Source organism: Lathyrus oleraceus, chromosome 5 (assembly GCF_024323335.1).
Source record: "Lathyrus oleraceus cultivar Zhongwan6 chromosome 5, CAAS_Psat_ZW6_1.0, whole genome shotgun sequence".
Taxonomy (NCBI): domain Eukaryota; kingdom Viridiplantae; phylum Streptophyta; class Magnoliopsida; order Fabales; family Fabaceae; genus Lathyrus; species Lathyrus oleraceus.
The window spans coordinates 367,543,967-367,604,914 of record NC_066583.1 but is presented as its reverse complement, the minus strand read 5'-3'; the positions used below and the strand labels follow the sequence as shown (position 1 = coordinate 367,604,914).

The 60,948-nt window shown below is 36.9% G+C and overlaps 3 protein-coding genes across 3 annotated transcripts; 2 read left to right on the top strand and 1 right to left on the bottom strand.

The window, feature by feature from the left end:
* Positions 1–1,978: 1,978 nt before the first annotated feature.
* Positions 1,979–9,025, top strand: LOC127084769 (ABC transporter C family member 3). The gene is made up of 11 exons (XM_051025272.1): positions 1,979–2,152; positions 2,415–4,210; positions 4,721–4,807; positions 4,906–5,556; positions 5,912–6,076; positions 6,268–6,562; positions 6,655–6,869; positions 7,504–7,809; positions 7,896–7,959; positions 8,161–8,400; positions 8,494–9,025. Exons 2-11 carry the CDS (start codon positions 2,453–2,455, stop codon positions 8,604–8,606), a joined length of 3,894 nt encoding a protein of 1,297 aa, XP_050881229.1. The 5' UTR covers positions 1,979–2,152; positions 2,415–2,452; the 3' UTR covers positions 8,607–9,025.
* A 171-nt stretch (positions 9,026–9,196) lies between these two features.
* Positions 9,197–24,291, bottom strand: LOC127084770 (uncharacterized). Its single transcript, XM_051025275.1, has 4 exons — positions 23,900–24,291; positions 18,587–18,868; positions 16,262–16,486; positions 9,197–9,840 (listed from the first exon to the last, which is right to left on the bottom strand). Exons 1-4 carry the CDS (start codon positions 24,177–24,179, stop codon positions 9,617–9,619), a joined length of 1,011 nt encoding a protein of 336 aa, XP_050881232.1. The 5' UTR covers positions 24,180–24,291; the 3' UTR covers positions 9,197–9,616.
* Positions 24,292–50,701: 26,410 nt separating this feature from the next.
* LOC127080753 (uncharacterized) lies at positions 50,702–53,455 on the top strand. The gene has a single exon (XM_051021057.1). It carries the CDS (start codon positions 50,702–50,704, stop codon positions 53,453–53,455), a length of 2,754 nt encoding a protein of 917 aa, XP_050877014.1.
* Positions 53,456–60,948: the final 7,493 nt, after the last annotated feature.

Genomic DNA, 60,948 nt, shown 5'->3' with positions numbered 1-60,948 from the left:
TAACTGGACAGTGTAAGTTAGGCATTAATTCTAGATCAGGGCGAGAGCAAGTTTTAGAGTTAATTAAATTCTGACCTTTTCCAAAAAGTATTTTTAAAGATTGAATGTGAGGACGAGAGTTAAGCATTTGGATTTAATTATATAACCTAAGTCAACAGAGCGAGAGTTTGAGATAAGGGTGTTTAAAACGGTCAGTATTTTCTTAAAAAGAGTTTCTGCAACTTTATTGTTTTCAAAATATGGTTTTTGACTTAATTATAAGTGACAGCAACATTAATATAAAATCATGGTTTATTCAACAGAGCGAGAGTTTGAGATAGAACCTTTAACCAATAAAGTTAACCGAAACGATTCATTTTAAAACCAAGAAACCGACAAAGACTTGATTCCCTAGTTTTGACGAATTACATACCGATATCCGTTTTATTAATATTTAATCTAGACATTAGTTTAGCTCTTAGTTTTTCCCCAAACAATCAAACATCTTCACCTTAGATTTACGTAGTAACTTTAGATAACGGTATATCGATTCATAAGTCCCTGTGGGATCGATATCTTTTAAAACTACGCGATAGAACTGTGCACTTGCAGTTTGTATCCCATTCTCGACTCACCCAGTCGAGCGATCATTTGACAACTCTCCAATCTATATATCGCAGAAGAGTATTTCGTTTGGTTTTCAGATCAATGAGAAGTATGTCCTCGTAGATCCGAAATTGAAGTGGGATTTTGCGCTATTGAAATACACAAATACAATATGAGGATATGTAGTCATTCTAGTTTGTGTAAAGAAAATAGAATGAGAGACTCTATTTATTAAAATTATAGAACAATAAAGATTTTACAAAAAAATACAAAAATAAATGTGATTTTTGATGTGTCCGAAGATGCATCTCTAAACGTTTAATAGGGGTGGCAAAATGGATGGATTGGATGGATATGGATTGAATCGTTAATGGATGGATCAAAACAATTCATTAGTCCATTGACAATCCACTAAAAGTTTTTTAAAAATATCTAATCCAATCCATCCATTAAGAATAAAATCCATCCAATCCATCCATTATCATATTTTTAGTGGATGGATATTCATCCATCCATTTTTTTATAAAAAAATCACTTATTTTTTTAAAAAAATTTTTTTTTGAAATTTATTTATTTTTTTAAGTTTTTTATTTATTTTTAATAAAACAATATCATTTTTTTTCGAGAAAAATCATTTTTTAAAAATAAATAAATAAATTTTTGTATTTTCGAAAAAAATAATTTAAAAATCTTTTTTTTATTTTTGGAAAAAATTAATTTTTTTATATTCGTAAAAAAAAATTCAAAAATAAAATCAAATTTTGGTAATTTTTTTTTTAAAAAAAATTAATTTTTGAAAAAAATTGTTTTTTTTCGAAAAAAGAAATTTTATTTTTTATTTTTCAAAAAAAAAATTGATATTTAAAAAAATTTATTTTTTTAAAATTAGATAAAAAAATTCATTGGATCATTAAAATGGGTTGGATGGATTGGATAATCCATGTTTATAAATGAATGGATTTAATTCAATCCATTAACTTAATTTTTATGTAGATGATGGATTGGATGAATTTTTTGATGGATGGATTGGATGGATTTTGTTATAATGGATCCAATTGTCACTCCTAACATTTAATGATATTTTTGAATTTTCAAAGTAGTGGGAGACACCATAAAAAGTATTCCCACTTATTATAAGAATAGAAAAAATTTGAACAGTGGTATTGTGTGACTGGGTGAGAATTAAAAATTAAAAGTCACATTTTTAGAACTAACTTTTCTACATGTGTCCATCTTAGAAGTATTGCGTGGGACAGAAGGAAAATTAAAAACTATAAAAAAATTCTACACTTAAACAAAAATTAAAAACTACTTATAGTGTAAGTAAGATGTGACGCACATGAACTATGTGACAAAAGTACAGCGTTGAAATCAACATCATTAACGATGTGACGCATTGAACCAAAACTCTCGGTGTAGAGTAAAGTCAACAAGTCAACCATTACTCTCCAACTCGTTTCGTTTTTAACCTTTACTCTTACTCTTCTATCATTCATTCATTCATTCACTTTGGAACATGCTTTTCTCCATTTTCACATGTTCATGGCTTAGTGTTGTTTGAACACAGGTGAATCTTTCCCACTCAATTTTTGTATTTTACTACTAAATTTGTTGCTTTCGATGTGTTTACTGAAATGTTTCAGAGGCCAACTGAACTGAGTTTCCCATGTTGCTTTAAAATTTGATAATTGGTCTATGCTTGTCATTTTGTTTCTGGCTTTGTAATCCATTAATTATGAATAGCATGTTTTGATGTACACAATAACATATTGCTTGCTCTATAACATGTCAGTATAGTCAAAACAGTTTGCTTGATTCCTATATTACAGGTTTCTTTCTTTGTTATATTGGAAGTTCTGTTAACAATATGACTAAACATGCTCTTCAAGAGTCCCTTTTGAACGGTGTAAGCAACAACAGTTCTGAAGAAAATGAAATTTTAACAAGTTATTCAAAGGCTGGGTTTTTCAGCATTCTTACTTTCTCATGGATGAGTCCGCTAATAACATTAGGGAGTAAAAAGACTTTAAACCATCAAGACCTTCCACTTCTTTCTGCCAATGACACTGCCTGTGGATCTTTTTCAACTTTTACAAAAAACCTTGAGCTGGAGTGTGGTAATGTTACGATGGTGACCCCTATTAAGCTTGTCAAGGTGCTGTTCTTATCGACATGGAAAGGGATTCTAATGTCTGGCTTATTTGCATTCTTGTACGTATGTGCTACTTATGTAGGACCCTACCTTATTGAAAACCTTGTTCAATATCTCAATGATGAAAACAAGGTTAAAAATGAAGGCTATGTTTTGGCTACGGCGTTTATTGCGGCAAAGCTTGTTGAGTGTCTTTCGCAAAGGCACTGGATGTTTAAGTTCCAACAGGTTGGTGTTAGGATGCAAGCAATGTTGGTGTCAATGATCTATGCTAAAGGTTTGACACTTTCATGTCAATCAAAAGAGGAACATAGCAGCGGTGAAATCATCAACTTAATGAATGTTGATGCTCAAAGGATAGGCGAGTTTTGTTGGTATATGCATGATATATGGATGTCTGTTCTACAAATTTCTTTGGCTTTGTTTATTCTTCAAAGAAGTGTCGGGGTTGCTTCAGTAGCTGCTTTTGCTGCAACTGTTGTTGTGATGTTGCTAAACCTTCCTGTGACTTCACTGCAAGAGAGGTCCCAAGCTAAGTTAATGGAGTTCAAGGATAAAAGAATGAAGGCGACGACTGAGATTCTAATGAACATGAGGATTCTTAAACTGCAAGCCTGGGAGATGAAGTTCTTATCAAAGATTATTCAGCTTAGGAAGTTAGAGGAGACATGGCTAAAAAAATTTCTTATTGGTAATGCAATTGTTAGATTTCTCTTCTTTAACGCACCGACGTTTATTGCCGTGGTCACTTTCGGTGCTTGTGTTCTTCTAGGAATTCCACTTGAATCAGGAAAGATCTTATCCGCTCTTGCAACATTCCGGATTCTTCAAATGCCTATCTATGGTCTTCCTGACACAATTTCAATGATTGCACAAACCAAAGTTTCCCTTGATAGGATTGTAACTTTTCTTCGTCTAGATGATTTGCAGACTGATGTAGTGGAGAAGCTTCCACGAGGTAGTTCTGATATAGCAATTGAAATAGTAAATGGAAATTTCTCTTGGGATTTATCTTCTGGCAATACAACTTTGAAAAACATAAACCTTAGAGTTTGTCATGGTATGAGGGTTGCTGTTTGTGGTACTGTTGGATCAGGCAAGTCGAGTTTAGTTTCTTGTATAATAGGTGAAATACCAAAGATATCTGGTAACTTGAAGGTGTGTGGAACAAAGGCTTATGTTGCTCAATCACCATGGATACAGAGTGGAAAGATAGAAGAGAACATACTGTTTGGGAAAGAGATGGATAGGGAAAAGTATGAGAAGGTGCTAGAAGCATGTTCGTTGAAGAAAGACCTAGAGGTTTTACCATTTGGTGATCAGACTATTATTGGAGAGAAGGGAATTAATTTGAGTGGTGGACAGAAGCAAAGAGTACAAATAGCGCGTGCGCTTTACCAAGATGCCGATATATATCTTCTCGATGATCCCTTTAGTGCTGTTGATGCTCATACAGGATCCCATATCTTTAAGGTACTATTTTCTTAACTCTACTGTTTTCAGTGCATTCTCTTGTTGTCTTTTTGATGAATAAGTAATTTGAGAATGCTAAATTTCTTGGAACTTCATGTTTCTGATCTCTATAAATTCTAATAGCATATTTTGCACGTAGTTTTTCTCATAAATAGAGAGGTAGCTTGAGCGGTTCAAAGGTAATCTTATAAACCAGACTGTAGTATTTAAACACGAGTTGTAAACCCTAAGCTTGAATAATAGAAAGGTGCTGCAGCTGCTCTTCTGTCAAAGAAACAGGCACCATTGGCTGAACTAGGTGCTCAAATATCATGTGTTCTTTGTATCTGTTTTCTTTTGAGCCGGGGTTGCTGTTATAACATATACAGTAATAATATCAAGGATTTGGATTGTTCTTATTCCTGTGATATATGATATACTTCAATCTTCAAACAGAATTCACCAGTTTGATTATGCTTTTGATTTGAGAGGTTATGTAACTGTACATTTACTACTACTGTAATGTTTCAGGAGTGTTTGCTTGGCCTTTTAAAAACAAAAACTGTGATATACATAACACATCAAGTAGAGTTCTTACCTGACGCTGATCTGATACTTGTGAGTGATTTATATATTTCATCATGCTTCATAATTCAAGTTTCAAACATTATAGCTTACCGTTTTCTGCATATTATTCTTATTTACAATTCATTTAGGTCATGAAAGAAGGAAGGATAACTCAATCGGGAAAGTACAATGACATTCTTACGTCAGGAACTGATTTTATGGAACTTGTAGGAGCACACAGAGCAGCGTTGTCTTCAGTTAAGTCCTTAGAGAGAAGGCCTACATTTAAAATATCGAGTATAACCGGAGAAGACACAGGTTCATTAAGTGATTTTGAACTTGAGCAAGAAATAGAAAATGTAGATGATCGAAACGGCAAGTTAGATGAAACAATTGTGCCGAAAGGCCAACTTGTTCAAGACGAAGAACGTGAAAAGGGTAGTGTTGGGTTTAAAGTGTTTTGGAAATACATAACAACAGCTTATGGAGGAGCTCTTGTACCTTTCCTATTGCTGTCACAGATACTCACTGTGGTTTTACAAATTGCAAGCAATTATTGGATGGCTTTGGCAACTCCTGTTTCAGCAACTGAAGAACCTGTTATTGGAAACCTTACTCTGATGGTTGTCTATGTTTCTTTGGCTATTGGAAGTTCCTTTGGCACCCTTGGCAGAGCAGTTCTTGCCGCAATAGCTGGATACAAGACCGCCACCATGCTCTTCAATCAAATGCATTTGAGCTTCATTCGAGCGCCGATGTCATTTTTTGATTCAACCCCAAGTGGAAGAATTCTTAATAGAGTATGCCATAACATGTCAATAATTTTTCATTGGTTTATTTTGAAAAAACTAGTTGTTTATGTCATCCTTGTGGAAACAGATTAGCTGCATTAAATACTATGCAGTTACTGATCTTGACCGTCTAATTTAAATCAATGGCCGAGATTGTTCAAATCTCATTTATTGAATGTATAAAATGAGCCGTCTCCGTGAAACTTCATGGTATTCTTATTACAGGCGATCCGGATAACATGATGGCTCAGTGCATTATTTTTTACAGTTTGATTTCTCTATAATTCTTTTTCTCTGTTTTTTCGAAATGACCATATTGAATGTAATTGCTTATCTAAATTTCAACTTGACCCCCTTTTTTTAGGCTTCGTCAGACCAAAGTACAGTAGATATGAACATTTCAAATCTAGCCTGGGGTTTCACCTACAATATGGTTCAGCTATTGGGAAGTATAGCTGTGATGTCTCAAGCGGCATGGCAGGTGTTCATAGTATTGATTCCTGTCATGGCAGCTTGCATTTGGTACCAGGTACTTACTCCGTCTCATATTTTCAAAGTTCAGTACATTTTTCTAAGGAAATCATCGAGTGTACTAACTTTTATGATAAAACTGTTTTCATTTACCAAAGTACCATTGTTAGTGGAATAGTTAGGTGTGCAAATAAATAATGTTATACTAGTGGGAAAAAGTGACAGAAAATATAATGCTTCTCTATGCAGCGATACTACTCAGCATCAGCACGAGAATTAGCACGATTAACTGGTGTATGCCAAGCGCCAGTTATACAACATTTTTCTGAAACGATATCCGGATCAACAACCATAAGAAGTTTTGAGCAAGAATCAAGATTTACTGAATTGAATATACAATTGATAGACAAATATTCCCAACCTAAATTATACAGTGCTAGTGCAATGGAATGGTTGAATTTCAGATTGGATCTTTTATCCTCTACTATGTTTGCTTTCTGCTTGGTTTTCTTGGTATCTTTTCCAAGTTCAATTGCTGATCCTAGTGAGTATTTCAATTTCTATTTACATGCATTTACTAGACACGCATGCTCACCGTGAATCATGACATAGGCATAAAACTTCATTCCTTTCCAGGTATTGCGGGATTGGCTGTGACATATGGGATTAATCTAAATGCTATACAAACTAATTTAATTTGGTTTCTTTGCAATTTGGAGAACAAAATTATATCTGTAGAAAGAATACTTCAGTACACCTCCATCCCAAGTGAAGCATCTCTTGTAATAAAAGACAATCAACCAGATCATTCTTGGCCATCATTCGGAGAGGTTCATATCCAGGATTTACAGGTACTACACCGTTCAATAACAATTTACATATGATTTCAAAACCTATTGACAGATTGAAAGTTACCGTCATATAACTCATATTTGTAAAATTTTGCGTTAATCTAAAATTATTTAACATGTCATTGAGATATGTCAAGATTAACATCATATACACTTGTAAATCACATGAAAAAGAGAAATCATTAGGTTATAAACTCTTGCATTTTATGAGATTTGACACATCCAATGGATGTTATATAGTTCTTATGCAATGGTTGGATGAACAACCTTAGCATTCTTCTAAAAAATTTAAATGGTTGGAGTATACCAATGTCACATATGGTTTATATATTTACTTACAATGACTTGTTTGGGTTGACTTAAATAAATTTATGCATTGGCATAAGCACTTGAAAGGCTATTTGAGAGAGCTTATAGAAACAACTTCTAACATTTTATAAACTGTTTTCAGCTTATTTTCAAAAGCTACAGTTTGACTTTATTTTATCTTTTAGTATAGAAATAGCTTATACAGAAGCACTTATATGATAAGCGCTTATTGTATAAACACTTAATTTAGTTGTTTATCCAAACAAGTCTCAAGTGTCTCAAGGTACTTTAGTTTTCAGCTATCTTTAAATAAAGCATTGTACAGGTTCAGTATGCTCCTCACTTGCCTCTTGTTTTACGTGGACTAAAATGCACTTTCACCGCTGGAGCAAAAACTGGCATTGTTGGAAGAACTGGAAGTGGAAAATCAACACTTGTGCAAGCACTTTTCAGACTTGTTGAACCTGTCGCGGGACAAATATTGATAGATAACATCAACATCTCATTGATTGGAATTCATGATTTAAGGTCCAGACTAAGCATAATTCCTCAGGATCCAACAATGTTTGAAGGGACAGTAAGAAGCAACCTCGACCCACTGGAAGAATACACAGATGAACAAATTTGGGAGGTAAATTGGCATTGCTAGAATTCAAGAAATAACCGATCCCTTTACTGCAAGCTTTACAAATTAATATATCTTATGAAATGTTTTAGGCTTTAGATATGTGCCAACTAGGAGATGAAGTGAGGAAGAAAGAAGAAAAGCTCGACTCAACAGGTTCGACTTCTCAAAATGGTTATATTCTAATGACTAATAAGGATAAATTAGTAAAACTATTTTACGCATTAACCTATTTATTACTTATATTAATCCTTGTGGAAAAAAAAATTAATATGGAACAAAGGAAGTTTATAGTAAGTGTTAGAAGCAAACTTTATGCAATGTATCACTTAGCATCATCCATGATGAGATCTGCAGTTACTGAGAATGGAGAAAACTGGAGCATGGGTCAAAGACAGTTGGTTTGCCTCGGCCGAGTTTTACTTAAGAAAAGCAAGATATTAGTGCTAGATGAAGCTACGGCATCAGTTGATACAGCAACAGATAATATTATTCAGCAGACAGTTAAGCAACATTTCTCTGATTGCACAGTCATTACCATTGCTCATAGAATAACTTCAATCCTTGATAGCGACATGGTTCTGTTTCTCAGTGAAGGTAAGAACCAGTTTTTGTCCATTCTTTATTTGTTACTATTTGTTCTTTTACTCATAATTGTGAGCATGATTTTTCTTCAAACTGATCCTACAGGTCTTATAGAGGAATATGATTCACCAAAGAAGTTGCTTAAGGACAAATCTTCATCTCTTGCTCAACTAGTTGCAGAATACACAAGGAGATCAAACACTGGTTTTGGAACTTGAGAGCTGAAACTGGACAGATATTAAATAGACTAGAAGTTATAAGTTTGAAAGAAGGGTACAAAATTTAAGAATTATATATGTTTTGTAAGTATTACTGAAGCTTATTTGTTATAAAAGAGAGAGCATTTGTTTGAATTACTGTAAGTTAAGTTTATTGTAGAGTGGCAGTGAGAACAGATGTATCAGACGGTTAATAATAAGCCAAAGTTAGGGTGCAGTTCCCACGTCAAAGTTAGACGATCCATTCACCGGTCAAAGACAATTGGATTGTTGTCTTGGTAGAGTTGCTTAGAAAAGTAAAGTACTGGTTACCAGATGAAGCAACTATTTAACCAAGGTGAAAAAGGATGTTGTATTGTATTATATTATTTTTTGAACTTGCGATTTATGTTTCAAGTACTTTTTTTTCATTGACACTACTGCAGGACTAATTGAGGAAGGAGGTTTACATTTTAATGAGTAAATTTGGAAAATTGTAATGAATATGTCTTCTTTCTAATTAATGCAGTTTTTTATTTTGACAATCTTTATATATGCATCATAGAGATAAATAACAAATATATAGCTCTGCAGAAAAGTATAGAAGTATATTCTATAAATTCATCTGTGGATTGCACTCTGCACTTGCCTCTCTTAAAAGATGCAAAATGGATGGGATGAATTTACATTATCAGTGCATACAAATCAAACTCCTCTTAAACCGGTATTCATTCTATTGTGTTCCCCACATAAATCAAAACATTAGGCTACAACTTCAAAGATCAATCTGAAAATCCAAAGGAATTGACATCTAGTGGGAAAACTGAGCACTTGGAGAACTTGTCTCCTCATGAATCCGCTGGCATATTACGGGCATTGATAATTTACAACCAAGTTTACCCTAAAATACAACAATTTTGTTTATCCTTCGTCTTTCTATCTAATCTTCTCCTTTGTTTTCTCCCATCATTTTTCTGCTGTCCATACAACAAAATGTTTATATGCCAAGTATGGTTTCCTGTCTATTTACCTTAGCTCAGCTTAGTTCTCTTAAGGGATGTGAAAGAGGAGATATCAAACTCGCCAGAAGATGAACTAGAGCTAGATGAGGAACTATCAGTATCTAAGCCATCCAAGACATTTGAAACATACCCAGCAGACGAAGCAAAATCTCTTTTGAGAACTCCAGCAGGTTCGGCCAATTTTGTTGTAAAGTTTTTTGAAACTACTCTTGAAGAATTTGTCCACCAATTACCTGCAATAACACATGAATTAATCTCTTTTCTATTCAATGTTGCTTGTATTACGCTCATCTTCATCACTCACTTTCAAATGGATTTCACCCAATCATGCAGCCCCACATAAATTTAGTGTACCAATAAAAGAGTGTATTCTTTGCATAGTTTTTATAAATAGTTGAAGTGAGCTTGGGAAATGGAATGATAAGGAACATAAATAAATAAACCACCAAAAGGAATGATTGCAGGAACTGATTCTAGAGTACCTAAATTTTACAAAATATGCATAAACATGGCTGTCAATCAATTTATATTCGTCTCATTCTCTACACTTTCAAAAACAAGGTTAAGTTATACAACAATAAGAAAACACCACCAAATTTGTTCCCTCAGTTCTTCAATCTATTTCCCCTAATCATAATTATGACAAACACACCCTTCAATCTTCTACCAATTCTGTGTAAAATCCTCTACTAATAGTAAAATCATATATAACCCGTGCTATGATCCTCGAGCTACGATTTTTCAATCTTCTACCGATTCTGTGTAAACTCACGAGTTTTTAAACATTGATTCCAGCACATTAGCAAGTTGTTGAATTCAACCTAGAAATTGCTAGATAGATATCAATCTCCTTTCAAAACGTATTTGAGTTCATAACGCAATTGATGTGACTTTACGTTGATCTGCGAAATCCGAGAACAACACGAGGGAGGACTACATCCGAGAAAATTGTGAAAAGCCACGTGAACTACAACGAATCTTCTTGCTCCCACGTCAAATAGGCAGGATCTTCAGTGTCAGAGGTTCAGAGGCTCAATCCTCAATAGTGAGGTATCTTGGAAGAATAACGGGATTTGCAAGATAGCAATGAAGCTTAGGAATTTATATGATTCCTTCAACTTTTGTTTTCAAGAGAGAAAATGTTAGAAACCCAAAACTAGAAGAGAAAATGAAATTATATTATTGACTGAAAAAGGAAAGGAAGATGAAATCTTCTCTTTGCCCAACCCTAAGGTTCTAATACAAACGACTCTGAATGCCCCCTATTTTCCTTTAACACACCTCATATACTCTCCTTCATGTGTAACTTCTCCACTCTCTCTAACCAACTCATGTGTTAATCAACTTGCCAACTCAGCATTTGCGCTTCTTTATCTTAATGGGTACTGTTAGAAAATTTGAATCATCAAGCTTAATGTTGATGCATTGAGAAAAGGTTTCGAAGATATTCAACATTGTATATCCATCTTTCAGTGTGGAAGATTGTTCTGTTTCAAAGTTTAAACCATGGATATGGATCGTAGGCTCATTAAACCATATTAGAAATCTAGTGAAGATGATGATTTGATCAACTTGCGAATTCTAGCTTGATGATATTTATATGTAGTTGTGACTGAACGGAGTTAGTTACAGACTTAGTTACAACTCAACACAGGGTTATAACAACCTTCTACATAATTCTAACTAACTAATCTCTTTACTAATTGTAACTCCGATTTGCTAATTATATGCAATTCAGATACAGGGTATAAATAATGTGTCATTTACTCTAATAGTAATAGACTAAAAGTCTGAATTCAAATACTCCTAATAACAGTAACAAATAATAGTAACAATAACTTATTGTATGTATAGTTTGGCGTTTATGTCAACTTTCTCGTGATTCAAGGCAATTTTGACGTGAAAATAAAGAAATTGCTAGTTATAGCTTTTCGCCAGACGAACGTATATCTCAGACCCATAAGGAAAACAAACACCTAGTTAATTGGCATGACTAATAGACTAAAGTCTGAATGCAAATAGTACTAATACAACAACAACCAAGTTTTATCCCATTAAGAGGAATCGACTTCATGGATCAACTTGTACCATAATATTCTATTTAATAATAATAATAATAATAATAATAATAATAATAATAATAATAATAATAAATAATAATAATAATAATAATAATAATAATAATAATAATAATAATAATAATAATAATAATAATAATAATAATAATAATATAATAATAATAATAATAATAATAATAATAATAATAATAATAATAATAATAATAATAATAATAATAATAATAATAATAATAATAATAATAATAATAATAATAATAATAATAATAATAATAATAATAATAATAATAATAATAATAATAATAATAATAATAATAATAATAATAATAATAATAATAATAATAATAATAATAATAATAATAATAATAATAATAATAATAATAATAATAATAATAATAATAATAATAATAATAATAATAATAATAATAATAATAATAATAATAATAATATTATTAAAAACAATTACAGAAAAAAAAAACTGTTGGAAATAGAAAAAATACATTGTATGTTTCCACTAAAATGAGCATTTAAGTCTTAGGTTCATGTATATTTAGACTCGTGCATTTAGGAAGTTGGACTATTATTTATTTCTCCTTGTAAACATAATATGTAATTAATTATATAGTGTGTATAAATATCATAGTTGCTGAGTGTTTTACTCACTCAAGCACATTCAGAAAATTTCTTATTTCTATTTTTCACATGGCATCAAAGCTCTTATCTAGGGGACTCTACTTCCGCTAATCATTATTTAGAAGTCTAACTGGGCATTTTTATACTGTCAGATCCCTTAAATCTTGACTGAGAAACACTTACTGTCAAGTTTTTCCAATTAAACACCGTATGTTCTTTCTGGCCTCCATTTGCACAATTTCATACTTCTTCCGGTAGTTGTCTGCCCAGTCGCTATCTCTACACTTTTCAAAAGCCGTTCGTAGAGTTTTCTGTCACCGTCAGTACAACTCTGCACATTTTTCAGCAGCCGTCTGTATAGTACCAGACGCTGTCCCTACATGTTTTGGGTTGATTTTTTTTCGAATCTTGTTTTCTTTGATATCTTATACATAAATATCTGGTGGTTTCTTCTGTTTTCTTTATGACCAATATTATGAAAAAGTCATCAGGTAATTGCAATGTGGCATATTCTAGTAAGCTTTCACTCTCATTTGGATTTCATGTCTCAGAAACACCTTACTTATTTTGGATATTAGATTCAGGAGCCACAGACCACATGACACCCTCTTCGAAACAATTCTCCACATAGTCCCCTTGTCCTAGTAATAAAAAAAATTCTACTGCAGATGGTACTCTTGTAACTGTAGCTGGCATTGGTGATATTCAAATAAACATTCTATAACTCTAAAAAGGGTCCTCCATGTTCCAAAACTATCCATGAACCTAGTCTCCATACAAAAACTTACAAACGATTTAGCCTATAGTGTGACTTTTCATAATGATTGTTGTACATTTCAGGATAAGGAGTTAGGAAAGACGATTGGACGTGCTAGAGAAAGGAATGGCCTTTACTATCTTGAAGATTCAGGTAAGTGTACCAAAGTCCACTTGTCCCACTCATTTATGTCAGAGTCAGTACTCTCTAGAAAGGAAAAAATCTTTCTTTTTCATTGTCGATTAGGTTGTAGTCATTAAAGTTTTGTTTCCATCTTTATTCAATAAGGTAGATGTTGAAAGTGTTCATTATGATGTGTGCGAGATTGCTAAACATAAGTGTTTACCTTTTCCATTAAACAACAAAGAAGTCTTTCCCCCTTTTATCTTATTCATCAGATGTTTGGGGTCCCTCTACCAATCCAAATGTAACAGGTGCTAGGTGGTTTGTTACTTTTATAAACGATTGCACCCGAGTTACTTGGGTGTTTTACTCCAAAACAAGTCTGACGTCAGTACTGTTTTCCCAAAGTTCTTCTACATGATTAAAAATCAATTTGGAGTAAACATCAAAAGGCTTAGGTCTGATAATGGAAAAGAGTACTTCAATCATGTTCTTACTTCTTTCTGTCAAAAAGAGGGAATTGTTCATGAGTCTTCTTATGTAAATCACCACAACAAAATGGAATTGGAGAAAGAAAAAATGGGCATCTATTAGACCAAACTCGTGCACTGTTGTTTCATCAAAACGTTCCAAAATATTTTTAGGGGGAGGTCGTTCTCTGGTCTCGAGTCAAATAGGCTCAATCTTTCTGGTCTTGAGTTAAACACACTTGTACCAGACCCGTCTGAGATTGAAGAAGTAGGAGTTGAGTCAAATCAATCAAATACACTAGTCGCAGAACTTGGACCTGAAGTGGATGTAAGATATGGAAAGAATCTGGTTTACATAAGAAAGTCAAAGGTCATTCCTGAATGGACACAAGTTCAAGAGTCTGACTTGACTCCTTCAAAGGAGGTAATTAATTCTTCTGAATTACAAGATAAAGTGATGACCCAAATTACAAATGATGACCTAGAACTTCCGATTGCTGTTAGAAAAGGTACCAGAAAATGCAACAAACAACCTTTACATCCCCTTTCAAACTATCTTCTTTTCAAAAATTCTCACCTATCCATAGAGCCTTCCTTACAAACCTAAACGCTACTTCCATACCTACTAATGCTTCTTAGGCATTGTCTGATGAAAAATGGAATCAAGCCATGAATATCGAGATTGAGGCATTGAAGAAGAATGGAACTTGAGAGTTAGTGACTTTACCAGAAGGAAAGAGGCTAGTTAGATGCAAATGGGTTTATGTAGTAAAATATAACGCTGATGGATCAATAGAAAGATATAAAGCCAGGTTGTTTGCCAAAGGATTTACACAAACCTATGGAATTTACTATTCAGAGACATTTGCTCTGGTTGCGAAGATGAATACAGTGAGAGTAATTGTCACTTGTTGTCAATTATGGGTGGGAATTACAACAATTTGATGTGAAGAATGCCTTCTTACATGGAAAACTTGAAGAGGAGATTTATATGCAGGTACCACCGAGGTATGAAAATAATGTGTCTGACAATACAGTTTGCAGGTTGAAAAAGGCGTTATATGGACTAAAACAATCAACTCGAGCATGGTTTGGAAGATTCACTAAGGTTATGACATCTTTAGGATACAAGCAAAGTCAAAGGGATCACACCTTGGTTATCAAACACTCACCACAAGGGGGAGTAACAGTTTTGTTAGTATATGTAGATGACATTATAATGACAGGAGATGATTGGAAGGAGCAACAAATCTTGAGTCATTGTTTGGCTAAGGAGTTTGAAATAAAAACTGTTGGAAAGCTGAAGTATTACTCGGGAATTGAGGTGGCACATTACCAAAAAGGCATTTTTATATCTCAACAAAAATACATTATAGATTTACTCAAAGAGACATGAAAAACAGCTTGTAAACCTGCGAGCATTCCTATGGATTCAAATCTTAAATTGGGTAATACATAAGAAGATGTTGCAGTAGATAAAAAAATGTATCAACATCTAGTTGAGAGATTAATTTATTTGTCCCACACTAGACTCGATATTGCATATGTTGTAAGTATGGTTAGTCAGTTCATGCAGTGTCCTAAAGAAATCCATTTACAAGCAGTTCATAGAATCCTCCAGTATCTCAAGGGAATTCCAAGAAGAGGAATTTTTTTCAAAAGAAATGGAAATACAACCCTTGAGACCTATAATGATGCAGATTATGCAGGTTCAGTTGTTGATAGAAGATCCACTACAGGGTACTACACCTTTCTCAGAGGAAATCTTGTGACGTGGAGGAGTAAGAAGCAAAATGTAATAGCACGTTCTAGTGCTGAAGCTGAATTTCGAGTCATGGCATAAGGCATTTGTGAATTACTTTGGCTCAAAATTATTTTAGAATATTTGAAAATCAAATATGAAACTCTATTGTGATAATAAATCAGCTATCAATATAGCATATAATCCAGTTCAACATGATCGAACTAAGTATATTGAGGTTGATAGACACTTCATCAAGGAGAAGCTTGATAGTGGGTTAATTTGCGCCCCATTTGTGTCCTCACAAGGGCAACTTGCAGATACTCTCACTAAAGGATTGAGTAGCTCAAATTTTGAATGTATCAAAATTGGGAATGGAGAATACTTATTCACCGGTTTGAGGGGAAGTGTTGGAAATAGAAAAAATACATTGTATGTTTCCCACTAAAATGAGCATTTAAGTCTTAGATTCATGTAAATTTAGATTCATGCATTTAGGAAGTTGGACTATTATTTATTTCTCCTTGTAAATACAATATGTAATTAATTATATAGTGTGTATAAATATCATAGTTGCCGAGTGTTTTCCTCACTCAAGCACATTCAAAAAAAAATTATTTCTATTTTTCATAAAAATTATTTACAACACTAGAATAGTTTGACCTATTAAAAACACTAAGACTAGTTTGCATATTTCTTAGATTAATATCAAAATTTTGTATTTCTCTATTTTCCTTCATTTATCTCAAAACCCGTTGCTTCAAATAGCTTTTTCAAGAATGCATATAATGTTAGGAAACGCGATCACTAAGAGAATACAATTAGTTAGCAAAGAATCATTTACAATCTCCATACCTGAAGAACCACCTAGCCCGGCATTTTTGCTTGGTTCATCGGCCAAACTTTTCTTCTCGGCCATAACATCGACCTTTTCATCTTTGACTTTTGCAGTAGCACATTTTTCTTTCTTGACCAACTTCTCATGCAGCAATCTAATTTCCTTCATTTTATCTTCAATTGTTGCCGTCATCGTTGCTTCCTTGACATCCAGAGACTCTTCTACTAGGTCAAAACCATTACCTTGCAATAACACATGATGCAGTAGATTAACCATTATGCACTGTCAGTGTAATTTACACTGTCAATACATCACAATCATCCGTTTGTATTACTTTTTAAATATTTAAAATAAAAGTCAAATCTTTCAAATATATTACTGGTTGTGATTAACTGACAGTGTAAAAAGTCTTTACACTGTCAGTGTATATCAACTAAATTCTTTCTACAATCTAAAGCCCCGAAATAAAATGTTCAACCTTATATTTACTAATTGCATTAAAGGTGTGTTTGGTTCTATGGTGACAAAAATTGATTTTGAATAAATCAAAAATTGATTATGTAGAATTGATTTTGGGCCCGTTTGTTTTGACTTTTTTTAAAAATGATTTTTATAGTGTTATATATTTTAGTGTAAAAAAATTTACAAAGAAATTTTTCATAAGAGCTTCAAATGAAAATTTGGTTTGAATAGTTATTCTTAAAATGTTACTTTAGGTATTTCATCATTTTATCGAAACTTTTTTTGGATATCAAATTTTCAAAAAATCACTTAATTTTGAAACTATTTCAAATAGCTTTTCATAAAAATCATTTTTAAGATACAATTTTTTCAAAAAATTGTGATTTTGACTATGTTTTGATCTTCAATAATGTATATTTATGTTATAGAATGAACAATTCAATCTTTTAATTTATAAAAAACAAATTTAGAAAAACTTATAATATTTTGAAAAACATTTTTGTAGAATCCATTTTCAAAAATACAAAGAAAAAATCCATTTTTTTAAAGCTAAAACAAACTTACCCTCTAACTAAAATGACATGTAAAGTGATTTTTGTTTGGATACATTTCGATATAAAAATCACATTTTGACTCAAACTACAATTCTATTTGAGACCAACCAAGCATGCTAAAATCAAGTTTACACATTCAAAATCAATTCCAAAGACATTAAACATAGGCTAAGCGTATGTTTGATTTAGTTTTTCGAAGAGTCAAAAGCAATTCTAGAGCTGTAGAATTGATTTTGGAATGATTTTGAATTATTTGACTATTTTAAAGTAGAATTGATTCTACCTCCAAAATTGATTCTATTTGAAGCTAGAATGTGTAGATTTTGACTTTAAACGTGATTTTTGCATTGAAATTTATTTTTCAACTCAATTTTACATAAATTTATCCAAACATAAATCACTTAGCAGAATCAATTACAAAATCAAATTCCTCAAAATTAATTTTTTTCACCATAGAATCAAACATAAGTTAAATAAATTTTAAAAGATTTGAGTTGAGGATAACCAGTCAACTACAAGGCATTCTGTTACCAAACTGAAAAGGCATAGGTGGAAGAATGTAGAAGTTAATGTACCAAACAATGTTAGTGGCAAAAGACAATGTTTTCCGACATTAAAGCGGGAAAAAAAATGTAATAATCACATCCCAATTTGGGGAAACACGGGTATCATAACAAAAAATTTCACCAAATAACAATAAAGAATGCGCATATAGTTAGGGATGATAATTTGACTCATCCCCAATGGGCATCCGCAAAATTACCTAAAACGGATAGGGTAAAAACCCGCAAAAATGGATACGGACATGAACTCGGGGTAATTACCCACTAAAATAAACGGGTACGGATGCGAGTAAGGGCACCTTGGTACCCACCCCGCCCTATACCCGCACAACATTTATGTATTTTCTTTTATATTTGCATATTTTAATTTATACTATTATATAAAAATGTATGACTATCAATTTTAAAAAGTATATTAATATTAAACTATTACGTATTTAATATAAATGTTTGTTTATTTCAACAATAAATTCTTTAAAAAAATTTAATATTTTTAAAAACATAAAATTATATGATATTTAATAATTGATCTATTTATTTTTTTATAGAAATACGAGTAACGGATACAGGTATGGGTACTTACATACTCATAGGGCACGGGTACGGGTGTTAAAATTGGTGCCCAAGCGGATATGAGCTTGGGTACGGAGATTTTTTTAAATTACGGGTATGGGGATGGATACTATAGTACCCTACCCAAACTCTGCTCATTACCATCTCTACACATAGTCTAAGAAGAAAAAAACAGTTAGAATCTTCATACCAGAAGCATTTGGACCATCTTTTTTGCCATGTTCACCAAAAGGGCACGCATTCCCATCATGAACCCCAAATTTGCGTTTTTCTTGCCCCACTACACCTTTCTCAACCTTGCTATTCTCCCCAACCTTCTTTAACTCCTCTCCACGCTTTTCACCTCTAATTATTTGTACGTCAATCTCAAAATTGAGCTTTCCCCAATTCTTGAATTGATCATTTTGTTCTATTTCCCCAACCTTCTCTTCTATTGCTGACTTCAATGTCGCTTCCCTCACCATTAGGGTTTCTGCTAGCAAAAAATCAATATCTTAGTCCAACACGGTAGAAGACTAGCCAACAAAATACCTCAATAAACTTGGGAAATGAAATGCAGTAAAGTCTAACTATATTGTTAATCTCAGATAGCTGGAAATGAATTTGTTAAAGTATTGCCTAGTGATGGAACAATTTGCAAATTAAGAGTCCCGCAGCGGGCGATATATGACCTGAACATGTCCTCGTTTAAGATCCGGTGGACCACCTGCTATCTGATTTCCGCCATCGAACCACTAAGACTTCATTTTCACGCTCCAGATGTCCAATCTTGGGCGTGAGGGGTGTGTTAAGAGTCCCACAACGGATAATATATGACCTAAACATGTCCTTATAAGTGGGGGCAATCCTTACCCTACAACCCGGTTTAAAAATCGGTTTTATAGGATTGAGTTATGCCTAACCACATTTCTTAACAATTTCGACCTAATTTCTTGCTGCGACTAGTTTGGCTTGTTTGACGATGGAGCCTGAATCGGCAACATAAAGCCTCTAATTAATCTTGACTGGTGACAACAGGATAAAAGTTGCAAGAGCATAAAAGTTGCATCGCAATCTTGATATAGTCAAAACCCTCAATACTTTTTATGAACATAGTCCCTACATAAAGAATTGACCAAACAAATTGGACAATATCTTAGACTTTTGTTTCTACCCATGCTTAAGACATGATTGAGCATACATTTTGAACTTGCTTTATCTCAAGCCCCTTTAAATTTTGCATTGTGAACTCTAGTAACTATTTTAGTAGGAAAACCTATCTCAAGCCCCTATAAAATTTTCACATTCGATAATATATGATTTGAATATATGTTTATTATTAAGGACAATCCTCACCTTACAAATCGGTTTTGTAAAGTTGAATTTTGTCTAACTATAATTCTAAAAGTCTGTAATATTGCAAGTGTTATGTGGACTTTCAATAGCTTCAATCTCTTGAAGCATGATCCAAATTAAATCGATCCAAATATTGGAACTGTTTTTGTTAGTATTACATAATGCATTTTTTCAAACTCCGTATTCGGTCCAATGACCGACTAATCCTAAGGACCAATTCTACCATCCACTAGCGGGCCCATTTGAAACCACAGAAAAACTCTTAATGGACTAACCAACAGAAATTGTTGACACCCAGAAGATTTGAATCTGAGACCTAGAGAGAAACATAATTCCTAGATCTCAAGCCTTCACCGTTGGATCAATCCCTAGTTATATTATTAGTTGGTTGTTAATTTTTTAATATTACTAATTAGGTTAATTTAATCTATTTTATTATATTTAAACATAATCGAACATTATGGTTCTTAATTAATAATTTTTAATCATTATATTTTGCATCAAACCTATTACTTTATGTTATCCATAATATTAATATTAATAGAATTTTTTTCACAATTGTAGTTTAAATATTGAAAAACTAATCTAAATTAAAACACATTTAATTGGATCGTTATCTCGAAATTGATCCAAACAACACACTGAACACCCCTATTTGCAAGTATTGTCTTTAAAGATACTTCTCAATTCCCATTTTTTAACATAAGCACATCCAAAGGGCCTTTAATATTACTCTTACAATGCAGGTCATATTCCTGCCCACATACTTGGTATTCCTGGTTGATTTACATTATACTATGTTGATTTGATATCATACTTACAATATATTCCCTCCTCCTCATAAAAAAAAATGTCTCCTTTTACATTTTTTCTATGTCTTAATTTTTTCATCATTAAGACAACTCATCTAAGTATTTTCTTAATAACCGTGCATTACTGATAATATTGTGATTATATATTTGTATCATAATTACAATGTAATTATATATTAGATTATTTCAAACATGTGATAGAATCTCTATATATAATTTAAACATATATTTATATCATAGTTACAATGCAATTAATGTTGTGATTATATATTGGATTATTTCAACATGTGATAGAATCTCCCTATATAATTTAAACATATATTTTACAGTGTGACTTTCTACTTTTCTCCCGTTTAATCTGTTATCATAAATTTTTCAATATCTATTGTGTAACATGTTATTGGCACAAAGAGATCACATTCTTGTGCGATAAATTGTGCAACCTATTATTAGCACACTGAAAAGTGTCAATAACACATTGCACAATAGATATTGAAAAACTTATGATAACTTGTTAAACGAGAGAAAAATAGAAAGTAACACCGTAAAATATATGTTTAAATCATATAAAAAGATTCTATCACATGCTTGAAATAATCCAATATATAATCACAACAATAATTACATTGTAACTATGATACAAATATATAATCACAATTTTATCAGTAATGCAGGCTTGTTAAGAAAATGATTACATGGGGCAAGAACCTAGTAGTTAGAGCCATTGTTTGTTGCAAGCTGAGGCAAAAAGAACCTAGTAGTTGTCCCTGTAAGAGGCCAGCGAGAAACTATTTCAGTTAGAAAAAGACAAGATACTCTTGAGCTCTAGGTTGTTAAACATGGCCGGAACGACTGATATTTTGGTGCGGAACACATTGGTCAAAAACGTGTCAGACCGTGCCAGAACGGCACAGTTCGGCGACGCGGTCAGAACAGCTGAGAAATCGGTAACGGAAACGGCGCAGAATGGTGGTGACGCAGCTTGGAACGGCCGAGACTGTCGTGTCAGGTTTTTCCCTTAATTTTAAAATGCTGAGAAGGCTATTTTGGATATTTTAGCATTTAGAAAAGCCCTAATACAGCTCTCAGCAGTGATTGAATCTACAACACATACCTCTCTCTTTGCTTCACACCTATCACGCTCACTCTCTCTCTCTCTGCTCCTCTTCTTCTTGCTGCCACTCATCTAGAACTAGACCAAGATCAAAGGAAGTGGTCCTAGTAGAAGATTTTGACTTTGATCAAGAATATATTGAGGAGGATAAGGAGAATGAAAAGGCCAAAGAGGAAGACAAATCTAGTGGTGGAGAAAGTGATGATAAAGATTTGAATTTTCTTGATGCTTGAACTTTTATAGAGGCTTTAATTAAGTGTTTGTTTCTTTGAATTTAATTGACATTTAAAAGTATGTTTTGTTTCCAACTTACCGTTTTTATTTCTAATTATGAATGTTTCATTAATATTAAGTAATTTATTTTAGTTTTTAACAATTATGTGTGTGTTAGTAGTAAATATAAGGCTCATTCTTTTCCGTTTCCCATTCCGTTATCCGAGTTTAACAACATAGCTTGAGTTTTGTACAACACAGATTTATACTTAAACATACATTTTACAATGTAACTTTCTATTTTTCCTCTCATTCAACAAGTTATCATAATTTATCCAATATCTATTGTACAACCTGTTATTGGCACATGGAGTTCATATTCCTAAGTGATATCTAGGTGGTCACTAGAAGGGGGAAGCATGACTCGAGGATGTTAGAGCCATTGTTGGTTGCAAGCTGAGGTAAACACAACCTGGTAGTTACAGAGGCCACGGAGAAACTATTTCAGTTAGTAAAAGACAAGATACTCTCCAGCTTTGACAACACAAGTTTATACCTAAATATAACCCCCTTTTTCCCCACAATTGTTCAACCAACAAGGAGCTTATTGTGCCATAATGACTCGGTTAATTAATTACCATCAATTCCACAATTTATCTGAATACCAGGAATCATAGCTATGGCATAGGCACTGCATTAATTTCATAGGAGTGCAGAATTTGGACAAACCATTATTTCTGCACGGACACGTTATTTAGGATAACATATTATCAGATAGCCTCTGTTGTAGTGCAGAATTTGGTTCCACATTTAAAACATTCAAAAGGTGTGAAGTTAATTGACATGGTTAGTTCCTTTCGAGTAAAATTGATTTTGACTCCAGAATTTATTTTAACTATGAAGTTACATTTTGTAGCTTTTGAATTAAATGACCAAGAACTCAGCATTGTAAAAAAAATCACAAATAAAAGCACCAAAACAAAATGTTGAACCTCACATTAAAGATGTGTTTGGTTTTGCAGTGTAAAAAATTTATTTATTTTAAATTAAATGACAGAGAACTCTAGCATTTTAAATTAAATGACAGAGAACTCTAGCATTGTAAATTAACAGATTTTTCTTTGTTAATGCCTTTGTTGATATTTACATAAATAGTATAATACATTGATTAGATACCATAGTTACAATGTAATTAATGTTGTGATTATATATTTCATTATTTAAAGCATGTGATAGAATCTCCCTATATAATGTAAGCATACATTTTAAGGTGTGAATTTCTATTTTTCTCTTGTTCAACAATAATCATAAGTTATCCAATATCTATCTATTGTGCAACCTGTGTGGGCACACAGAGATCACATTCCTAAGCGATATCTAGGTGGTTTTCACTAGTAGGGGAAGCATGACTCAGGGATGTTAGAGTCATTGTTGGTTGCAAGCTGAGGCAAAACAACCTAGTAGTTGTCCCTGTGAAACTTACATAGGCCAGCCAGAAACCATTTCATTTAGAAAAAAACAAGATACTCTCCAGTTTTTTTCCACAGTTGTTCAACCAACAAGGAGCTCATTGTGCCATAATGACATAGTTAATTAGCATCCATTCCATAGTTTATCTGAATTCCAAGAATCATAGCTAATGCATAGACACTGCATTCATTCCATGACAAAGTACTAATGTATTGTCCTAACAATGTTGTCAAATAGTCGATATAGCGGCACTATACTGTTATAGGAGCGCAGAATTTAGTTTAGTTAGAAGTTAGGATTTGTAGCTTTTGAATCAAAAATGTGACTTTTACACTAAAATTTAGCTAAAACCAATTTTATTTTAGTCAACACAACCAGCAAGCATTTCAAAATCAATTTTAAGTCTCTAGAATCAATTATCCTTTGATTCAAAATGGAACCAAACATACACGAGACGAATTGAAATACACGCAGCAAGCAACATTTAGCATATGCAAATAAGTATAAAAGTAACATTGCAAGATTAAGAATGTAAACATAATAGATAGAATGAACGCACCTGAAGCAGCACTAACGCCAACATTTCCCCTTTCAGCAACAGCACATGCAATGTCTCCTCTGTCTATAAGTTCCTTCACCCTCTTGAGTTCCAATTCAACCGACATTTTTTCTATCCTTTGAAAATCAATTTCTTCATTCAACAACCGTATTTCTCTCTTCTTTTCTTCAATTTCCGCCCTCAACCTTGCTTCCCTAACAATTAGGGCTTCTTCAACTCTATCGAAATCTTTCTTAAGAAATGAGTCTCTCAACTCGGAAATCAGCCCGGAGATACTCATACTGTGGCGGTTGCTCCGGTAACTCTAGAATATCGGTCCGAAAAATGCTGATTCCCTTGCCAAGTTTGAGAGAAAGGGAAGAGGGAACGTTGAATAAAGAGCTAACAATTATGAAATAACAAATTAAAACAAGGAGAATAATAAATATTTAAAGATATAATAAAAAGAATAATATTAATAGTTTATTGGTATTATAAAACTATTTATATTATGATAGAAAATATTTTTCCAAAACAACATATAATTAAAAAATAGGGATAGTAAATAGATATTACTGATAAAAAAGATTCTCTTTTAAATAAATTATTGTGCCGATTTTTAATTTTTAAGTAATTGATCAATAATATAAATAATATAGTTTGTATAAAAAATTATAATATATTTTATTTAAAAAGACATGTTGATAGTCAAATTTAAAATTTTTTCAACTAATTAATTAGTAAATAAATATATTTAATATAATGACTATTATGTTTTTAATATAAATGAGGGTTTAAAAAAAGATTAATAAATTATTCCGACAACTCATATTCCAGCTGTTGTTTCGATAACTCTAGAGTTTTGGTAATAAAAAAGGGAGTGATTTGGGTTGTGGCTCCTTAAGGTGTGCGAATTTTGAGAAAAAGGGAGATAAGGTTGTAGGGAATGTGAAAAAACAATTAATAAATGTGAGTATTGTAACATAACGTTATTTATGCGGTTGTTATCTCATGAATTATGAATTCAAAATATTTAAATGAGTGTGTGAATGCGGTGGTTAGAGAATTGACAAGTCATAAACATTTTTCTAAATTATAATTAAGATTTTTAAATATATTTATATTTATATTTAGAAAATATTAAATAGATATACTATTGATAAAAAAATGTTCTTCTTTTAAATAAATTATTTGTAAGATTCTTAAGTAATTGATATGATAAATATTGAATATAGTTTGTACAAAATAAAATTATAATATATCATTTTATTATTATTTTTATCTAAAAAGATATGCGATAACTAAAATCACATTTCTTTCTTTACTAATTGATTAATTAGTAAATAAGTATATTTAATATAACTGGGTCTAATAAAAACTTTGGAGGTTTTTTGATAAGTCTGGAATTTCGATTAGAAAAATGAGAGTGATTTGGGAAATTTTTTTCAAAATAACCAACATTTTCAAATTAAATACGAAAATAACCATTTTTTTAAAAAAAAATACCAAAATAACCAGCTTTGGTGAGGATGCGTCGGGGCAGTTGGCGCACCCAAAAAAATAAATGAAGAGGCGTCAGTATGTGTGGCGTCTGCATGGCCCTCCAAGAGGAGGCGCCCATGCATCTGGCGCCTATGTGTGTTGAACACATTATCATTGAACACACAACCTTCTGATCAGAAGTCAAACACATTACTATTGCACCACAAACTCTTCATGTTAATTTGTTTCATCATATATTTAATCTACCGTGTATAATTACAGTAGATTAATAAATTACTTAAACTTAGTTGAAATTTTTTTCACTTAATTTTAAAATAATATATAATTACAGTAGATTAATTTGTTTCATCTCTATATATTTGTATTAATTATTTTCACTTAGAACTTTTATACCTATTTTAAAATTTTAAATTAACTAAATATATATTTAATTTAATTTTATCATTGTTTTAAAATATATTATTTAATATTTGCATTTTAATTTCTTAAGAGTATAATCGCAATTTTATATTATAACATTAAATATAAAATATAGATAATATCCATTTGACATATCAAATATGAACGTAGATAGTTAAAATATTTATGTTTATTTAAAATTGATTATAATAAAATTAAATAAAATATATATTTTTTATTTTATAAAAAGAATTGTTTAATAAAAAAGAGTATTGTATAAAAGAGTATTTTAATTTTATAAAAATAAACATTAAATAAAATAATAGATGAAACATAATTAGTGACAAAATTAAAGACCAATTCTAAATAAGCTATTATGTACAGTGATATATTTAGTGACAAACTCATTGACGTGATGGATTTTAATATGATTTTTCATTTTATGTAAGGGACTTGACAACTAAACTAACATCTCTATATATTAAATTAACATGAAGGAAATCAGGAAGAAATTAATTAAGGATTTACATGCATTCTTTCGACAATCGACATCAGGTGTTTGTGTGTGATCTTTCAGTAGTCGGCTTGACTTTGTTTTTCCCTTTGATGAAGCTCACTCTAGAGGAATTTAGAGGCTTGGTCTCGGGGTCGGTAGGGCGACAATATTTATGTCATGATGGACATTCTCTTTCCATATTAAACTGTTGTGTTCAACTTCAAAAGGTTTTCGTATCTAGGATTTTCTTGAAACCATGATCCAAAATTTCTTTAGATTTATACCTCTTTCAGATGTCAAAGTGGATCTGGATTCCTTTTTGATCCAATGGCATATATATCTCCATCCTGTTGTTGACACATTGTATTGATAGTTCGATTTAACTAGTGGTTATTTCACTGTTCCTTTCCGGGTGTGCTTCTCCTTGAGAACCTGAGTACTATTTAATTGCCATATATAGTAGAAACAAATTCGGAAGAAATTCCTTCCTTCATAGAAGATCGACGAATTCTATAGATGCATGAGATTTTCCCTTCTCATTCCCCATCAGCTTGCATGCTGAGAATCTACCTTCATCTTCTTCTCGAGTAACATTTGCATCGGTCAAGCTCCCACTACAACTTGAGCCTTCTAAAGTGGTATGACTTTTCGCGATCATAAGGACAAATTTCAAATTCGCTCAGAGATTCGTTTACTCTATCGCGATAGCATAGGTTCACAAATTCTTTCGGTTTATCTTTTCGATAAGGTGAGACCTGGTGGTAGAAGGTCATTATTGTTGTAGTAATTTCTTCCTGGTTTCCTTAATTACAGTAATCATAATCACGATATATTAAATATATGATGAAACAAATTAACATGAAGGGTCTGTGGTGCAATGGTAACGTATTTGACTTCGATTCTTGTTGGGCGAACACACAACCTTCTGATTAGTAGTCAAATACGTTATCATTGCACCACAGACCCTTCATGTTAATTTGTTTAATCATATATTTAATTAGGGAGATAATGATAGGTTAAAAGTCTTATTAAAAAAAAATTACTAACATAAATCAAAATGAAGTTTTCAATTTATTAAAAATAGAATAAATAAAAAATTCAACTAAGAATATTTTATTTGAAATTTTTTTTAATTGACCAAAATTAGAAGAGGGACAAATTTTTTTTATTTCATTTGTCTTCCTATTATTTAATTGACCAAAATTTCATTTGTCTTCCTATTATTTTAAATTTTATGCCATAAATCGTATACATAGTAATGTGAGCGTAACAAATATGTTAAATAATATTATATAATATTAAAATGCAAATATTAAATAATATTCTTAACTTATATATTTTAAAACAGTGATAAAATAAAATTAAATATATCTTTAGTTAATTTAAAATTTTAAAATAAGTATAAAAGTTCTAAGTGAAAATAATTAATACAAATATATAGAGATGAAACAAATTAATCTACTGTAATTATACATTATTTTAAAACTAAGTGAAAAAAATTTCAACTAAGTTTAAGTAATTTATTAATCTACTGTAATTATACACGGTATATTAAATATATGATAAAACAAATTAACATGAAGGGTATGTGGTGCAATGGTAATGTAAGAAATAATATGAAAAAATAACTAATAAATGTGAGCACTCTACTTCATAAGTTATAAACTCAAAATATTCAAATGAGTGTGTGAATGCGGTGGTTAGAAAATTGATAAGTTACACATATTTTTCTAAATTATAATTAATATTTTTTAATATATTTATATTTAGATTCAAAAAAATATTAAAAGATATACTATTGATAAAAAATATTTTTTTTAAAATAAATTTTTTGTAAAAAAACTTAAGTAATTGATCAATGATAAAGTAAATTTAGTGAATTCTTTACGAAAATAATCCAGTTTTTCAAAAAAAATCCCAAAGTATCCCACTTTTAGGAGGAGGCGTCAAATCAATTGGCGCATCCTCTTAAAAATAGAGTGCAGACGCCGATTGGATTGGCTATGGCACATGGTGCAGTCAATCCAATTGGCACACATGTGTATCAGTTGAAAGGATGCGCCAATTGGATTGGCACCTCAATGTATTTTGCAGTTTTTTTTGTTAAACGGTATATGTGATACATAATTTCGAAATAGGATCAATTGATATTAATATAAATTTCTGTTGACACAAAAAAGCCTAATGGTGATGACCGGGATCACCTAACCGACCTCCGGTCCCACATCCCCTAGCTACCCGAACCCGTGGCCCTAACCCGCATTGATGATTCACCACTAGTGTTTGAGCATTTGAGGGGCCAGGAGCATCACTACCAACTACAGGAGATGGCCTGTTGAGATAGTCCGACAAATCGGCATAGTCTTTAATATGCATCGAAGGTGTACCGCCATAGCTGAGTTCATGACCCATGCCAGAGTAGTTAGGTTGTGTTTGACTCATTGGTGGGCGGCCGGGACGGTTGAAGGGAGACATGGGTGTGAATGATGTGTCGAGGAAAGGTTGGAAAGATTGTTGGGGTGTTTGGTAGAGATAGGGTTGTTGGATGTTTCGATTTTGTGAGATTTGGGCTTCTTGGCTATGGTAGGAGGAGGGACGGTTAGTGTTGAATGATCGTTAAGTGTTCTGGCTAAGGCGGCTTTGGTAGGGTGATGTGTTGGGTGCGAAGCGATGTTGGATCTCTGGTTGATGATCAATTTGTTGGTGGTGGTATGGGGTATGCTCTTGGTATTGGGGTTGGATGTATGGCATGTTTGGGTTGTATGTTTGTGTGTTTGTGGAACGGAAAGTTTGACGGACAGGGGGTTGTGTGTATTCAGTCTCACAATGTTGTTAGGGGTTAGATGTTGAGGCGTCTGGTGTGTAAGTTTGTTGGCGTGGGTCGTACAGGTACATATCCTCGACGATGAACTGAGAACCAACCGATATGTACCAAGCCATATAAGTACGACTTGGTTTTTCTTCATTTGACATCATTGCGTCAGTTAAGACATGGTCATGGCGGTGCTTCCATTTGCGACAATCAGATCTTGCGAAGCTTTGCCATGGATTGAAGTTCCATTGGTCGTTAACTTTGCGCAGATGTCATTCTCCTAGGCTTGCTGGGGGATTTGGGATGTGTTGAAGCATACCGAACTGCAACTTCACATGATCACTGTTGTGCATCTCCACAGTTGTGAATCTTATTATCGGTGTGCATGTAGTCCATACAGTTGCGTCTTCTTCATTGACTTCATGGTCATTATCCAAATTTAGGTATGGACGCCAAATGAATTGAAATGTGAAAGTAACTTGGATTATAAACTTGGTAGAAGAAGTTAACAAATTATAACGAAATAATGAGGTTATTATCCATACGTATGTCGGTCAAAGGTGATCCAAGAGATTGCGATACTGGGTAATAAAATATCTAGGACATCTGTTATAACTCATACCACGTACCGACCATTTGCACCAAAAAGGTAAAAATATTAGTTAGAGATAATAATCGTTAAAGTAAGTAAATATATAGCAATTTAAACAACTTACTTTTATGCATATGGGAATGTGAAAGGGTTGTTATTGACGGGCGCTAGGGACGGTAGTCTTGACCAACCTCATGCTTGGAGCAAAATAGCACATCCAGAAAAGGTAGACGTGTCTTTGTGTGAATTTTTACACAAAGAGTTATAAAGATAGGCCAGACAAGCGGATCCCCAACTGTAACTTCCTATTCTATCTACATGTCTTAGTAAAGGTAAATACATAATATGCATACTAGAATCACTACCTTCGGGAAATAAAAAAGAACCAATTAAAAGCATAATGTAACACCTAGTTTTTATTATTCGAGCCTCTTCGGTAGAATGCTCATCTAAATGTAAATTGTTATAATATGACTTAAGGTGTGAAAGTGGTATACCTTAACCTCTTGAGTTATCATCTAACAAATCAGTATCCAAGAGTTCTATGAAAATTGAATTCACATAGTTGGTTTGACCATTTACAACTTTACCTTCAATAGGCAGTCCCAAAAGCATGTAGACGTCTTCTAACGTCACAGTACACTCACTGGTTAGAAACAAGAATGTGTGTGTCTCGGGATGGCATCTTTCGCATAAAGCAAGAATGAATTTATTATCCACCGACCAAGACATAATTTTGCTTATATGTCCAAAACCAGCGAGTTCAACATAAGGTTGAATCATCGGGTCCATGTGGACATATTCGTGGACCCGAGTACGGAACCGTGAAACATCCTATAAAAGAAATAAGAAAATACTTTACTAAGTTGATATGTTATTAAAAGGTACTCTATTAAAAGGTACTCTATACAAATAACAAAATAATAAAACGCTTACATAAGTTGCTATGTTTGCAACTGTTCCTCTGTGTGATTCGTCCATTGTGAGCATAGACATCTTATCAAAGATGAAAGAGGTTGGTGCAGATGAAAGAGGTTATTGCAGATGAAAGATTTTATGTTGTAGAAGAAGTAGTGAGTGATGGTGTGGAAGAAGTGTTAGAGTTACCTTCCTATTTATAGGCAAAAGTGTGGAGCATAGAAAAATGTGTTTGGATGTGGTAGCCAAATGAATTGGCGCCCATGTGCATTTTGTACATGGTGTCGCCATTCAAATTGGTGCCTCCATAGGCATAGGCATGACACACCTAGATGTGAATGCTTGGTTACGAGGTCTGCATGTATGCAAGACATGGTATAGCCAAATGGATTGGCGCCCATGTGCAAGGATTGTAAGGAGGCGCCAATTCATTTGGAGTTAGTGCTTGCATGTGTGACACGTGGCTTTCCTCTCCCTTGCTGTAACACCTCAAAATTTGCCCTCCTCTCTTGGGACTAGCATAACATATTACATATCATTTTTAGGTCATTAGGCATTGCATATTGCATATCATGTGGTTACATTGTGCAAGTCATCCTCACAAGTCTTGATCAGAAGATGAGGAAGTCAAAGTGCAAGCTAGGGTTTCATTGGACTGGTCATTAATCATCTGAGGATGTGGAGGTCCAAATTAGGGTTTCATGATTCTCAAGGGATATTGGTCTTCATCTTGATTACAATGATTCATCATCATCATCATGGTTTGATTTCTTCAAGTGTTGAAGCAGATTCTTTGAGATTAGGGTTTTGACTACTGGTCAACCCTAATCAGTTGCATTGGGCCAATCAGGGCATGATCAGGAGATGGGGTCTATGATGTATATGGGGATCATCTTATGGTTTTATTGTGCTTATTGAGGCTAGGGTTTCATCCTTGGGCCATTTCATCAGAGGATTGGAGCTCAGATTGATCAGTGCATTGCCAAATTCATCTATCAGTTGAAAAAGTCAACTGTGGTCAACTGTGCATGATTTAATGGATTTGGAGGTGGGAGAGAGTTGGATACACTTCATTCATGTTGGAACAAGTGTTATTTGACATTTCAAAGCTCAAGAATGGAGAAAATCAAGTCAGACAAAAAATTGCCAAAAATAGAAAGTGACTTGTAATGGAAGTTTCCAAAAATGGAAAGTTTTTGACCTCAAAATTACATGTCCAAGGAAGCTTCAAATGAAAATTTGTTCAACATGAAAGTTGTAGATCTTGTTCTCACCTTTCCAAAAAGTCCAAGAACTTGAAAATCCAATGTATGGTTGGCAAGTTATGGTCCATTCAATTTCAAAAATGACCCATAATCAGAGGGGCATAACTTCCACATGGAGTGTCCAAATTGAGTGATCTTTTTATGCACAAACTCCATTTGACATGTACTTTCTTGGTGCATAATTGGAATTCATCAAAAATGGTCAATGCAAAAAGTCAAATTTCAAGTGTCCAGTTAAAGATCCAGGGGCAAAATGGTCCAACTTGTGAAATAATGGGAATTTTGGAATGGGGATTTTTGCAACACCTCACAAATGCAATTTGAAAATTGTTGGAATCATCATAACATGTCAAGGTGCAATGGTTGGACAATTCACTTTTGAAATGCACTTGAAAAATACATTTCATGCCATGACATAGTGAAAATCAAAAATATACATCCAATGGCCATGGGACAAGTTGCAACAGCTCACACATGTCATTTTGAGAGTGTGTGAGCTGTCAATGAGCTGTCATAAAGCCCATAGGAAAATACCATTTTGCCCTTGCCTTTGAAAATGACACTTTGCTAATTACATTTCATTTTGTTAATTAGTGATTAAAAAGCTTGATTAGTGGGAAGTATAAACAGTTAATCATAACAAACTTCTAACAGAAATCACAATTCACAAAGAATCTCAACCATTTTTCCCTCCAAATTCTCAAAATCTCTCAAGAACACATCAAGCAAATTGAAGCATAACTCTTCCAATTCTCCATCAAATCGTGTGGTTTTTCTTGCTGCTTCTTCCAATCATCATCTTCTTCAACTGTTTTGGAAGATCAACATCAAAGGCTTCACCAATTTCCACTGTCCAAGTGAGGTTCAACTATGGTGTTTGAGGTTTTCTTCCATTAGAGGCAAATTCGAGCTAGGCTAACACTTCCATTCATCTTCCCTAACATCTTGTTGCATCTGTTTTTGGAAATTGGAGCGCAAGGACACGAGATCCATCACTGCCATTGATTCAAGGTGATTTTTCGAATCTCATGAATTGATGAATGTTTATAGGCGTTTTGAAGAGTGTTCAATGTAGTTTATCATGCTAGGCTTGGTTTGTGAAATGATGAATCATAGAGAGAGATAGTTCGATTAGAAGCTTTGATGTCAAACCCTAATTCGTTCGATCTAGGAAATTTAGGAACAATTAGGATGAATCATTTGCATATTTAGACTCTACGTGCTCAGACCTTTCCAATGGCTATCTGTTTGTGCATTTTCATGGAGTTTTGTTCTTCACGTGTTCATACGAGTTCTGGAATTTTTTTGAGTGAGAATGATGATGAAAGCCGTGTTTGATCCATTGTTTTGCCAAGCCAGTTTGAATTTGTGTTTAGCGCGAGATCCAACCAATCGCGCGCCTCCAGCTCAATTATTTAAACGCCAGCGTTTTGGTCCTGGGCGAGAAAATTACCATACTGCCATTAAATCATTTAATAAATAAAACACTTAAATAATTATTTAAAAATCATATAAATCTCAAAAAATTCATAAAAAATTAGTGGAAAGTCCAAAAAATATGAGGTTTTTTTGATAGCTCCCATTTTTCCCCTAGTTTTTTATGAGCATGATTTTAGAAATTGTGCATGGTGAAATATTGACCTGGCCTATTGATCTTTGACTTGTGTGTATTTTTTACATGTTTTGCCATTTTCATTGTGAAATGCTCATACATTAAAAGAAATTCCTGAAATTTTTTGAGCTCATTCTGGACATGTTGATGGTGATTTACATATAAAGTTTGTGATTTTTGGATACCTGATGATTGAGTTATGATTTTTTAAATCTAGGTGTGACAATTTGTGTCACACCTAGCTAGGTCAACTTTCTGAATTTATTTGCATGACCTATGATTGTTGAAATGGAGTGAAATTTTGCATGAATGATTATTGATATGTTGAGATGTTATGTGAATATTTCTGGATTTTTCCATGGCATTTTCAATTTGATTGATATTTTTCTTCTCTGTTGGTTCATTGTACAACCTTGTATGACACATGTTTGTAAATCTCTTGTGAAATTCTCATATGGTTCTGGATGAATGTGAAATTTGGTGTGCTGATTGTAGACACATTGTAGGACATCCCTGTTTTGGTCCCATTCATTTCTTAATTGTTCTCACTCTGTTATGAATTTTTGAAGTGAATGTATGTGTTGATACCTTGAATTGGCTTACATAAGTGTGTCTGTATTTCTTGATTTTCATTGCCCTAGTTCCTTTTGTCCAATTGAGCTGAAAATTGACATGCTATACCTTGAATATGTCCTGTTTAGGTGTGAATTATTTGAGGATTTTTGGAATTGTTTTGGTATGCTTTTGATTGAAGTTATTCTGTTTGGACATTGGATGTTGCATTTGACCTAGTTTGACTTGTTTTGGTCATGAAATGAATATGATGAATGATATGAGTATGGGATCAATTGCATTTGCTTTCTATTTGTGTTAATTTGGTTTTGGTTGAGAATTACTTGCTGTTTAGATTTTTTTTCTCACTTTTGGACCCTAGGCTTGGCCTAGTGGTCTAGTTTCTCACATTTGGTGTGGATTTTCAGGTTGAAATGCAAAAGGCTTAAGGAGAGAAATGGAAATCAATTAAATTGAGATTGTTTGTTGTTGAGAACTAATTTGACTTTGTTTTGTAGGTTGTGAAGCTTGAGCTTGAGCTTATAGCTTGCCTTTGTGTTGCTTGATTGTATAGTCTGACTGATTAACATTTGCTGTTTATTGTTGTCTGTCTGAGTACTGATGATACTTGATTGATTTCAGGTACATTTAGTCGCTTACAGTTCTTTAAGAACTTGCTTGCTGCTGCTTGGTTTTTAAACCACTTGAGGTAGGACTTCTATTCTTCATGTAGTCTGGGAGACCCGGCCTGTTACTTGGCCGGGCAAAATGTCTGAAGTCCTCCTTAAGAGGCGATGTTTGTGATTGTTTAATATTGTGCCTAAGCAGGTGAAGTCCTCTATGAGGCAATTGGTGGAAGCCAAGGGATATGCAATCTATCCCCCACTACTCTGTGAGTCGTCCCTCTGCTCACACGGCTGTGTGTTGATGCATTGGGGCACAAACCCAAGATCGTGTACTTTGTACAATCGAGTCAGAGTCTTTGAGCGTAGAAGGGTCCCTCCATCCTGGACCCACGCTCCTTTGTCTAAAGCTCTCCCTGGTCAGGGATAAGAGCTGTGAGGTCTCATCCTCACTTCACCTTTCATCTGCTTCACCTTAGCCTCGTAATGGCAAGGTTAAGAGCGAATACTACCCATGTACAGATGAATTGCTTCGGCAGTTAAACCCTTTGTGTGAGCCTCACTTGATTGGTTATAGTGTGTGCTTTGTGAATATTTGTTTGACATGTTTGCTTGAAATGCTTGAATTGATTGTATGCTTGTATGCTTGCTTTATTCCTGGATAGGATTAGCTTGCAGTTGTGCAAGTAGGTAGAAACCTCAACGTAGGGTAATGATGCATGACAACACTAGGCTCGAGTACAGCTCCCTGGTAGTGTGTCTTCCCTTGGTTTCTGGCTAGATTTTCTTTCCCTTGAGGGGGAACTACATCGCCCTGATCCTTGTTCCAGACGAGGTATGTAGGCAGGAGGTCGTGCGAGACCTCTCCGGGCAACCTTTTTCTTTTTTGTGTGTGTTTACTTGTTATCTGATTGTGTGTTTGGTTCGGATGCCGACGTAAGCCCAGTGATTGGCGGTCGGGCTCCACGTTTGCCCTTTGGTGTGCGTTTTGGTTCGGATGCTGACGTAATTCCATCGAGTGGTTGTCGGGCTCCATGTTTGCCATCTGTTTGTGCGTTTTGTGTTGTTTGGCGTGCGTAAGCCGAACTACAGTGGCTCTGATTCTCGTTCCAGACGAGATATGTAGGCATAGGATGCGATGTCCTATCGAGCTCCCTTCTCTTAACCCCACCTGCGTTCCCTGTGTGTGTGTGATGTTTAGCAACCTATTCTTTATTTTAGAACGTGGATCCCGTCGAGTACGACGGACGTGAGGGGTGCTAATACCTTCCCCTTGCGTAACCGACTCCCTTACCCTTTCTCTTTGGTCGCAAGACCATTTCCTTTCCAGGTTTCTCTGAGCGTTTCCTTTCCCTATCTTGGGATAAATAACGCGCAGTGGCGGCTCTGTGTTGTGTTTTTATTTGAGTCCCGCCGGTTGTTTTTCGCGGATGCGACACTTGCATGTTGGACACATCACTTCAGAGTAGCTTGCATGTTTGACATGTCATTTCGGACTAGCTTACATGTGTGACACATCACTTCGGACTAGCTTGCATGTGAGACAAATCACTTACCTATTTAAGTGTCCTACTATCAACATCCAACACTCAACACACATTCATCTGCAGCAAGAAATTAATTTTCATTTGCACCAGAAATATTACAATGTTATCTTCATTGAAATATAGTGTCAATGTTCATTATAATGGTGAGACATACAAGTCTGAGTTATACGGATTTTGTTTTCGAAACACCGATACCATTCGACTTACGATCAAGAGAAATGCAAACTTCTTACATTTGAAAAAAAGAATACAATCTTGCATAGGATTGGGTATTGTGTCAAAAATCACGTATCAAAATCCAATATTTTTTTAGAATAGTCAATGCAAGTTTTTCCCACTTAAGGTACGGGATGATGAAGATGTCGAATACATGTTTGTTAGTCATGAACATTCAGGCTGCAATTATATTGAGTTGTATATTACTCTTCAACCATGTATACCATCTCAGTAATCTCAAATAACCAGTCAGGATGAATCTGGTGAATTTGATTCACAATGCTCAAATGACGTCGACCCAGAAGCAAAAGCAGAAGTCAACGTCGTTGATGAAGAAGAAGAGGAGACCGAGATACATGTCGATCATATGTTGAAGAACGAAATTGAAGATGACGATCAACCAGAGCCAATACATCCTAGTCATGTCTACAATCCGCCTCAACATATGACAAACATGGATCTGCATGACGATGAAACATCCAACTGTGTTTTCTATAACCCATATCCAGGATCAGAAGGCAAGTTAAAGGTGGGAGACATGAAGAATGTGTGCGAGCTATCAAAAAATTCCACATGAACAACTCTATTGATTTTACAGTGAAACGAGCTGATTCGAGAAGGTATGTCATTGAATGTCGTAACATCCTTTGTAAGTTTCGGTTGGTTGTGTCTTACAAAAAGAAAAACGACTCTTGGGAGATATCTTCAAGAGACCCACCTCACAGTTGCATTGTAACTAACGTTGAACAAGATCATCGTAAATTGAACGCTGCATTGATATGTCAAGACATTCTGCCGCTGGTTAACAAAGACCCATCAATGAAGGTGAGTATAATTATATCCCATATCATAACAAGATATAATTATACTCCATCTTACAAGAAAGCCTGGATTGCGAGGAAAAAGGTTGTTAAACAGGTATTCGGCAACTGGGAGGATTCATACAAAGAATTGTCACGGTTTTTATGGGCACTAAAAACATATGTCCCAGGAACTGTGGCAATTATGGAGACATTACCAGCAATGATGCCATACGGAACCTGTGTTACAGGTAATAGAATCTTTCACCGTCTCTTTTGGGCGTTTGACCCATGCATCAAAGGTTTTGCATTCTGCAAACCTATTATTCAAATTGATGGCACTTAGTTATACGACAAATACAATGGTACTTTGCTTATGGCGGTTGCACAAGACGACAATAACAATGTCTTTCCATTGCCTTTGCTCTGGTTGAAGGTGAAACGGCTGGTGAATGGGGTTTCTTTCTTCGACATCTCAAAACGCATGTGGCTCCATAAGCCAGTCTCTGTTTGACTTTTGATAGACATGTTGCCATTGAGCATGCATACAACAACCATGACAATAGATGGCATGATCCTCCTTTTACCCATGTCTATTGCATTAGACATATTGCACAAAACTCCATGCATGAAATAAAAGATAAGAATCTTCGCAAGAAAGTGGTGAATGTTGGGTATGCTCTAACTCAGCCGTCATTTCAGTATTATCGTGATGAAATTAGACTGTCTAATGAAAACGCAAGAAGATGGCTGAATAACATACCAGTAGAGCAGTGGACAAGGGCATTTGACGGAGGTTGTCGATGTAGTCACATGATAACAAAAATTGCGGAATGCATGAACGGGGTATTCAAAGGAATTAGAAATCTGCCAATAACCGCCTTGGTCAGATCGACCTATTATAGGTTAGCTTCTAAGTTCGCAACCAAAGGTGAAAGATGGAGTGCGGTGTTAATATATGGGCAAGTATTCAGTGAGTGTTGCATGAAAGTCATGAAAGAGGAGAGCATCAAAGCTATCCCACACGTTGTAACAGTCTTTGACTGTCATAGGCAAAATTTCAGTGTTCAGGAAACAATGGACCACAACCAGGGGAGACCAAATTTAGCCTATGCTGTCAGATTATACAGAAGTTGGTGCGGTTGTGGAAATTTCAAGGCCTTCTGCATTCCTTGCTCCCATGTCATTGCAGTATGCGCATATACTCGCCAAGACACTTACAGCCATTTATCTGATGTGTACAAGATCGTCATCATCATGAATGTATATAATAAAAGCTTCTCGGTGCTACCAATTGAGGAATACTGGCCTCCATACGAAGGTGACATAGTTTGGCACAACGACAAGATGCATAGAAAGAAAAAAGGAAGGCCAAACAGCACGCGTATCAGGACAGAAATGGATACGACAGATAAAATGATAAGACTATGTAGTATCTGTCGTCAACCAGGATACAACAAGAACAATTGTCCCAATCGAGAAGCATCATCTGGGTCATAATCTTTTTGTAACATTATATTTTTGTAACCTTCAATTTTTATATATCATTAAATTTTTGTTACAACGAGGTTCACAACAAACATCACTACAACATAAGCAAACTGAAAATAGAATATTTCTAACTGATTACAACAATCAAAGTGATGTCATCTCGTCCGAACATCCTTTCCCTAGCATCCTTATCAGTTTTCATCCGCACCCAACCAAATATATTATCGAGTCTCTCAATACGTCTAATTGTTCCCCTTTTGGTATTTTCCCATCTAACCAACGAACCAGCTCCCCTTTTAGTTGATCGAAAATAGTGATATTCCAGAAAAGCATCAACATCTGAGGTTTGTCTCTCGTATAAATCACCTTTTCATAGCGACGACGAACACCAAACATGATTGCCAAATGATGAAATGAGATGTGGAAAAATGATTCACACAACACTTCTATTTATAACAAAAAAAATTGCAAAATACACGGAGGTGTCAATCCAATTAGCGCCTCCTTTGGAAAAATACACATGGGCGCCAATTGGATTGACTGCACCATGTACCCTAGTCAATCCAATTGGCGCCTGCACTCTATTTTTAAGAGGAGTCGCCAATTGGATTGACGCCTCCTCCTAAAAGTGGGGTACTTTGGGATTTTTTTTTGAAAACATAGTTATTTTGAGAATTTCCTTGAAAATTTTGGTTATTTTGGTAAAAAATTCAAATATAGTTTGTATAAAATAGAATTGAAATATATCATTTATTATTGTTTTTTATCTAAAAAGACATGTTGATAACCAAATTCACATTTCTTTCATTAGTAAATGAGTATATTTAATATAAATGACTATTATATTTTTAATATAAATTAGGGTCTAAAAAAAGACTACCAAGTTTAGGGAATTTGACCATAATATTATCATTAATTAAAAAATATTTAATTCTTTCATCGGGAGAGTTAAGAATAATTAAGAGTTCATTGTTGTTCAAAATAAAAATATAATTGGTTGGTTAATCTACAAATTTGATTTTTTTATAGCACGTATGGTTGAACTCGATGTATCAATCCTTTTGTGATATTTTTTTATTTTACGGACTAAGGTTGGAAAATTGTTATCATCCAAAATATCTTGAGTGCCCATATTTACCAAGATTTTAGAGTCATTTTTTATCAAGCTAACTCCTTCTGATGCAACATTGCTCACACCTCAGCGGTGAGAGCATCACCCAGACAAATCTTAGTGCATACTCACTCACTTAATTTTTAAAAGATTTTTTTAATAAGTCTTTGCATCCAGCAATGAAAGTATAACTGTTGTAAGTACTATCATAATTAAGTTTAATACAATTGTTATCTGGAAGATACTAACAAATATGTCTAATCTCTAATCTCAACAATCCAACATTTTTTGCACATATTTGTCAATCTCGATCTCTTTCACCAAATGCAAGATTTTTTATGTTGGATTGTCAAAACGTTAATATCCTTCTTCAAAAATCATTTTGCTTTTCCACTTCCATGAGTATCAACAATATATCATACAGATGGACCTTAAATGCACTATTTGAAAATCAATAATATTTTCTCCTATATCGTAAGAGACGCAATCTTTGAAAGAAAAAAGTAAAACTGATTCAACCTATTAGAAGGAACTAGTCAAACCCGCGTATATGTTGCATAAGCGTAATCTCGCATCACATGAATATAGGTCTATTTAGTGTACGCACGCAGTTGCGCACATTAAGGAGTATTGTGTTCCACATGTGGCGTCAATGGTTTTCGAAAAGTCTTGCATGTAACATAAGTCAAGTGAACGTCTAGATCCAATGGGGGGTTTTCTACTTCCAAATGATATTCGAGTGGACGCCACTAACAAAAATAGATGAATATGAAGAAAGATAGGCATTTCTAGTAGAAAATTAATTATTTATGACTGGTCAAAAAGTATAGAATGTGTGGTATCCCTATGCTAATAGTGGTGGTTGAGGCCTTAATAAATTTATATGGGTTAGAGCTTGCTCACGGTGGTGGGAAACCCTGATTGGCGGTGTTTTTAGCTATGGATAGAGCAAGCTCACGTGAGGTAAGACGTTTTATATTCTCTAGGTATTTTGTGTATTTCATGAGTTGTCTCCTTAATCATAAGGTTGGGGTATTTATAAAGGCCTATGGGCCTGGTCGAGGGAAGTTACTTTCGCTCCACTATTAGATCATGAGTAATAATGATTTATTCCTCATTAGATCATAGGGAAAGTTGTTTCCTCTCTTTGACTGACTCTCTTCAGTTAGTCATTGTGGGCCCATATTACAAACCATGCTTACTAGATTAGTGGATAATGGGGCCCAGTCGGGTGGCTTGTTACTCAAATCTATACGGTCTCATGGCTTATTTCAAGAAACCATATGGCCCATTCGGGTGACCTCTAGCTTTGTAAAGTAGCTCGCCACTCTTAGGGGGGGCGATAAAATTATATGATTACACAATCCCTCAATCACAAGGGCTTGACAAAGGTGAAGTGATTTAATTTATGCAAATGTTAGGTTAGCTTATTCTTAGGAGAACTTCTAAGTTGACTCCCTCAAGAAAGACTTTAAGTTGAGTTCCTCTAGTGAGACTTTAAGTCGAGTCCCTCTGGAGAGACTTTAATTTAAGTCCATCTCACGAAATTGTAAATCCTCCAGTTAAGGCGTTGAGTCTCTCAGGTAAGACTTCGGCCGAAATCCTCAGGAAAGACTTTTATGTTAAGTCTCTTGGGCCAGACTTCAATCGAGTACCTCAGACGATACTTTAAATTGAGCTTGTTTGAAGGGACTCTAAGCCCCTCGAGCGAGAGGTGCACTACTACAAAATATATATTTGGTAACACTAAATTGCAACAATATGACATTTAACCGTGTTAATACCTCATTTTTGACGCGATGCTCAAGTTATGGGGAAAATAAGAATCAAGCATTTTTCTCAATGTTGTCAAATTCGCTTAGCAAGCTCTAGCAAACTGGTAGAGAACAGACTTTGCTGAGCAAACTCCTAACAAACCAAGCCTGTAGTAGAATTCCCATGACTTCGCTTAGTGAGTTGTAGAGAACTGGTAGCGAACATGACAGTATCAGAAAACTACCAGGGCGTATTTGGATGGAGAAAAACACCAAATAACATATAAAGATCATGGGATACATTATAGAAGCATAAAAAACAAACATTTCATCAAGTATTAGAAATAACTTCATAATTTAGCAAACACACATAAATCCTAACCCCATTCCCATGAAAATCTCCCCAATTGCTAACATTATCTAGGAACTCACCTTTCTTGGTGAAGATAACGATGATGTTGAGAATTGGAGATAATGATGATGATGGGACGAAAAGATGGTGGTGATGATGGAGATCCCATATGATTCCTTCTTCTTCTTCCTTTCCTTCTCTTCTTTCTCATTTCTCTTCTCTTCTTTTCTTTCCTCTTTTCTTCTCTCCTATATTACTGGTTTTTCTTCTTCTTATCTTTCCCGTTGTTATCTTCTTATCTTCTTATCTTCTTCTCTTCTTATCTTCTTCTTCTTATATTTGTTTGATTTCAAAGAAGCTGGAGCTTGAAAAACTAATATGTACGGACGAAGTTTGCACTCACTGGACAAGGCTCTATTTTGATGATGATGGTGTGAGGGAGGATGATAAATCAGACATATCTATCATGACCCAGTGGAAAGCGATCCAAGAGAGATTCATGAAAGCTAATGACATCATGAAATTGCACATCAAAGATCAACTTAGGAAGATTGCATATCTAGAAACAACGGATTTGTAACCACCTTTGGAACCGGTTAAAACCAATGGTGCCCCAAAAAAGGTAAAATCAACTCAAAATGACGACACCACTAGAAGGTCTCCTTCATACTTTGAACATGTTGACTCACATTTTACGGATTCTCCCACTACAAAATCCCAAAAAAGTATTTTCAAGGGTGCTCACATTAACAAAATATCTCCTTTACTTTTGTTACCAAAAAACAAACATATTGAAGAGATGTTGTTTTTTATGCACAAATACATCGAACGGATTGTTGATGTTGAAGGAGACGACAATTGTGGTTTTCAATTTGATTGGTTTTACTTGGTAAAGGAGATAAGGACCACCAATTTTTCCGCTGTCATTTTATACAAGAGATGACGACGCATAAGGAATCATACACAAATCTATATGGCAACAAAGCAAATTAGGATACGGGTCTCCTTGTCTAATCCCGCAACCCATCTCAAACTCTTTAGTGGGACTTCCGTTCACCAACACTAAAAACAGAGGTTGATCTTAAGCATTTTGAAATTCATCTTCTCCACATTACAAGAAAGCCCATTTTTTGCATCATAATATTTATGTAGTTCCAATCTACCGAGTCATATGCTTTTTAAAAGTCCACTTTGAAGATAATCACTTTTTTCCCTTTCTCTTGACTTTCCTCTATCTCGTTTGCAATCGGGATATCTTCTAAAATCTCTACTTCCTACAAATGGTGATTATATGTGTTGTTGGAGTGTAATGGTAATGGTAGGATATGGTGAGAATATAGGAGTTTGGTAGAATAATCAGAAAATAACTAGAATATTAGTATTTTAAATTAATAGAAATAAATAAATATATAAATTTAAGATTTTATATTATAAATGATTTAATTAATTATATAATTGAGAAAATAGGATTTAGTAGAGAAATAAGGGGCAATGAGGATATTTATGAGAATAAGTTGGGGGTAGTAAAAGAAATACCTAAATGGAGAATTAAGTTTTATTTATTAATAAGAGATTGTGTGGAAAATTAAATTTATTATTAAAATGAGTTTAATAATTAAATTAGAAAAATATAATAATGTGAGTTTGGGGTGATAGTATGAATTAAAAGTGTTGAGGGATAACGTGGTAGATAAAAAGAATTATGCAGAAAATCCTATGTATATATTCTAAAAGGTGAGGGGGAGTTATGTTTCATCAAATTCTTATAGAACTTGAGAAAGTGGCAAGATGAGAATCCTAGAGCTAGAAGAGAAGAGGAAAACCATTGGAGAAGAGCTTTCTTGCTGAAATTCTAAGGTAAAGGGGGATGATAGCTTTCAATAGGGCTTATGCATGAGGCATATTGTCATACCCTAATTTTTGCCCCGCCTAATGGAATTCATTTATATTTCAAGCATTTGTATTTATCAATTTGCATCCACTCATTGACATAAATTTATTAAGTGTTTCAGTTGTAATATATGTCCCATGATCATTTCATCGGGTTAAGATCCCATTTCCATGCATAGGTCAGAATTCATTAATCAAGGAGAAATTGGTTTTGCTTGTGTCGCTTTGTTAAAACCAGTGCATACATTCTTATCATACATACATCTTTCATTCATACACCATTCCATTCAATTTTGATTAGTTGTAAGTCTCATGCCATTTTAATTTACCATCCATGATCGTTTGTCATCACAATTTGTTTTAACAAGTAATGTCTTAATGTTTGACTTTTGTTTGGAATATGAATTTTGACTAAATAAATGTAGTTTTTTAGTCTGAGTCATGTTTTTTATTTTTGAGAAATATCATAAAAAGGTTCGATTTCTTTTGGAACTTAGTTTTTAATAAAAAAGGGTGATAAAAGTCTTTAAAAAATTGGACCATTTAGTTTTGAATTTACAAAGGGGTGGAGGTTGCATTCAAAATCATGAAGCTACAATTTCTCATACTACATAAATAAATTTTGGTACATATTATAAGTCTCTTAATAGGTGACTTTCACATTTTCCTAAATTTAGACTTATGTTAAAATTTGATATTTGGATGTTTGGAAAGTCAATATTATGAGTTGGGTTTGGGTCACATTTTAATTAAGGAATCCATAAGGAATTACAAGTATAGACCAATTTTTTTTCAAGGCTTCACACCCTTAAGCTAAGGGACCTTCATTCATAAGCATTCATATTCATAAATTATTCCATATTTTTTTAATTTCATTTTAATGGCATTTGTTTAATTTTCATTAGAATTTTTTCTATTTACTAATTCACATAAAAAAACATGATCTTCATTCATAAGCATTCACATTCATAAATTATTCCAAATTTTAATTTCATTTTAATGGCATTTATTTAACTTTCATTATATTTTTTATTTATTTTACCAATTCACATAAAAAATAGGATCTTCATTCATAAGCATTCAATTCATAAATTATTCCATTTTAATTTCATTTTAATGACATTTATTTAATTTTCATTACATTTTTCATTTATTTTACCAATTCACATAAAAAATAGGATCTTCATTCATAAGCATTCATATTTATAAATTATTCCATTTTAATTTCATTTTAATGATATTTATTTAATTTTCATTAGAATTTTTTTTCTATTTACCAATCCACATAAAAAAAATAAGATCTTCATTTACCATATCATTCATAGATTTGATTTTCCATAAGTTTTCTATCGTACACTACATGCCCATAATCGACACTTGTTGCATTACATTGAGCGCTTGTAGGTTTAGAGATTTTTGTAATGGAAGATATACCTTTAATTATTTAGAGTTATATCATGTTATGTTTAACTAAATATTGACAAATTAATTTTTGTTTCACAAATTATGATATGAATTTAAAAAAACATTTGATAATGATAATCTTTTTTGTTCTACAATTTATTTTTACAATTTATTTTACATTTTGTTTTACAATTTGTTTCACAATTTTAACTTGGCTTTACAATTTACTCATTTCATTTGAATTCATTTGGATATTTTGTAACATTTATAATCAGATTATTTTTATTTTAGTTTTTTTTAGTTTAAAAAAAAATAGTTTTTATGTACATTTTTTTTACAAAATAATATTATACAAAGACATTTCCAAGTATGGGGATCTTCGCTCCTCCTTCTGATATTTTTAGCAGAAATTTGTCCTGTATAGACCGTGATAGCAGATCAGCAGCTTAACATATTTACAGGAAACAAACACCAATACGAAGAGTCAAATTAAAAAGGTCGAGGAGCAGTTTGTTAACAAATATCAGTGGTAGCCGAGTTTATACCAAAATAATAAAAATGGTCTATCTCTTGGAAAGTTGGATCAGATGTGCACGAGTTTCAAGGGTGCTCACATTAGCAAAACATCTCCTTTACTTCCGTTACCAAAAAACAAACATATTGAAGAAATGTTGTTTTTTATGCACAAATACATCGAACGATTTGTAGATGTTGAAGGAGACGACAATTGTGGTTTTCGAGTTGATTGGTTTTACTTGGTAAAGGAGATGAGGACCACCAATTTTTTCGCTGTCATTTTATACAAGAGACGACGACACATAAGGAATCATACACAAATCTATATGGGAGCAAAGCTAATTACGATATGATTCTCAATGCAATTGTTCCTTTTCTAAGTGGTCCGACTCTGTTTGACAAATGGATGCGCTTTCCGGAAACGGGACATCTTATAGCAAGTCCTGTGATAGGATGTGTAATATCTCATATTCCCTTAAATGCTCAGTTGGTTGTCAATTGAGAGCAATTGAGTTCCTATGTACTATATTTCTTGTCAGTTGGAACAATTTGAGCTTCTACGTGCTCTAACTGTTGTCAGTCGAGACAAATAGAGTAATCAGTGAACTATGAAGAGATCAATCCTTATTAAAAGAGACTGACCATTTTTAATAAGTACAAGAATGAACATTTTGGTAACATTAATAATTGGTCAATTGGTACTAGAAGACACAATATCAATTGTGCCCCCACAACTTAATATTATATCAATTGAAAGGTGTTAATGTACTGGAGGTCTGGGTTAGTTGAGAGTATTTTATATGTTGTAGCAATTTTTACATAATGTTATACTATGGTTGTCTATTGACAACAACCATAGTTTTTTCTCCACTTTTGGAGTTTCCAGTTTATGTTCTTATGTTGTAACTGTGTTCTTTTTTTGCCTATCTGATTTGTTTGTGTTTTTCCCAATAACTAGTATCATGGATTTTGTTTTGATTCAGATATAAGTGTTCTTAGTATGCTCTGTGGTTGCAGTTTTGCCTGATCTTCCACATCAGAAAAGAATGGTAATGTTGTGAAAGAGTTATTGAGTTGAAGTAAAAAATTCCGATGTGTAGTCCGGGCTGGATAAAATTGATGGAAGGATTTGTTTTGACATGTGGAAAGTTTAAATCAAAGATGTGTTGATACAATCAATATTACACAAGGTGTAAGATTATGTCGGTGGTTGAAGAGCTTTCTGCCAACAAGAAAGTTGCACCATAACTTTTCAACCTGGTTTTCGACACATGAAAATTATTGAAGTGGTTTAGCTTCAAGTGAAGCATACTCTTCTTTAGGTGGAGTATGATAGATTTTTAAAACTATGATTGTCGGTGAAAACAATGTGAAATTCTTGGAGTGGGTTAACTTCAAGTAAAATTTATTCTTCATGATAAAATATATGATTGTCGGAGATAACAATGTGAAATTGTTGAAGTGATTTATCTTCAAGTGAAATATATTTTTCATGAGAGACTATGATAGTTTTAAAACTATGATTATTGGTGAAGACAATGTGAAAACTCTTGGAGTGGTGTAGCTTTAAGTGACTATACTCTTTATGGTGGAGTATGATTATCGGTGAAGACAATGAAAGTTGATGTATTATTTTCAATCAAGGTGGAGATTGTTGGGGATTGATTGAAAATATACATGTTTAAGAAGTCCCACATCGCTTAATTTTGTGAATGAAAAGAGAGTTCAAGGATATATATAGAATACAAGTTCTTTGAAGTCCCACATCGCTTAGTCTTGTGAAGGAAGAGGAAATCAAAAGCTATATTTAAGATTCAAGTTCTTCATTCTAAGATGCACTAGGTTTTGAAGGGTATGGATGTACTAGGGGCATGAGTTAGTTGAGAGTATTTTATGTGTTGTAACAATTTTCACATAGTATTATTCTCTAGTTGTTTATTAACAAAGATCATGGTTTTTTCTCAAGTTTTGGAGTTTCAAAAATGTCTTCATGTGTTGTGATTGAGTTCCTTTTTTTTCTAAATGTTTTCTTTTCTTTTTTCCTAACAAACGTTTGTTGCTATCAAGCAAAGGAATGACGACTACGGGTCTCCTTGTCTAATCCTACAACCCATCTCAAACTCTTTAGTGGGACTTCCGTTCACCAACACTAAAAACCGAGGCTGATCTTAAGCATTTTGAAATTCATCTTCTCCACATTACAAGAAAGTCCATTTTTTGCATCATAATATTTATGTAGTTCCAATCTACCGAGTCATATGCTTTTTCAAAGTCCACTTTGAAGATAATCACTTTTTTTCCCTTTCTCTTGACTTTCCTCTATCTCGTTTGCAATCGGGATATCTTCTCAAATCTCTACTTCCTACAAATGGTGATTATATGTGTTGTTGGAGTGTAATGGTAATGGTAGGATATGGTGAGAATATACGAGTTTGGTAGAATAATAAGAAAATAACTAGAATATTAGTATTTTAAATTAATAGAAATAAATAAATATATAAATTTGTGATTTTATATTATAAATGATTTAATTAATTATATAATTGAGAAAATAGGATTTAGTAGAGAAATAAGGGGCAATGAGGATATTTATGAGAATAAGTTAGGGGTAGTAAAAGAAATACCTAAATGGAGAATTAAGTTTTATTTATTAATAAGAGATTATGTGGAAAATTAAATTTATTATTAAAATGAGTTTAATAATTAAATTAGAAAAATATAATAATGTGAGTTTGGGGTGATAGTATGAATTAAAAGTGTTGAGGGATAACGTGGTAGATAAAAAGAATTATGAAGAAAATCCTATGTATATATTCTAAAAGGTGAGGGGGAGTTATGTTTCATCAAATTCTTATAGAACTTGAGAAAGTGGCAAGATGAGAACCCTAGAGCTAGAAGAGAAGAGGAAAACCATTGGAGAAGAGCTTGCTGAAATTCTAAGGTAAAGGGGGATGATAGCTTTCAATAGGGCTTATGCATGAGGGATATTGTCATACCCTAAATTTTGCCCCGCCTAAAGGAATTCATTTATATTTCAAACATTTGTATTTATCAATTTGCATCCACTCATTGACATAAATTTATTAAGTGTTTCAGTTGCAATATGTCCCATGATCATTTCATCGGGTTAAGATCCCATTTCCATGCATAGGTCAGAATTCATTAATCAAGGAGAAATTGGTTTTGCTTGTGTCGCTTTGTTAAGACCAGTGCATACATTCTTATCATAGATACATCTTTCATTCATACACCATTCCGTTCAATTTTGATTAGTTGTAAGTCTCATGCCATTTTAATTTACCATCCATGATCGTTTGTCATCACAATTCGTTTTAACAAGTAATGTCTTAATGTTTGACTTTTGTTTGGAATATGATTTTTGACTAAATAAATGTAGTTTTTTAGTCTGAGTCATGCTTTTTATTTTTGAGAAATATCATAAAAAGGTTCGATTTCTTTTGGAACTTAGTTTTAATAAAAAAGGGTGATAAAAGTCTTTAAAAAATTGGACCATTTAGTTTGGAATTTACAAAGGGGTGGAGGTTGCATTCAAAATCATGAAGCTACAATTTCTCATACTACATAAATAAATTTTGGTACATACTATAAGTCTCTTAATAGGTGACTTTCACATTTTCCTAAATTTAGACTTATATTAAAATTTGATATTTGGATGTTTGGAAAGTCAATATTATGAGTTAGGTTTGGGTCACATTTTAATTAAGGAATCCATAAGGAATTACAAGTATAGATCAAATTTTTTTCAAGGCATGCATTCACACCCCTAAGCTAAGGGACCTTCATTCATAAGCATTCATATTCATAAATTATTCCATATTTTTTTTAATTTCATTTTAATGGCATTTATTTAATTTTCATTAGAATTTTTTCTATTTACTAATTCACATAAAAAAACATGATCTTCATTCATAAGCATTCACATTCATAAATTATTCCAATTTTTAATTTCATTTTAATGGCATTTATTTAATTTTCATTAGATTTTTTATTTATTTTACCAATTCACAAAAAAAAATAGGATCTTCATTCATAAGCATTCATATTTATAAATTATTCCATTTTAATTTCATTTTAATGACATTTATTTAATTTTCATTAGAATTTTTTTTCTATTTACCAATTCACATAAAAAAAACAAGATCTTCATTTACCATATCATTCATAGATTTGTTTTTCCATAAGTCTTCTATCGTACACTACATGCCCATAATCGACACTTGTTGCATTACATTGAGTGCTTGTAGGTTTAGAGATTTTTGTAATGGAAGATGTTCTGGACTGGGCCATGACACTAGGCACGGTGCGGCCCAACGCTCGCCGAGCCCACGTCCGAACGGCCATGTCCAGGCGACCGCGAGGTCACGTTAGATGAACGACCGTCCGCCCGAAGAACGTCTCCTCGGCCCCGTAAACACGTGTCGGGCGACGAGCGGGTCCCCCTCGTATGATCGCCATCCACTTATTGTCAACCCACGTCGCGGGCACCTAAGTTGTGTCGGGCAGAGCCATAACGGCATCTCGCTTACCACGTCACCCAACTCCCCTATATTATCTCCTTAGAGATAGGGGCAGTTGGACCAGGGGGCAGACCTTGGTCTAGGTCTTAACGCTTCTTACGCGTCCCCTGGCAGCTCCTCCTTGGGCCTAGTTAATCCAGCCCATTAGGAGCCTTGGCCCAGCGCTGGGGGCTCAATATAAATACCCCTTTCATGGCAAAGGGGCAGGTATTCTAACTCACACTCTGATAACCTCATTCTGTACCTTTTCTGACTTAAGCGTTGGAGCACCTTGCAGGTACACCCCCCTCTCATTTCACTATCCGGCCCATTCACCAAGACCGTGGAAGGCCCTCCTGATCAGGTGAGATCAGTGGCGCCGTCTGTGGGAACTAGCTATCCCCATCTTCATCAAACGAGGATCAAAAGCTCATTTATTTCTGTCCTTCCAACATGGCCGGAGAACAACATAGCGATCACAGCCGTCCCCTCGTCAACTACAACATGGACGACGGCCCGCCATCCCATGAAGCGGACGTTCGGGACGGTCATCCATCCACCCCGTCTCCAGAGCCCCAAAACAACGGAGATGCCTCTCACGCCCACAATTTAGGGGCAGAGACATTTCATCCCATTCCCGTTCCCGTTGAAGGAGACGCCGTAATGATTGCCATGGTGAATGCCCTCAATCAAGCCGGTTCTATGCTCCACCAGCAGCACGAACGAATCACGGCCCTCGAAGCCGAACGACAAGAAGCCCGGCCCCAGCCGGTGAGTAGGATACAACAGCGTTCGGAGCCAACGAAGAAGCGAGGACGTCGCTCTCCCGAACCCTACGCCAGCAGGGCACGCACCCGTCGTGACGGTGGTCGAGCGAGAACATCACCAAGGCGCGGGCACAGCCCCGACAACAACGAACTGTCTCCCTTAAGGAGCGATGAGGAAGATTTGCATTGCCCCCTATCTCGGGCAATAATGGAGGCCCCGCTCCCCAAAGGCATGGAGAAACCGCCAAACCTAGCTGTGTACGACGGGACTACAGATCCCGACGATCACGTCGACAACGTCAACGCGATGCTCGACTACCGCAATGATATAACCGGGCACCTCAAATGCCGACTGTTCTCAACGACCCTCAGGAAAGGGGCCATGGCCTGGTACAAAAGCTTGGCCCCTGAGTCCATTACGTCATGGAGAGTCATGAGGTCCATGTTCACCCGGCACTTTACAGCTTCCCGTCGTCACCCCAAGACTGAGGCGACCCTTGAAGCCATAGTGCAGAAGAAGAATGAAACACTGCGCTCATACATCGAGCGATTCAACCAGGAAGCTGTCGAGGTAGATACCACCGAGCACATGAAGAAGTATCTCCTCGAGAGAGGTCTCTTACCCGGCAGTGAACTTAGCAGAGCCGTAGGGATCGAGCCTCCCCGCACCTTAAACGAGCTCCTGCATAAAGCCCAGGCCTACATCAGATACGAGGAAAAGCAGGTGGCACACAATGCCCGCAGCGGACGTAACGCTGGGGAGACCGAGCACTCAAAACGCGATGACACGAGCATTTCCCGTCGCAACGGAGACAAACGAAGAGAAGAAAGACCTCGCGAGCTCCGGGAAGGAAGAGGCCCCGCGGGCAGATATAGCGAGTACACCTTACTGACAGCTCCTCGAGAGCGTATCCTCGCAGAATGTATCAACTCTGAATTTAAGCAGGGCAGGGTCAGGTTCCCAAAACCGTCTGCACCAAAGCCCCACACCGACAAATCAAAGTACTGCCGGTTCCACAGAAGTCACGGGCACGTGACCGAAGACTGCGTCCACCTGAAAGATGCGATTGAAATTTTAATCCAAGAAGGGCACCTGAAGCAGTACACGAGGAAGAACGAAGCTCCCAGACACGACGAGCCAGAGAAGAAGAGACCCCGGGAAAACACACCCCCTGACAACTCTCCCTATCAAGTGGCCCTCTGCGTGTCACGACCGGAAGATTTCTTCCTCCCCGAACCATTGCCCGAGGGCAAGATCACTGCACTCAGCCCCTGGGAAGACTTCCCTACCACACTGGTGATATCAGGAGGAGGGACTAACGGGGAATCCGCGGCCCTCTCCGTCAAACGTAAGTTCGACGAACTCCTACTGACTGCCCCCGAGCAGAAAGCGACATTGACAAAATACCGGGGAAAATCCAACCCAATATCCTTCTTCCTGGAGGAACTCCCGGGCGGATCCCCCAACTCGGCCATCCCACTATTGATAAGAGCAAAGATGGCCCGATTCGACGTACGACGCATCCTGGTCGACGAAGGCAGCTCAGTGGATATCATGTACGTCCACCTCTTCAAGACTCTGAAGCTAGACAAGACCAACTTAGCCCCCTACGTCGGATCAGATCTCCAAGGATTCAACGGAGCAACAACCAGACCGTGGGGATATGTTGAGCTCCTCGTCACCTTCGGCGAACAAGAAACGGCCAGGGAAGTCAAAATCCAATTTCTGGTCGTAGACTGTCCGTCTCTCTACAATTGCATCTTTGGACGCCCGACACTGGCCGAACTCACTGCGGTCCCATCCACCGTCCACCTGAAGATGAAATACTACACCAAATTGGGACGTGTGGTCACCATCCATGGTGACATCGAAGCAGCCCGACGATGCTACGACGCCGCAGTAAAAGGACAGGCCGTAGTCAGCACGAAGAGCAACTGCAACAACAAAAAGCTCAAGACCGAGGATCCTGCCCGAGGAGTCAACGCCATCGACCTCGACTGTCGCATCGGGCTGGACGAGACCGAAGAGGGGAGGTTCCCCAAGGAACGCTCTCTCGAACACCCGGTCCGACCAATCCCCGACGGGGAGTTCGAACTCATTCCTCTTGGGGACGATCCGGAAAGGACGGTGAAGATAGGTAAGGGACTACCCGAGGAAACAAGAGAAGAGCTAGTAGCATGCCTCAAAGAGAACTCCGACCTCTTCGCGTGGAATGCCGCAGAAATGCCCGGGCTGGACCCCGAGATCGCGTGTCATAAGCTAGCTGTAGACCGGGCAGCCAAGCCCATAGCACAGCATAGACGCAAGCAATCGCCCGAAAAGGCAGAGGCTGCCGAGCGAGCTGTAAAAGACCTCTTAGAGGCAAATTTTATTTCTGAAGCCCAGTACACAACCTGGCTCTCTAATGTAGTCCTCGTTAAGAAAAATAATGGAAAATGACGTATGTGTGTTGATTATACTGATCTTAATAGGGCTTGCCCGAAAGATGCTTTCCCCCTCCCTAATATAGACTCGCTCGTTGACAACTCTGCAGGTTTTAAACTCTTGTCCTTCATGGACGCATATAGTGGATACAACCAGATCCCTATGTCGCCCGCAGACAAGAAACACACAGCGTTCATGACCCCAACGGGCAATTACTATTACAACGTGATGCCGTTCGGGCTCAAGAACGCTGGCGCTACATACCAACGCATGATGAACAAAGTCTTCAAGGACGAAATAGGGGACATGCTCGAAGTGTACATGGACGACATGATCGTCAAATCACACGAGGAGATAACCCATGCTCGACACCTTACGAAGGTATTCGAGCAGGCGAGACAGTGTAAAATGAGGTTCAACCCCGAAAAATGCACGTTTGGAGTCCGAGCAGGCAAGTTCCTCGGTTTCTATCTCACCGAAAGAGGGATCGAGGCCAACCCCGACAAATGCCGGGCATTCTCGGAGTTTCCGACCCCGAAAACCAAAAAATCGATCCAGTCACTCAATGGAGTGCTCGCCTCACTCTCCCGTTTCATCGCCAAGTCCGCCCAGCACGCGTTGCCGTTCTTCAGACTCCTTCGCAAAGAGGCTACCTTCGACTGGACCGATGAATGCGAGCAAGCGCTACTCCATCTAAAGAAGGTTCTGTCCCAACCCCCGGTCTTATCACGGCCATCAGAAAAGGAAACCCTATACTTATACCTATCCGTGGCAACCGAGGCCGTCAGCGCCGTTCTAATAAGAGAAACCGACGAAGGCCAAAAGCCCATCTATTTTACGAGTAAAGCACTCCAAGGCCCCGAGCTCCGATATCAGCAAATCGAAAAGGTCGCCCTGGCCCTCATCAACACAGCGAGGAGACTACGATATTACTTCCTCGCACACACGATAAAGGTAAGGACCGACCAGCCAATCAAACAGCTGCTCGGACGTCCGGATATGGCCGGGAGGATGCTCAAATGGTCACTAGAACTCTCCGAATTCGACATACAATACGAAAGTAGGAAAGCCTTGAAAGCTCAGGCACTGGCCGACTTCGTCGCGGAGATGACCCACTGCCCGACCCCAGCAGAAAGCGCCCACAAATGGACGATCTTCGTCGATGGCGCCTCCAGCACGTCAGGCAGCGGGGCCGGGATCATCCTCGAAAATGAAGAAGGGATCCTGATAGAGGTATCATTAGCGCGAGCGTTCCCAACATCGAACAACCAAGCCGAATACGAAGCCTTCCTAGCAGGCCTGAGGTTAGCCGAGGACCTGGGGGCAAAAGAGGTAAAAATATCCACCGACTCCCAGCTCGTGGCCTCACAGGTGCGGGGAGACTACCAAACCAAGAACGACAACCTCCTCGAGTACTTGTCCCTCGTCAAAGAAAAACTTGACAGATTCGAAAAATGGGATGTTCGACACATACCCCGCGAGCACAACACACGGGCAGACGTTCTCTCGAAACTAGCCAGCACGAGGAAAAAGGGTGGGAATAAATCAGTAATCCAAGAAATTCTCCCTCGGCCCAGCATCGACAAGCTACCGCCTCCACTCGAGGTCAACGCTATTGGAGATGCCCACTGTTGGATGACACCCATCTACAATTACCTCACGCGAGACGAACTCCCGGCTGACCCGAAAGAGGCGACCACTGTCAAACGACGCGCATGCTCGTACGTACTCCTCGAAGGCAAACTCTACCGGAGAGGATTCTCCATCCCACTACTCAAATGCGTCGAGGAAGAGAAAGTCCCCGACATACTTGGAGAGCTACACCGGGGAATTAACGCCCAACACCTCGGCGGACGATCGCTCGCACGAAAAGCCCTTCGAGCAGGCTACTACTGGCCGACCATGCAAAACGATTCGAAAGAGCACGTCAAAAGATGTGACAAATGCCAACGACATGCCGACATGCACCTCGCACCCCCGAACGACCTCAAATCACTGTCCTCCCCGTGGCCCTTCGCGTGGTGGGGCATGGACATCCTCGGACCCTTCGTCACCAGATCATATCAGAATAAATACCTCATCGTCGGGGTGGATTACTTCACCAAATGGATCGAGGCGGAGGCACTGGCTAAAATAACCGCGCAGAACATTCTCCGGTTCTTCAAGCGCAACATCCTCGCTCGGTTCGGTATACCCCAGGCACTTGTCACAGACAACGGGACACAATTCACGGACGGAGGATTCCAGGACTTCGTCGCCAGCCTGGGCACCACACAGCATTTCACGTCTGTCGAGCACCCGCAGACGAACGGGCAAGCAGAGGCGGCCAACAGGGTAATCCTACGTGGCCTCAAACGCAGACTCGGTGAGGCAAAGAGGGCATGGGTCGAGGAGCTACATAGCGTGCTATGGGCCTACCGCACGACACCACATTCTACCACCGGGGAAACCCCGTTCCGACTAACGTACGGCACCGAGGCAGTCATCCCGGTGGAGATACGGACGCCAACGAGGAGGACAGAGGAGCCCTTAGACGAGGAAATGAACGATGAAACCCTTAGAGCCGAGCTCGACCTAGTCGAGGAGATACGTTCCGAGGCAGCCCTCAGGGAAACAACCCTCAAACAAAAAATAGCACTACGCCATGACGCGAAAGTCATAAAAAGAGAGTTCCAGGTCGGCACCCTGGTCCTCAGAAGAAACCAGAAAAACCCGAGAGAGGGCAAACTGGCAGCCAACTGGGAAGGCCCTTACCGCGTCCGCGACAAGACGAGCAACGGGGCCTATTACCTAGAAAACCTACAAGGAGAACAACTCGCTCGACCATGGAACGCAGAAAAACTTAGACAATATTACAGCTAAATACACCACGGGGAGACGTGGCAGGTACGACCACGCTCTTCGTCCCCAAAACCCCAGGGAGGAACCACGAGACCCGGGAACGATCCGGGGTCACATGACAAACACAACCCTCCCCGACGGTTGGGATCTTGACCAAGACTCAACGTCGAAGTACCAGAACTGGCAGGGCACCCAGCTCGCGATGGGAGGGCCCAAGCCTCGAGACCAGGGTTCGAACAACGGACCCGGGCTTCGATCCCCACGGGCACAAAAGCCCGACACTTCGTCGGTTCCCTAAACCGAGGAGATCAACAAAGTCGAGTAGAGTACAAGTTCATACAAACAAGTATCAAACACAACGAGCACAATGAATGATGACGAAAATATTCCATACATTAATAACAATAAGTGCGGCCGAGGCCAAGTACGCCCGAAGGCCATATTACAACGCCCGGAGGCCAGAATACATAAGGCGCGCAGGCCATAAAGCAAAGAAAAACAAATACACTAAGACTCCACTCGGAGCACCTCTTCATCCTCTTCTTCGTCTTCCCCCAGCTCCTCCTCCACTTCGAACGGGCAGATAATCTCACCTTCCCGGACGCAGTAGTTGTAGGCCGACCCCGCTGTCACCAACCCAGGGTTCAGAAGCCCGAGCTGCTCGACAGCATTGTCGAAACCCTCTTTGAAGCAGGCCACGAGATCTTGGTTGAGGGTCCGAATATGCCCTAGCAGCTCACCGCGCGAACCAAGAGCGCGTTCCTCCTCGGTCTCATCGGCCAGAGGGCGGACCTTCCCCTCGAGAGCCGCAACCTGAGCCCGTAGGCCAGCATTGTCCTCGGCCAGCTTCTGATGGTCGGCCACCTGCTCTTCCAAGCTCGCCTTAACAGCCGTCAACTGGTCCCTCTCCTTCTCCACCTCCTCCAGCTTCTGGCTCAGCCCTTCCTGCAGCTGATGCTCTTCTTTGTAGTCCGACAGATCTTTGGATAATTTTTCCTTCTCCGTCCGAATCTGCAAAAGAGCATCCTCCAGCGAGGCAGTGGAGACCGAAGTGTCGGTCAAAACCATGGCCGTCTCCATCACCCGGATGACAGCAGCAATATCCCTGGCCAGATCCTTTCTCCGGGCAGCAGCGTCCTGGTCCAGAATAGCCTTGGCCTCAGGCGCGGGCACAGCAATCGACTCCTCGGCCTTGAAGAACGACCGCTCCACGTAGCAGGGAGGTAGAAGATAGCTGCCCGCTCCATTCGGACTTCCTAGAGACGCCCTGGTGAGAGGCCCAGCCGGACGCTTCCGTTTATGAAGGGGGGAAGCCGCTGGCGACGGACTACTATCACGAATGTCGATCGGGTTAGCCCGAGGAGGAGAGGAAGGGATCACGCTCGCCGCCTGCGAGGGACCGACCCCGGCATCGCCAGCAGTCTCCAAGACGCGGGCCACAGTTTTCTTCTTCTTCTTGGACACCCGGTCAGGAGCGTCGACCTGATTCGCTAGCTTCAGCACCCGATCGCGAGCATTGGGCATGGCACCTGCAAACAAATTACACACAAACATTAGCGAGCGAAGTCATAAACAGAAATAGAAAGCTAAACAAAGTCTACCTACTCAATAACGCCAGAGCTTCCTCCTCGGTGTCACACTCGAGCAGAGCCTTCGTATTGATGTAACGCGTCTCGGTGATGGGTTCCCCGGCCTCATCCAGGAAGGGCACGCCCTGTCGATTCGCCCAGAACCCCAAGCTGAAGCTCTGCACGTAGTCGACCAGCTTCTTGTATGCGAGCCTATCCTCCTCGCCGAGCATCGCATACTTGACTCGGTAATGCGCCGTGGAGAGATCGAAATGATCACGCTGCCACCTCAACGGTATCTTCGACATCAGCGTCTCCTCCCCGTTGGGTTTCCGTTGATAGTAGTATAGAGAGTGAAGGGCGGCCCGAGTAATCGGCATCACCACGTACCACCGGTTCTTGAAATGGCGAACAGAATCCTCGTACGTCTTGAACAAACGCACGGGCTGCTTGAAAGAAACCCAACTGTGGCGACCACGGGAACCGGACCTCTGGAGATGGAAAACGTGGAAGAAGAGGGCCCGGGTGCAACCAATGCCGAGGAACTGGCAAACCAACTCGAATGCCCGCATAAATGCGAGAGCATTAGGATGCAGCTGGGACGGCGCCAGCCGGAGCCACTCGAAGACCGACATCTGGAAGGAATTAAAGGGCAGTCTAATCCCCGCCTCACGGAAAGCAAATTCGTACATAGTGAACTGCTTCCCCGGGAAATGATGACAAATGCGGTCTTCTTCCTTGGGGGCGCAGCAATACCAGTTTGGTGGATCCTCCCGGCCTATTGTCTCGACCATAGCGTGAGCAACGACGGCCTCGTCACAGAAGTCGGACCCCTCCTCCAAGGGCTCGTCCGCAACCCAGGAGAAGTCGACCTGCCCGGAAGAGGAGGCATGTTCCGTACCATCTCGGACACCCCCATCCCCGACAGGGAGACGAGCGATTGTCGCATCTTCGGTGGAAGACCCAGAATCTTCCCTCCTCGGTCGTAAACGCCCGGTTGCACCTGAAACGCAGACAGAAAGAGTGAATTCGACGTCATATCAAATCCACCCTTCCACCGCAGGTCAAGTGAAAGGGCGTAGCGGCGACGGACACCAACCGTGCTCAACTCGGTGACACATGCACTCTATAGAGACCGGGCACAAACTTCATACAGCCTATGCAAGTATTGCCCGGCATATGAAATTCATGCCCGGTACAGTACGATCCCAACCCTATTTTCGACTGGTTAATATACACCTACGGTCCACTGCACTATTCCTAAGCTAAACCTAACCACATTTCTACAAAAATAATATGCGTTTGACAGAAACAACAAGGAAAAACAGTGGGTCAAGGTGGAAAACCATACCTGACATAACTAAGTTGAAAGGGTTGCGGTGGTGTCCAAGCGGAAGGCGGTGGTGCGGATAGGAGGACAGGCGGAGACGGCGTTCCAGACGGTTGAGCGAGCAAACGTGAGAGAATATGGAGAACTCCGGTGAACGCGTGAGCAAATAAAGTAGAAATGAAGTTACTCAACCCCTTTTTATAGGGCTAGGCACGTGGACCAACAGGCTAGGTCATCATTGCCTAGCCTGCCTACGCCGTCTTTGCACGCGAAACGAAGCGACGCCACTAATTCTGAGACACGTCTATCAAAAATAAGAAACTGAAAGACCCGAGCACCCGTCCATCTCCTCGACTCGCCAAGACGCCACCTCCCCGCGTCATACCCACGTCTACTACGAGGAAGGTGCAGATCAACCGATCACCTCCATCCCCGACAGTCCCGGGGATCAGTCAGTCATGAATAGGTCTGTTGCGACCTCACCTGTCTAACGATCGAGCTTCCCCATCGTCCCGGGGAACCCTTAGTTGAAACATAAGTCATCTCTCTGGCTCAGAGACTCGACTTGGGGGGCTCCTGTTCTGGACTGGGCCATGACACTAGGCACGGTGCGGCCCAACGCTCGCCGAGCCCACGTCCGAACGGCCATGTCCAGGCGACCGCGAGGTCACGTTAGATGAACGACCGTCCGCCCGAAGAACGTCTCCTCGGCCCCGTAAACACGTGTCGGGCGACGAGCGGGTCCCCCTCGTATGATCGCCATCCACTTATTGTCAACCCACGTCGCGGGCACCTAAGTTGTGTCGGGCAGAGCCATAACGGCATCTCGCTTACCACGTCACCCAACTCCCCTATATTATCTCCTTAGAGATAGGGGCAGTTGGACCAGGGGGCAGACCTTGGTCTAGGTCTTAACGCTTCTTACGCGTCCCCTGGCAGCTCCTCCTTGGGCCTAGTTAATCCAGCCCATTAGGAGCCTTGGCCCAGCGCTGGGGGCTCAATATAAATACCCCTTTCATGGCAAAGGGGCAGGTATTCTAACTCACACTCTGATAACCTCATTCTGTACCTTTTCTGACTTAAGCGTTGGAGCACCTTGCAGGTACACCCCCCTCTCATTTCACTATCCGGCCCATTCACCAAGACCGTGGAAGGCCCTCCTGATCAGGTGAGATCAGAAGATATACCTTTAATTATTTAGAGTTGTATCATGTTATGTTTAACTAAATATTGACAAATTAAATTTTGTTTCACAAATTAAGATATGAATTTTAAAAAACATTTGATAATGATAATCTTTTTTGTTCTACAATTTTTTTTTACAATTTATTTTACATTTTGTTTTACAATTTGTTTCACAATTTTTACTTGGCTTTACAATTTATTCATTTTATTTGAATTCATTTGAATATTTTGTAACATTTATAATCAAATTATTTTTATTTTAGTTTTTTTTAGTTTTTAAAAAAAAATAGTTTTTATGTACATTTTTTTAAGATGTACCAGTCAAAAGCACTTTAAGCTTGTATTTGATTTTCTTTGTTCTTTTATATTCTTGTATTAGAGTGTTTTGAGATGTAGTTAAATATTTGTTTGAAGGGTATGGATGTACTAGGGGCCTGATTTAGTTGAGAGTATTTTATCTGTTGTAACAATTTTCACATAATATTATTCTCTAGTTGTCTATTAACAAAGACCATGGTTTTTTCTCCAGTTTTGGAGTTTCAAAAATGTGTTCATGTGTTGTGATTGAGTTCCTTTTTTTATCA

Bases quoted from the DNA above. Each gene is read 5' to 3' on its own strand.
- LOC127084769 (XM_051025272.1), top strand. From the start codon at position 2,453: ATGACTAAACATGCTCTTCAAGAGTCCCTTTTGAACGGTGTAAGCAAC. The intron at 6,077-6,267 runs GTACTTACTCCG...TTCTCTATGCAG, and splicing joins CAGCTTGCATTTGGTACCAG to CGATACTACTCAGCATCAGC. The intron at 6,870-7,503 runs GTACTACACCGT...AGCATTGTACAG, and splicing joins TTCATATCCAGGATTTACAG to GTTCAGTATGCTCCTCACTT.
- LOC127084770 (XM_051025275.1), bottom strand. From the start codon at position 24,179: ATGAGTATCTCCGGGCTGATTTCCGAGTTGAGAGACTCATTTCTTAAG. The intron at 18,869-23,899 runs GTGCGTTCATTC...TTTTGCTAGCAG, and splicing joins TGGCGTTAGTGCTGCTTCAG to AAACCCTAATGGTGAGGGAA. The intron at 16,487-18,586 runs GTATGAAGATTC...TGTTATTGCAAG, and splicing joins AGATGGTCCAAATGCTTCTG to GTAATGGTTTTGACCTAGTA.
- LOC127080753 (XM_051021057.1), top strand. From the start codon at position 50,702: ATGGCCGGAGAACAACATAGCGATCACAGCCGTCCCCTCGTCAACTAC.